Below are 60,568 nucleotides of genomic sequence, written 5' to 3'. Positions count from 1 at the left end.
AACGATTCATTTGGTATTTTATCATTTTGTACACTAATACGTCCAGTACATGCATCTTTTGATTCAGTTTCAATGATCAATTCTTCTTCACAATTTGATTCCTCATTGTCGTTATAGTAGCAGCCGATAGGTATCGTTTGTTTTACGTATACATATGCATGTTCATTCTTGCTTAAAGTGATAGAATCATCCAAAATCTGTATGTAAAACATGAATATTATAAACCATAGCTTTAATTATGTAAAGACAATATATTCTAATCTTCTCTTGCTACTAAATGTGACACCTCTTATGTGTCCTTCCGTGAGAAGCAACGCATGTCCACAAGGAAAAGAATGCAATGTACCATAAACATGAATAAATTAACACAGCTAAATAAAACAGAAACATTTATAAGTGATCAAGAGTGATGAAGCCTCGTTTCATAAAGAGGTAAAACTACAAATATAAAAAGCAGGCAATATATCACAAGGGTCACGAAAGAACATATTGTAAACACAGAAAGTGAAGAGACATCTCAACGGTTACGTGCTGAAAAGTAAACAAAATCGGAATTTTAACAACTCGGGGAAATTCTTACAGCCACCAGACTGAAAAAACCACGCAGTCTTTCCATCACGCATTTCTCAACACATTAAACAAAAATATGCTGAACAATAGGATAGAATAGACCATATTATTTGAACTTTTTTTAAATTTATATTATGATTTCAACATTTATTTACCATCCATCCTGCTCTTAATACAAAGCTCATTAATTCATTTTCGTCATTCCCAACTATTGTGATGACACCACACTGTACCTGTAAAATATGCAACAAGATTCATATATTTCCTCTAAGATACTAGTATTTGACACATTATATACTGTTTGCGATTTTTCTTATTATGGCAATGCCTTTGAAAAGTTAAAGTAAGTCTGTATCATGTACAGTTTTGTCAGAATAATTTGCCATTGTTTCATTTATAATGTTTTTAACATATGTTTCCTAACGAAGACAGCATTTAACAGCTATTACAATATTTAAAAAAATCTATATCTGGTAAAATTGATTAATTCAATTTGTGTAAAATTAATGAATGAACTTATTTGTGATAAACTAAACATAACTTTACCTCATATGTATGACCATTTGAGCTGAAAGTTTCTGCTTTTAGAACTAGCTCATCTTGGTTTCTAGACGGGCCCAACTGGGCATGCAATGTGCCATTTACATACCTTTAGAAAAAACACTAGCCTGAGACTAATTCATCTAATTTTAAATTAAGAACAACATTTCAATTAATATATAAGTTCCCTATTGTCTTTAAAAGGACCGATGCTATATCATTGCGTTTGTTTGCAAACAATACTAAACCAAAAAAATCGTGTCAATATTTTCAAAGATGTTTTAGCAAAAAAAGATATGTTGTATCTTAGTTTAAAATATAAGATTGAATTTATTTTCAGTACTGTCCAATTCATTACTAATTAAACGAGTTATAGATAACTTTCTTTTTACATTTAACTGACCCTTCAAAGATGCACATTCCAAATAAAAGATGTGCAACGCCAGTCAAAGGTATTTTTATTTTTCGAAAGGTAAATTCATTTTTTTCAGATTTCATTTATCAATATTTATAAACTTACCAATTTATTCTATAGAGCATGTCATCTTTTACAGGAAAAACACACCTGTATTGTATGAAAGGACTGTAGTAATTAAAAGTCTTGTCATCTTGTTTGTAATATGTTATGTTATGACCAATTTCTGGCTTCACAGAACTCTGATGAACTGAAACAAATAACTTGTAACTCAAACAAAATAGATGATCATTTTAGTGATTACAATAATTATGTTTTAAGCAAAAGACAATTATAGAAAAGCCTCTGACGACACTGTACTTTTATCTCTATCTTGTTAGACATCGCTGCCTTTATTCTTAGCTTTGCAAATGTATGTTTTAATGCAATACTTAAAATTAAAGAAGCACCACCTAATATCCGTAAACATCATAGACATTGCAAAAAGAATTTGTCATTTTTTTGTTTTACAAAATAAGATGACTAGCATTTATTTCAACGACGATAACGCCTTTTCATGATATACAATAAATAATGCGTGCTTGACGTGTTTTTTTCAAATCCAGATGAAAACAGAAGCATTACGAACATGACATCAAGAAATAGATAAATTTAGATAAGCTTGTGCATGGGTATATGGGTTTTGTAAAAGAACTTTTTCTAAAGCAATGACTACAAAGATGATTGAGCGATATGTGTATGAATTTGCAAGACTCTCAGTATATATAATGCAGCTTTGTAGCGGCCCAAGCACAATAAATATAGTTTTCAGTCGTTATATAAAAATTGTTGGCAATTTGATGTAATGAATACTTTAAAAAAAAGACAATATTACAAATTTTGCTAAGATAACTTATAGCAACAATATGTTGTAAGAAATTATTAAGTACATGTATTTGTTTTGCTTGCCTGGAGCGATCACATTAGCCAATGCAACAAGTTTGGCTCTGGGTACCAAAGCTTTTAATAAGATACCAACTTGTTTGGCAATTGCCCTGATATTTTTCCTTATTTCGAGAAAGTTGAGCAAGAGCTTTAAAAAATCTTCATACTACATATTAAGCAGACGTCAATTTCTAGTACGTGAAGGGAGAATGTCAAACAGAGTTTACCAAGACATATGAGTTCGTTCCAATCACGCAGTTTTATGAGGTTAAAATCGAGCTGAATTTCTCCTTTACAATTTCTGGCGTTAATATAATTTTCATCAATGTCTTTATCTTCGTGAGAATGTAACAATCAGAAATATCATTTTTGTCGGAGATGTAACATATTCTGAGTGTAAGTGGAATATTTTCTTCCAACCTTGGAACAGGCTCTGAAATTAATGTTTAAATTGTTACGTTTCAATGTATATCTTGACAGTGACTTTATCTTTTTAATAACATTTTTTTTCAGGATGAAATTTTTCGAAAGGTTAAAAAGAATATTTATAGATGATGCCTAACTGACGCATTGCATGACTTTTTTCAAAATATAAATATCGATTTGTGCATTATGTACTAGGGACATTAAGGATATTTTATACTGGTTGTTAACAATATCTTTTCCAATTAGTAGGTTTATCAGTAACACATTAACTAGCATTTTCTATTTGAAAGTTGTTTTTATATTCTATCATTAGCAATTGTTAAATATGGAGAAAGCATTGTGGTAAACAAATATCCACGAGAATCTTCAGTTAATGTATACCTTTCTTAAACTTATTGAGTGAAACACAAAGACCTATTACTGATTATTGTTTTGAAAATCATTTTTTTCCGAAAAGAAAAAGTGCAAAAGAAAAAAATCATATAAGGTATTATTACCACTTCACTTTTTTCGTAAGGTTAATTTCCAATGGGCCTCTGGGAGTTATTCTTACAGTAAATGCAAGTGAACCACGTGACTAAGAATTTTATACTGTTGCAGGGTAACAGTGCTTTTTAACAGTATAAAAACTAGTCACGTGGTCTACTTTCTAAATGAAATAAAATAAAATGGCCGCCATTTTGTTCTCGCAATTCATTCTTATTTTTTCGAAGTTCACCACGATAAAATTTAGATGTTTGCACCCTGGAGTACCTTTCGCTTAAAAAATATTTTTGTTGAATAGTTAAAAAGTAAACATCCGTTTTATTCGGAAGTAATTGTAATGTGAATAATAATGTGTCAAACTGGAACATGCAGACGAGTAAAGGATTGTTTAACAATTTTAATCAGCGAAAGATTACAGATACTCTGTACAGACATAGGATATCATCGTTGTTTTGTAAAAGCACATTGTCAAAAACCATGCGAAGAATATTCTGGATATAGATGGATCAGATTTCACAGATCATAACCGTGTAAATTGGTTTGTATTTTTGTTTATTTTATTTTCTAAATATTTTAAGTTAATACACTGTAATTTAACATAAAACGATCACAAGCATTTTAATGTTATAGACAACCTATCTTTGTACGAACAGTTTTAAAAAAGGTTTAAAACATCAAACAGGTGTTTATTCCCTTCGAGCCCATTTCGTCATCAAGTAAGAATGCTTTCTAAAATATAATTAACTCTACTATAAATATATAATATATAAATGTACATGTATAATGTCTGAATGTTTTTTTTTCTAAATCACGTTTTTCATTTCAGGACGTCTACAAAACACATTTTTGTATAAAGTATAATGTTATATACGTATCCAAATATATTTCATTCAGAAAAAAAACATTACTATTCTTGATTGGAGCCTTTAATTAATTTCATACATAGGATCATAAATAATTATGATAGCGTGTATAACTGTATGATGAATATTTAAAGCAAACCAATAAATAAATAAATTCAAAAATATTTCCAACCTAGCAAAGCAAAGCCACGACCGTGTACCAAACATTGTGAAAAAATTCCGTTTAGCTCATCAATCGACGGGGGTACGAATTGTTTCCATTAAACCAGCCGAACTGTAACCCTCCTCTTTGAAAATGAACGAATTTTTCGTCTTTATTTGTTGCAGAATAAACTGTTGTTGTGACGTCACATGCTAGATGATATAATAGACGAAAAACATCCTAAATGTTTTATAATTGCTTAATTTCCTATGCAGAATATACATTCGAAACACAGTATCACGATGGTCAATATCAAGTAATTCATTTAATATTTCAAACATTAAGATTGATTTAAATACATTTTTACATCGTTCAATAATATATGTATCATTTATAAGTCAACAATTTACACACAAATAGTAACTATAATCAAAAACTTACATGCAAAGTATTTTCGCTCTGAAATAATAAATCATCAAGTTTAAACATTTGTAAGTTCATATCAGTAAAAGGTACTGATATTTCTACTTTATATACATTTTAAAGGTGTCTATTGTATTTATGTAAAATTCTCTGTTTCCAAACGAAATAACTTAAAAGAAGTTAGCACGAGAAAACTATTGAAAACTCCATTTCGTTCCAAACTTCCAATCCTAGACTTTTCTGTATGATAGATAATTCAGATCATTTAATTAAGAACAGTGTCATTAACACATGAATTATCTTGATATGTATATGTATTTAAAAATTTGAATATACTTTACTATACGTAAATATACCCATTTTGTCACATCTTTCTACACATAACCACAAGAAACGAATTGTATTTGGAATGCTTATAATAATATGGAAATTCTTGATAGCGATAACTATCTTAAAATCGATATAAACAGTACACAAATAATTAAGTGCAAACCCTAATTTAAAACATGTACTTATTAAATCTAAATTTGAAGAGAACAAAACTAGTCCTTAAGTATCTAGATGCAAGGGTCCGAGATATGGCCTGTGTGATAAAATAATATAGATATATTCATTAAAATTTAAAGATAAAACATTCAATACAAAAGAAGAAATGGATTGTTTAACAGAGAATTTACTGTATGTATGAATATATAATCAGTGCCCATCAAAAGTCTGGAGACAAACAACAATTCACTGATCTTTGTATTAACTTGATCAAAATAATAAACAAAATCTAACCAGCAAATGCAGTTTAATTGTTTGACATACACCACTTATTATCTTTTGGCATAAAAATGTTAAGAAAGTCATAACATTTTCATATTTATATAACAAACTTACAGGTTTACATATTTTTAGAGAAAACTGATAACTAACTAGTGATTTCGATCACTTAAAAAAACTTTGATAATCCATAAAACTTGTCTGCCCAAATATAAACATAACTTCCATGGTCACTCCAGTGAATATTCCACTACAATACAATAGTTTCATATGAAGACAGAGTGTGTTGTGAAACCCCGAGAAGCTAAGGAGTAGCTGCTTCAGAAATTGACAACATCCTTAGAATAGGAATACAAGTAACTTAAATTGACCATTTTTTCACTTGCCGAAAACAATTAAATTCTTTTTTAAGAACAATATGAGCTCTTGATGTCTATTTTGCGCTTTACTCCCTTTTCATCTTCCAGACCTACTGATTACAAGGTCTTTGAACGATTTGAGGCTACTGGAAGTCACCATGATCAACCTAGATTGGGCCGCCCAAAGGTCTCTACACTAAGAGATGGTCCCTTGCTTATCAGGCAATCTTTATAAGGCAAAAGATTCATTGTTCCATTGCTCAAGAGGTCATGGGAATTGAGTTAATGCTTCACATTCCCAGATTGTCACACTCTTCAGCAAGTTGGATTAGAGATTCATCGAGCCATTAAGAAGCCACTACTGACCAATGCTCATAGAGAGAAGCGTTTGGCTTTTGCTAAAGTACATGCTGACTGGACATGGGTTAATTGGTCCACTGTTCTGTTCATCGATGAGAGAAAGTTCATCATGTACCAGACAACGTCCAGGTGAAGCTCTATTGGACAAATATGTTAAGTCAACAGTGATATTTCAAGGTGTTGGAATTATGGAATGGGGTGCTTTGAGCTACCAGGGACCTGCTATTCTGAAGGTCGGGCATAGAAACTTGAATTCCCAAGGTTACATTGACGTTTTGAGCAATTGGGCCATACCATCGGCTCATCTGCTAGGGTATGGAGATGAGTTCTAGTACCAAGATGATGGTGTACCGCGCCACTAGACCAATATAGTGATAGAAAGGCACTCCCAGAACAGTATTAGGTGCTGGCCATTACAGTTAACAGACCTCAACCCCGTCGAAAACTTTTGGCATGACATCAAAATGAAGCTCATGAACAAGCGTCATGGTAGTTTGCGCGAACTGTCAGTTTTTGTGATTTGTGGTATGATATGACACTTAACATATGTAGAACATTAGCTACGAGTATGCCGAGAAAAATTAAAGCCGTTTGGCAGCTAGAGGCGGACAGACAAAGTACTAACTGTATGATCTTTTCTGTACTGCTGTTTGTTGGTTGTTGTGCTTTTAGTGTAAATGACAAAAAATATGGCATTTGATACTTTTATTCTAAGTTGTGCATTGTCTTTTGTGATGATATATGATATGAATGAATTATTATGCATTATTATACATTCAAATGGAAATACATTGAGCATTTTGCCAAGACAACTTGTTTTTATTGACTTGTCTCCAGACTTCATGGGCACTGTAATGAGTGTGATGAATTTTATATTGGTCAAACTGGGGATAAACTAAGAAACACAATAACCTTTCATAAACAGCCAATAGCTGATCCATCGATAAGACAAATTCTTTGAGGTACACATTTAAATGTTTGCAGTAACAGTGCTCCTAAATTTTCTGTTTTATAGATTCTACAATACTGATATATCACCTAAGGTATCAAAAAATTGTATTTTGCTATGTTTTTATATCAATCTAAACAAAAATTAATGACGTCGAAATTTTTTAATGTTGCGTACATATGTGAACACAAATAATGTCAATTGACGTTGTTAACATGATTGAATGTTTATTTGCTCTGATGGTATAGAATCCGGTCGGCATTTATTAAATGGGAACAATAAGTAAATAAGTTAATGTCAGTTATATTTTAGCATAATTTTCTTTTGTTCCACACTTTTTTTTACTTTTTTATGCTCTATATATATATTAGAGAGATAAGCCGCAGGCCTAATTCAATGTCTGAAACATCTTTAGAACTTTTTCATTGAGTAAATAATTAGGTATTTGAGATGGATATTTTGAACTCTGAAAATAAAAAAAACGAGGCTAGAGGAAATATAATAGTGATCTGAAAGTGATTTGTATGCACTCTGAAAAAAATGTAAACAGTGATATCTGGAGCAAACAATTTACTTGATTTGGGATTTTTGGGACTCGGAAAATAAAAACGAGACTGAAATAATAAGGTTTGATCCAATAATAATATATTTTGAGAGTTCAAATGGTGCAAATGTTAGAAACACAATGTTTATGTTTTATTTGGTGTAAAACATATTTTCAATTCTAGTATTTGTTACAAATTCCTTAAAAAGTAAATAATTCATACCGAAACAATAAAATTGTGCTGTTATATCGAGATTACTGAAATCTAAGGTAGAGAGTCTGTTCAGTAGAACACAGTGGCATTTTCTCATCTCAGTATTCCCTATTTCCTTTTCACAGACTCTTTCCTGATTGACACTGCATACCGTGTACATCTTAGTATTTTATTCAATACAGTTAATTGAGTGTGTGCTCCTGAAAGCAATAATTTACATGCCAAAACACATATTACATGTAGTTTACTAAAAAGGTAATACAGTATGCCTTAATATTAATAAATCATTATGAGTCCTTGAACTTTATATCCAAGCCTACGCTTTTCTAGATGCTGTTGTAAAGCTTTTTCTAACACTTAAGCCGTAAGGCCATTCAGATATTGCCCGCCATAAAATATATCGCAATATAACAATGACAATTACATACAGAGATGCTATTGTTTCGAATACTCTTTGAGGACTAAAAGGCAGTTTCCAAAACAAATAAAGGCAATCATCTTATTATGTTCTCCCTCCCCCCTCTCTCTCTCTCTCTCTCTCTCTCTCTCTCCCCCCTCTCTCTCTCTCTCTCTCTCTCTCTCTCTCTCTCATATTTTCATATTTATCACAGCTTATAACAAAAGAAGCGGTGCACTCACACAATATGTTCCATTACAAAGCTTTTCTAATCTGTCGTTTCGTCAAAATCAATGATGTGTGAGAAAGGACTGAAATTTCATGTAATTGGGAATAAAAGAAAACCACATTTGAGCCGCGTCACGACAAAACCTACATAGTGCATTTGCGACCAGTATGCACAATTTAAATAACATTTACCGTGTGGTTTATGAGTTATGGATATATTTCTGAACTAAGACTTTGCCATTAGAAGGGCTTATTTTCAGAAATGAGGAAACTCTTAATAATCTGTAATATCATCACTATAAAAATTGTTTGTTCTATTGCTCATTGTTATGAAACAAATAATAACATTCAGGTAACAAATTACACAAACCAAAATGTTTGTTTCTAAACAAAATGTTCTAAATATGTATAAAAATGTTACCATACTCCACCCACTTTAAACACTAATATCTAAAATGACTTATTCAAAATATCCCTAAAATTTACTATAATGAGGGGCTGTTTTTAAAGTTTGCCTAAATTTTCTTAAAGGTATATTGGTTGATCATGCGAAATATCAAATACTTTTACCGTGTATTTTTTATTTTAATAAACTTTGAAAATATCTGGTATCATATTTGCTATAAATTTTGGCATTATTTAGCAAAAATAACTACAATAATTATATAATTAAAATCAAACCCTTTTTTCTTCCATAAGGGATCAGAGAGATACATAAATAATGTTAAAAAGAAAGAAAGAAAAAGTTGCCCCTTCTGGAGTTTGAACCCACGACCCTCAATTTCAATGTAGTTGGCAAGCGATTCTAGCCTATTTGAATACTCTTCAAAGTGGAGGTAATGCATTACCCATGGTCTTTAATAAAACACTTTCAAACGATTTATTGTGATCACATTTGTAGATTATATATTGAAAAATAGATACATTTTCTTCTAGCACTTGTACTTCTACTTTATCTTCAAACAGATATCTCAATGATTTACGAAACTATCTTGACACATGACCCTTAGATGACTGACGAAATGTTTGTTTTTATCTTTCGTTTTATTTGTACTTACATTTTTCACACTGCATTTTTTTATCTTGTTATCTTTTATCTTTGTTATGACAAACGAACAGGACTATTTTGGGTTAGGAACAATTATTATAAGAAGCAGAACTTCTATTAAAATATGTAAGAACACGTATATTTTAACATTTGTTTTGGTACTGGAAGACGCCACTTTAACTGGATACCGATCAAGATCAAACGGTAAGGTAATAGATATTGCTTCTCAAAACAAATGCATTTTGTTTTAAAACCTTTACCTTAATCAAATTTTAACACTTCTATTAAAATTGCAGTATTCGTCGGCAAAAAGTTATTCATGTGACCATATATACATAAAAATTTTACACACAAAGTTTTAAACAATAATGAAAAAGAACTCATTCAAAATGTAAGATGCGCCATTTTAAATGCGACACACACGCGATAAAAATCGGGACATTTAATAAAAGACACAATAACCAAGTACAAATTCTGCTTAAGCCGGTGCTAGGGGGCGTGGACGGTCGTTTGCACTTGACAGTACCGTCCATGAACAGGCTCAATCAAACCGAGCCTGCAACATTTTCAATTTTGCCGTATTGGGCTTTCTTTAGGAATTATTATTTTCTCTATTTTTTCAAACATTAAACAAATATAACAATGTTGATAATAAGCCAAATCATCTGTGTTTTAGCGGCGGTACATTTGTACTTCCTGCATCACTTCGACACTAGTTGAATGCAAGATATATTTAGCAATCAAAATGGATGGACTTTTAGCCTGGTCAGGGATTTTTGTAATAAGTTTACTTTTGGCAATATCTCTTGCAGGTATGCGTATTTAAACATCTCTTTATATGCTTCAGCGAAAATTGTTCCAGATTTATGAATTTAATAACGGATTGAATCAATTATTGATTAAATGATTGATACATGAATAAATTTATTTTTGCCACGTTAAGTAAAACAAACTTTTATATATGATATAATTGAGTCTATCTTGAATCGAAAGAGAACTGATTTCATCCCAATTTAGCCTTCCTAATTAAATTGTAAACGAGGGATGTTGTGAAAAGATAAAACAGTTACCGACAACATTTTAATTACAAACATTAACACGAGCCAGACCAGTCTGTGTATTCGTTCAGTTTACTAGACGCTTAAGTTGTTTAACTCGATCGTGTTCTCTATCATTCTCATTAGCATGCATAAATGATAGAAATAATTGTTATTGAAATTGTAATGTGCATGTTTCTTACAAAATCAAAAAGCAAGAAATTCAACTAATTCATACACAACTTTTCAAAATATCGATATAACAGCCGTACAAATGAACAGAAAGCAGCATGATTAAAATTATTACTGAACAATTTTTTTTTCTGAAAACGTTTATGACCAAAAATGTTAAAATTTGTAAATGTTAAAGGAATGTAGATTATGGTTGCCATTTGTCAAACTTGTTCATTTACATTCATGCATAATATTCTTTTCCTGTATGATACCATCTCGATAAGGTCTAAAACCGTAAAATACTTGTTTGATGTAAGTGGTATTTGCATTAATATAAACACTACCTGAGTCGCTTTGCCTCGATCAGTTTTAAATAATAGTCTTCTAATATTTATCATATAGTAAAAAGCCGTTTCGATTTATAGCAATGGATCTACGCAGCCAATGGATCTACGCAGCATTGTGAAGTGCAATGAAAACAATATATAAATTTTGTATTTGTAATGTACTCGTTTTTTTTTTGTTATGTAACATTGATTTTCAGATAAACCATTTGTCTTGAGCGCACGGTATTGATCTGCGAGAAAAGAATTACGCATTAGAGAAAATGATACCCAAGAAAAGACAACGTTTTGGATTTTCTTAAAAGAATCTCATTATTGATGCTTTATAAGACATTTTTAATTGAATTATTTGATAAGGTTTTATATTCAGCTCATTTTAACTTTCAGAAATACATGTAACCTTTAGAAATTTTACATTATTATTTTTTTAATTTAACAATATACACGCATTTTTTTCTAGATGACACGGATTGTAATAACGTCAGTGTTTCCAGAAATTACCATACAGATTACTACCGTAATTGGTATGTATCGTATAGCAACAATTGGTGGTATAACATGACATTCTGGGGAGGAAACGTACAAATACCTTCAAAAGAAAAAGTAACAACTGAGTGTCAACGTGAATGGGGAAATTTTATTGCTCTCAAAGGTTTGTCATCATTTAGAAATACACATTTGTATTCGATATACATACCTTGTTTATACATGAAATTTTGACATTCATATAACATTCCTCTCTTATTGATATTATAAAATGCATGTTTCAGTCAGTCGGTTTAACCAATGGTCAGGTCTTATTTTGTTGCCTGCGTGAGAGTTTGAGCATGAATTGAGAGATATAAGTAGATATAAAAGAAATCTGGTACTCGTATCTAGAAAAGAATGTTTTCCCGCTTGTTTTCCTAAAATTTTGCGAATATGCATTTGAAGTTGTTTGCAGGTAGTTTCTTGTATTTCAGACAGTATCATCTACTAACAGAGCCGGAGTCTTACATCCCGTATCACTTGCTTTAAAAGAAATGAGCCGCGTCATGACAAAAACCAACATAATGGGTTTGCGACCAGCATGGATCCAGACCAGCTTGCGCATCCGCGCAGTCTGATCAGGATCCATGCTGTTCGCTATCAGTTTCTCTACTTGTTATAGGGTTTGTAAGCGAACAGCATGGATCCTGATCAGACTGCGCGGATGCGCAGGCTGGTCTGGATCCATGCTGGTCGCAAACGCACTATGTTGGTTTTGTCATGACTCGGCTCAAATCATTCTTGTACGCCTTTAATGCATAAATTTCGTTCTAAATGTTACGTAATTTTGCAGTTATGAATAAATATGTAAATCCATGCGCAACTATAAGAAATAAGTGCTTAAGAAAATAATAAATTTCGTTGTTTCTTTTTAAAAAAGTTTTCGAAATATTACATCTTTGTTATACTTAAAAAAATAAATAGCTGTCACAGAGGGGAATATATATCTAGTTCGACAATGCCTCGTTACCGCCGTAAATAGTTATCCTCGACCTAGATATTCCGATCTGTACAGTCACCGGTGTAATATTTTTATAATTCTTGTCGGAACATTTAACTTACATTAAACATTGAACATTGAAGAGATGTACATGTGTGAAGCTTTAAAAAAATTAGAGATTTTTTTTTGATATTAAAAAAAGTAATATAAATGATCTTTGTTGTACATGTATTTTCTTTTCAACAGATAAACATCCAGACATCTCGACTATAAGTGACGACATTATTACATTACCATTATGTGTCTTGAATGAAAATGATATCTGCGAAGAAGGCGGTGTAGTTAAAATGAGAAAATGTCATGGTCACCTTCTGTATAGATTTCCTGAACAAACCTTCGATGTTTACAGTATTTGGGACTTACATGCTAGTATTTGTTTTGGTAAGCAAAAGTTTAATACAGATTGAAAACTTATTATTATTAGAAAAATTGAAAATATTTATATTTTAAGAGGTAAGTATCGTACGGAGCCCCTAAGGTGACATTTTCCACACTTTTTTCCCGGAACTTAATTCGTTTTTACGAAATAATAATTCGTAATTACGAAATATTAATTCGTTTTTACGAAATATTAATTCGTTTTTACGAAATATTAATTCGTAATTACGAAATATTATTTCGTAAAAACGAAATATTAATTCGTTTTTACGAAATATTAATTCGTTTTTACGAAATATTATTTCGTAATTACGAAATATTAATTCGTAAAAACGAAATGTTATTTCGTAATTACGAAATAATAATTCGTAAATACGAAATAATAATTCGTAAAAACGATTTTTTTTTCTGGGGTGTAAAAGAGTTTTGGTTATATTTATAAAGAAGGACTTAACACTAAGTTCCTGACTAAATAGAAGGCATGTTAAAGAAATATAAATAGTGCTTTTTTCTCTCCCCAAGTTTTACAACTTAACACTTATGTACACTTAAATGAAAATAATCGGCTGTCAATAGCGTTGCCGCCACAGCCGTGGTTGTACAGCGCTAGAAAATTTTTGTTAAAATGGGAGTCCTGTGCTTCAAATCCATCGTTCTGTCGATGAGTTTTGAAATCAAATATTATGCTTTTTTATGATCACATAACTTGTAAAGAAATATACTTTTTTAAATTGATTAGATGAGTGAAAAGCTGGAGCCCCCCCCCTTTTAGTTTAACTAATGTATATGATAAAAGAAAGTAATAATATAGCATGTTTCTTTTTAAAGAAACATGTCAGAAAAGATTAATAACCTCAAAAATTAAAACATTGCTGATGGGAACATGTATTTCACAATGGGGAAAAAGAGTACATATTTCGTAAAAACGAATTATTATTTCGTAATTACGAAATAACATTTCGTTTTTACGAATTAATATTTCGTAATTACGAATTAATATTTCGTAAATACGAATTAATATTTCGTAATTACGAAATAATATTTCGTAAAAACGAATTAATATTTCGTAATTACGAATTAATATTTCGTAAAAACGAATTAATATTTCGTAAAAACGAATTATTATTTCGTAATTACGAAATAACATTTCGTTTTTACGAATTAATATTTCGTTATTACGAAATAATATTTCGTAAAAACGAATTATTATTTCGTAATTACGAATTAATATTTCGTAATTACGAAATAATATTTCGTAAAAACGAATTAATATTTCGTAATTACGAAATAATATTTCGTAATTACGAAATAATATTTCGTAAAAACGAATTAAATGCCGGAGAAAAAGTGTCGAAAATGTCACCTTAGGGGCTCCGTAGTATCGCCTCGATATGCTTTAATTTTTATTATACTAAAAATAGAACGAGATATAATAAAGGTAAGAATATAAAATATTGATAAAATATTTACAGAAAACAAGGTCTCACGAAAAGGGTGATTATATTCCATATAATAGCTTGGGTGCCTCCTGGGTGCCCTACTTTGGTTTGTCGGGGGCTGAGTCCTGTGAACGTTGCCTTTGCCTTGTTGATCTTAATTATTGTCTTTTTTGCAACAACAAGTGTCAAAGTTTTTGTTAAACATGTACGCTGTTCCTATAAATAGGAACTAGCTGCTTGTTAAAATATTATACTTGGCATTGTGTGTTTATATATAATTATACAACATTGCAAGTTTTCTACTTTTGAGATTTATAAATAATTAAACAGTTTAGATTTGAATGAACTGAAACACCAAACTAAATGAGCCGCATCTCGACAGAACCAACATAGTGCTTTTGCGACCAGCATGGATTCAGACCAGTCTGCGCATCAGTCTGATCAGAATCCATGCTGTTCGCTAACCAACCCTATTACACGTAGAGAAACTATTAGCGAACAGCATGGATCCTGATCAGACTGCGCGGATGCGCAGGCTGGTCTGGACTCATGCTGGTCGCAAACCCACTATGTTGGTTTTGTCGTGACGCGGCTCAAATATATTTATAAAAGGTTTAATGTTTAAAAAGATGTTTACCTGCGTTTTGCAATAAACGAATCATTAAAACAGTCTATACAAACACTTAAGGTGATTTAGTTAGATGACTGCTTACTCTGCCGGGATGGGAGATGGGTATATTGAACTAAACCAAACGAAATTCTAAATGAAATTAACTTTTTATGTAATCTCATCATATGTTTAAGAAACTGAAGGTTCCTGATATATACGATTATGGCATTTCGTTTTTTTGGGGTTTATTTGTTGTTGTTGTTTTGTGTGTGTGTGTTTTGTTGTTGTTTGTTTTTGTCTGTCATATATATAGGTAAGACTGGCATATTTTGCAGAATAAATATGCAATTTTAGCAATAACGAGAAATGTTTTTTTTTTCAGATCGCATATACAGCAATAGTAGTAAGTAAAGAATATCAATTTTGTATTTCAATAGTATTTTGCTGATGCTTTTTAAGGTTGTTATTACTTAAGAATTAAAGATTAGTTTTTGTTGCTTTACTACTTTATCTTACGTTGTCAGTTAAAACTTATAATGTAATTAACGTAAAATATTGCTTAATAAATACAAATGAATGTTTGACACAAGAATTATCTTGAAAACACATGCGCATTCAAAAGTCATTTGCTGTGTTCATTTCGTACATACATGTATATGTTTAACTTTTATTACTTATATGTAAATTTGAGAATAAATTATAGATTGTGATGATACAGAGACAGTATACCAAGTTGAGGATGAGTATGAACGATTTATTGAATTATCTAATGGTGTTGCTCAAATTGGCTGGATGGATGCTTTTATCAATGGAAAACAGTTTGTACCGCCATTTAAAGATAAAAGAGAGGAAGTTTTTAGCGAATGCTTTCATCAACACTATCATGGTTACTTTCTTCAAGGTGCATGAATACAATTCTGATTCATTTATACTGTATGATAAACTGATACAAAGTAAATATTATAAATGTAGACATAAGAGATTAATAAATCTATCTATTAATATGTATCTATGACAAGTTTTCTAATTTCAATGATTTTATCTTAATGTTCAGTTTTTAATTTGTCATATGTAAAAGCATGTAAAACATGGTCATTGGTATGCATGTACTATACTATCATGATCATTTCTCTGTTTCTCTTTAACAAGGAAATTAAGATTAACAGTGTCATGATAATTTTGTAAGCACACCCTTATTTCATTTTTCTTTAACGAAAGCTCATTTTGATGCTTTCTATGAAGACAATATGTGCCTGAAAGTAAATTATATCAGTCAAAAGCTAGCACTTTACCGCAGACCTTTCGCACACATGTTGGATAGCTTCCCGTCGAGAGGAATGCACAGTTCCTAAAAGGAAACCATAATCCTTTGGAACAAGTAGTTGTTTGAAGTTATAGATTGTATCTGAGCCATCCGATCATGGAGGCCCCGAATACATTATTAGTTATATTTATCTATGACAGGTTATATGGCCCCTTTATAATACTGTACGTTTGAAACGTCGCTTTTCATTGGATAATCGTGACGTTGGTATAGTTTTATATACACGGCTGCTGTTAATTTATGAAGAAACTCATTTGTTTCTTAAAAAAGATGTTTGCTGTATCATAAATTCGTAATAAATATTTCCTTATAGGTTATATGACGGTATATAAACAGTTGTTTGCAATATAACCCCCTCCTAGATGCTCGGGTTATATCTTCAATTAACCGTTTATATAGGACTTGTCAAAAGACTTTATAACTAATAATATAAGCATCTGTTTGACCTCATAATTTCACATCAGGCGTGTATATCGTGTACAGAAACATTTCATTTGTCTAATGAACAGGCGTGCAGCATTATACAAAGTAACATAGTTGGCAATCTGTCTCTTTGTACTTTGATTACTGTGTAGCACCCATATTTTGTCAAAATTAAATAAATGATTCTCTGCTTTCACATAATTCTGAATTTTATTGTAGATCCTATGCCAAATATATATAGTGAGACACCAGTAAGAATGACATTGTGTTATGGCGAAAATTATGACGATTATTGGACGAACAACTGTGATGAAATCTACATATACGCCAGAATGTGTCATGGGAAGCTTCAGTTTGACTTATCGTATTTTGTACAATGGGGTTGCGATGATTGTTTATGTTTAGGTAGAGTAAATATTCTCTCATGTTATAGCAAAGAATACAAGAGTGTTTAGAAAAAATGTTAAGAATTTCTTAAGTTCATCTGTAGATACTTAACAAGTCTGAGAACCTCAAACCTTTAAGATATTTATTAGTTTTATTTTTAATTAAAGGGATATCAGTATTTGCCTTCTTAATAACATATTAAAATCTGTATGTGTTGGGTAACTGGTTGTACCTAACATAATTGAATTGAATGCATTTGTTTTGAAGATACATTGAGGATACTTGTGTGCTTTTATGTAAGATGAAATTCTATGTCAGCGCGTGAGCTTCTCAAAGTGTATATTTCGCGAATATCGTAACTACGAATGAAAATACTGTTTAAAAAAATTGACGAGATAAAATAAAATTCTAGACAAACAAATACAATATATTTTCTGTTAATTTTATGCTTAAATACGAGTTTGAATCATATTTCTTCAATAACAAATTGAATATTGAAATCTTTCCCCACTGGTAGCCTCTATTTCAGACGACTTTCTCATAAATAAACATAAGACTAAAGCTTAAAATAAGTTAGAAATAACTTTAGATCGCGATGATATAATATTGTTCATTTTAAACAAAAATCATTAATGATCATTTGCTTTAATTAATAAAACAAACAATTCTAGAAGATACAATGGTTATACCTTGCCGTTTAACAGTTATTCTTTATCCGCGAAACTGTGCGAAGTAGTTTATTGACAAATTGTTTATTGGCGCGAGGGAAGAGTTTAAATTGTTTGATTGAAAGGGTTTAGTAACTTTACACCTATTCAAAGAACTAAAAATAACTCGATGATTGTTACAAACAATAAATTATTATAAACGGATTTGTATACAGTAAAGAAACGAAACATATAATTTTTAAGGGCAGCCTCGCGAACGCTAGGTTAATTACTTATACCTTAAACATGCGCAAATGTCTTTCCGAATAGTTTTGCATGCGAAAGGAAGTGAACTAAAGAGACTGTTATAAATCTTACCAAAAAAGACGATCTTTTGTGGTCGTTGAATTGAATGAATTGAAGAAAGCGAATAAAAACATGAGGCATCAAATCGGGAAACAATTAAGCAATCATTTCTTACTTTGAAACTGTGAAAGTATATTTTTATACTTTTCACTGTGAAATATCAAACACAATGGATAAATAAATAATCCACTCAAAAGCATAAAATGGTTTCTAATATTGTAATACGAATACGAAAAAAAAAATCAGCATTAAAGTTATGTTTAAAAATGCAATATGAATGGAGTCGACTGGAGTTATTAATGTCAGCATACCATTTTTGTTCAAAGTTATCTAAGATTCTTAATAATATGGTACTTTACTGATTTTATTTGTATGAAACATTTAAGTTTCGTTTCAGTGCATTATAACAATGTTAAAGTCAAACCTGAAATTGGTCATAAAATTCAACAACATGAAGTAAACGGTAAATTACAAAGAGTCTACACTCCGTTCCTGCAATATAGATGTGAATTTGAAATGATTGATGGAGTAACATATCGTACAAAATGGTAAATGTATTTTCTCTTAGAATAAACGGCAATAAATTAAGTTACACCATATTCATGCTGCATGATGAAATACGCTCTTAGTTTTTCACATATTCTTGTCTGATACACAACAGTCAATTTTGAATAGTAAAGTATCAATCAATTTCAATATTCATGACACAAATAAGTTTGCTGAAACAAAATGACTGACTTTTTAAGATTTACTTTAAAAGTAAATCGAATGTTTAGTTTGCATTATGTAACAAGCTGTCGTCAAAGTTTTATAAGGACTAAAATTATTTTATTGATCCTTTTTAGAAAAGGTAAAACATGTTTGCAGAAAAACGGTATACTTTTTCAGGTATATAAACGGAACATTCCGCGTTCAGATGGGACCTTCTTCAAATCAGGACGAACTTGTTTTCAAAGAAGATTATTTATCACATCTTGGACCTGGATATGAGGTAACCGAAATGTTACTTATAGCGGATAATACTTTGTTTAACACGATTTTATTTTTACAAACTTATACATGTATTGATTATATTCATATACGAGTAAACAAGAACCTTATACTTACTTAATTTATTATAAAGACTATAAATTAAGTTGAAACAATCACCATTTGAAGAAATATGCCCGGGCTGGTTCAGTTAAACACTGGTATCTATTTTATTACGAGCTTTGTGAATAGGTTGACATGATTGTCCATGTGTTGGAGGGGCAATAGTAATAGTCACATCTACACTGAGTTAAGAGTTTTTGTTTGTTTGTTTTGGGTTTTACGTCAAATCGACACAGTATAGGTCATATCGCGACGTTCCAGCTTTACTGGTGGAGGAAGACCTCAGGTGCACTTCCGTGCTGAGTTAAGAGGGTTCCAATTAAACAATCAAATGATAGAGTTCATTACAAGTTAAAAATTTGTAAAAAAAGAATTATGACATATCTGTAAATAAGGATTCTGATGTTGTAGAAGCTTTTTGAGGTTTTTACTTTTCTACGAGCAGCAACGGAAAATGTAAATCATGCGAGACCGAAGGTGGAGCGAGATATCAATTCAACGTTGCGAGTAGCAGAATACATGGCGTCAGAAATCTTCTACAACATAATCATCTTTTAATTATACACCTTAACATTTTAAGACAAAACGAACAAATACAATTCATGAATGACGGATGAATACATGTATGTTATATTTGGAAACGTGACCATGCCCTAAATGGGAACCAACGAGAAAACTAGTACTGCACTTCCTAATATGGTACCGGATGAAACGGTTCTTTCTATCAGTTGAATAATATTTGCTCTTCATTATTTGGGTATATTTTAGGGGTAAAATATATACGTATATGATAAAACAATGTATCATTATAATAGTCAATCATATGTATTAAGATACATCATCTGGTCTACAGGTGCAATGTGGTGTTATCACGGCTGGTGCAAATGAGTCCTCTGAAGCATTAAGTGATGCCTTCTTTGCCGGATTAAAAGTAAGTGCTATGTTTTATGCCTTCCATAGATTAAAAATTCTGAAATGAGAAATATATATGAACTGTAAACCTTTTTAGAATAATGTTTAACAAACGACTATGTTTGCTCGTAGATAAAAGACGATTCCATCACACTGAGCAAAAGCGGTTCTGCTACTGTTGATATAGAGCAGACAATTCCTAAAGGCTGCTATTACACTGACGACGAAGAACCAAATTGTGAAGAGCGAATGACTTTTGAAGACGAATTATCTGTGCCTGATATGTGTACAGGAAAACTTCGTGTACAAAACATCGCTGATGTTGGAAATTCTTTTGTAAAAATAAAGGTAACATATATTTTTCTCAAAATGAATATCTTCATTTGTGATTGAGAGGGGGCATCTATATTCTGATTGATTTGCTTTGATGGTCTTTTTTATAAATTATGATTTAATTGAAAATGATTTTCTCCTTTCAAAATTCCATTTTATTTAGTTACGCCCATTGTTTTCTCGTTTAGGGCACATGCTTTCTTTTACTGGGGACCATATACTGCTTTTCATGGAACGTCACGAAAATAAAAAGGGTTCACTCTCTGTCAAGCAATTAGTGCTTAATATAATGTTTTATTTTTCATTGTACATTTTATAATTATATTGTTAGTCCGATATTTCATATTCGTATTCAATGTGAAGTCCATAGTCAAAATGAATTAAGTTAATTAACACTACTAATTTAGTTTAATAATAATAATAATAATAATAATAATAATAATAATAAACTGCAAAATCTTATTTTCAACAAGGCCTTCAATAAAACATAAACATAACAATGGACAAATTTAAGCAATTATAAAGATTACAACAATCAGTAAATCTTAATCAACAAAGAAGGTCGTTTATGCACATGCAATGTCTTTTTTATGTGTTGATCTTAGTAAGTAAGTTTTATTTTGAGATAACGGAATTAGATTAGAATTATATGCTGGCGTTAATTTATTCATCGCTTTATATACCATAATTCCAGAAAAGTATTTACATCTAGATGGAAAAGATAACCATTTCATATTTTGAAAAATATCAAGAGAATATGTTTTTACGTGTTTATTTAAAATAATTCTGGCGGTTCATTTTTTTGTAATTTTGTTATTCTATTTAGATCTGATTTGTAACAATGCGACCAAATAATACATCCATAATCAAAAGTAGGGGCAATGTAAGCGTTATAAAATAATTGTTTCATTTCATGTGTAAGAAATATTTAAATTCTTTTCAGTAGAGATATTTTAGAAACAAGCTTAGAACACGTTTTGTCAATAAGTGTTTTCCAAGATAGACAGTTATCAATATGCAATCCAAGTAGCTTTTGACAATGAGCATTATTTATACTCAATATACAGAGAAAGATTGCCTTTGTTATTTATTTTACATTTTGATCCAATTATCATGCACGTTGTCTTTTCTGGATTTATTGCCATATTATTGAGAGTGCACCATTCCTGTATTTTTAGTAAGTATAGTTGCAACTCAGACTGTATATTACTCAAACTTTGGTCAGCTATTTGTAATGTTGAATCGTCTGCACACATATCAATGTCTGAATTCGTAGTGACTGATATATCATTTACATATAAAAGAAACAGTATAGGATCTAAGATTGAGCCCAGTGGCACACCTGATATAACCGGTAAGCTTTCAGATGTATCATTGTTGACTTTTACAATTTGCTCTCTGTTACAGAGATATGACTGGAAAAATTGTACAGAGTTTTCAGAAAAATGATAAAGTTTTAATTTATGAATCAGTATATTATGGTCAACTAAATCAAAGGCATTTTTAAAATCTAAAAATACAGCACCTATTATTTTTCCATCATCAATATTCGTAAGCCAAGCATCTATAAGACGGATCAAAGCCGTTTGGCAAGGATGATGTCCCCGGAAACCTGACTGGTGTTCATTAATGATATTGGTATAATGAAGATAATTATTTAGCTGATTTGCAACATGCCTTTCAATAATTTTTGAAATGGTTGGGAGAATAGATATTGGCCTATAATTATTGGGATTTGACTTATCTCCCCCTTTGTGCAAAGATATAACACGTGCTAGTGTCAGTTTATCTGGGAATATACCTAGTGATTAGTAAAAGTTATTGTTCTCGTCATAGAGTCTTTACATAGTTTTAACATATTAAGACCAATTCAATCAATGCCAGAAGATTTATTTTTATCAAGGTTGTCAATATATCTGCTTACTTCAAATATGGTCAAATTGCGTATGTCTAAGTTTATGATCTAGAAAATCTTTTAAATACGAAAAATTCTTAACATTAAAATTAGATGTCTTAATTAGTTTTGAAATTTCTGTAAAATGTTTATTTAAGGCCTTTACAACATTCACATTTCTTTTGCAACGAACATCATTAATGTTTAATGTGATTGGTCAAGACGGTTGCTGCTTATTCTCATTTGATATGTCTTTTAAATTTTGTCATAAATATTTACAATATCTCGAATCTACAACTGCCTTGTTATAGAACATCTTCTTACTCTTTTTAATAACAGTCTGGCATTTATTTCTTCAAAACTTATGTTTACAACTTTTTTAGTGATCTCTTTTATTGCGGACCTCTTTAATTTCGTCAGAGTACCAATCTGGTTGTTTAGTCCTTTTAATACGCTTTACTTTAACAGGCGCATGTTTGTTAAATAATGCTTCAATCATATTGTATAGAACATCAAGTGAGTTATTTGGCTCTGCAATAGTTTCAATCATATCAAAATTAATAGCATTCAAATCATTTTTAAATACTTGTTCATTAAAATTCTTGAAATGGAAACATTGCTGGATATGTTTAATATAGAGCATTAATTAACGGAAGTGTCTAATGCAGTAACTGTACAGATTTGCTCAGAAATTAAAGCATATGTTACATTGTGTCTATACTATCTCGACATAGACGGTATAGGCTGTTCAAAAACAATCAAGCAAGTATTTTTAATCTTACTAATATTCTATTATCAAAACAGTTTCCAGGTGCTACAAATTTTCTTTGTCAAACAATGATCATTATAGTTTAAATGATTAGCAAGCCTATTAAAAATATGCCTTTTTAGTCCAAATATAGCCTTTATCCTTCTTTAAGTTATTCCCGGTTTATTTGATTATTTTCTTAGTATTCGCATTGCCATTTTCCTTAATAGACTTTATTTATAATTATTTTATCTTAATAGGTTTGAACATACTTAGAAAATTTGCATTCTTTCACGTGAAGAAATTTTCAGGTAGCGCCTATGTTCAAGAAAATGCACATGCTACAATAGCTACTTCCGCCGAAATATTCCGGTGGCATTAAGTGTACACGCTTTAATAGTGGATAGAACGCAGAACTGCAGCATGCACAAAACAAACATATTCATTTGGTGTTTAAATACAAGGGCAGTGGGTCGCCATAAGGGCATATAGCAGCATAGTAAGGTATGCATTGACGCCATCGTAACAAGTAAGGTCCTCAACAAAGTCACAGGAAGTCTGTAGGCAAGACCTGCAAACAATGTTATTGTCATTAATCTTGTACAAATATTGTATGGCGTTATCTGAAATGGCCCTGTGTCCCTTCTGGGTTCATGATATTGCAAGTCGCCAACATTGCAGTGTTACCGCGCGTCAATACCTGTTGAACAATATCGTGAAAAACAAGTATCGCATGGTTTGGAACATTTTCTTTGTTCTTACTTATCCATTATACTCACTACTCGGTACACTTTCAATGTGCATTTGACAGCTGTATTGATGTATAGCAGTACAGTTTTTTTTCATTTATTCGTATAGGAAAAAAAACTCAACTGTTATAAAGCAGTTGAGATTTTGTTCGCACCTTGAATGCATCGGTGTAGATTTTTCACTGAGGCTCCAATGGGGCAGGGTAACGAAAATTCCCAGGAGCAAACAAAAAAGAGAGAAAATTAATGAAATGAATTTATTCTCATATAATTATGCAACTGCTGAATTAAAAAGGTACAACCGCTGTATGAATTATTTCCACTAGAAAAGCCCTTAAATCTTCAATCCGAATAACTTCCTCCATAAGTTATTAGTTTACAATCTGTCTCTTACACTGGACGTTGTTTTCAGTTTTCAATATTATATATAGCTTTGAGGTAGCTTACGACATTATTAGCTGTTTTTTGTTCATATTATCTGGGAGTGAGAAGGTGAAAAAGTGAAAGGGCACAAGAGAGAGAAATGGAAGATTTGGGTTTTTTTCTGATATCTATTACAAAAAAAAATATGCAAATGCAATAAAACAGTTAAAGTATATGAAACACGTTAGTCCTGGGGGTATAACACTGACTGGGGCAACATCTCGGGATGTTTCTGCAAAAATAATTGTCTCGGCTTGACGGCCTCTGACGGCCTCAATATTTTTTTAGCAGAAACACCCCTTGACGTCGCCCCAGCCAGTGTTATATCCTCGTTACTAACTCGTTTCATATATTATAACTATAACTAAATGGTAGTGTAAACGGAATGCTTAATATTTCGACGATTGGTTAATTTTGACTTAAATATATACTTTTTACTCGGGGCGTCTTATCAAATCTACGTTTACTTGTTTATTCGGACCGTTTTTATGGTTTGCCCATTATCATAATGTTTTATCCGGTCGGCTTGTTTTGCACGTACAAGCCTAAACAGTTGGGTACTTGTTCTATTGGTGGATAGAGTTACGACGATGAATTTGATGTAAAAGTATCATAACATCAGATAAAAGGTGTCGCATTCTGTTACATATATACAATATTTATAGAGTTTAAAGAAAAATGAACAATGGACAAGTACCACACATAGGATAATGTTGACAACTGCTGACGGCACATATGACGATGCAACAAAGTTCGACTTACAAGTATACGTAACAGACACTACCGACCATGACAAACGAAGATCAGTCAGATCAGAGGTATGGTAAACATAATACTTGTCATTGAGCTTTTTATAAAGTAGATAAAACATGGTAAAAAGTTAATGTTATCAAATATACATACATAATTAAACATTCCATGATAATGAATAATATTGTTAATTTATAATGATTTTAAACAACTTCTTTCAGTATATTGCTATAAATTGATTGATCACTATGACTGCCTAACAGCTAGTAACATATTTTATGTTTCTCTCTTTTTTTCCAGACTATTGGAGCAATTCATGTGGGTATATTTTACATCAATCACCATAAATTATTAAATGTTTGCATTAAAATTTCAACATTTATCAAGTAAACAATAAACTCATCAAAATATATAGCATACTTATATTTTATATTATATACTTTCCAAGGCTAAATGATATATGATGGTCAATGTTTCTTTGTATCATTTGCATTTAAACATTTATTATAAGTATTGTTTTATTCATTGTGTCCCATTTTAAACCACAATGTAAACTTCTGAAGGAAAACATGCAATAGTATGGATATATTGAATTCAGTATAACATTGTAATGAAGATAATGATTATATGAAATTTGTGTAGCTAGGGGGACAATTCCTCCGTGCATGAAACAGTAAACTGTTGTGATATGTTCTGTGGAGTTGTCTCCCTTAAAGGTAAAAATAAATAGTCTCTTGTTATTCTGTTCATGAATTTATGTTTGTGTTTTATGTTATATATATATTTTTATGTAAAACATGTAAAGATGAAATAAATGTTTATTATGGTATTGGTAACTGTTTTCAGATATTTACACACTATTATTTCAGGTCACAGTAACGGACAATTACAGACATCGGAACAAAAGATGTTATTCACACGTCGATCCACATATGAAAACTGTAGATGGATTGTAAGATAATATGCTTATTTAATATAAACAGCTACGCAAACTAAATACAGTATGTTTAAAGACTGTAAACCATGTATTAATATACACGTTTGTATCATTAATATCAAGCTCTGATTAGATAACATATACAAATCGGGCAAGAAAATTCTGCAAATCAGCTTATTTTGTAGTATTTCTAGAGAGGTTTCTGGACAACAAAAAGCAAGTTTTATGTAAGGACATTCATTTGATCCACTCCCGATGTGAAACTTTTATATCCAAGCTTGTGTCAAAACAGGTCACCAAAATCCCATATATATTCTAAAGTACTCATATCTAGCTTATTCTCTTTTCAGCTATGTATATAAAACAATATTCATATTTTACACAATTTTTTTCCCATCGTAAACTAACTCATACACACTAACTTAAATGTAATTTATTTCAATCTATATAGCTTTTATCTTCACGAAATGAGCAAACTGATGTTACAATAGGTTATCTTTGCATAAAATGACCTGGCTTTTATCTAGTTTTGTTTACGCAGAATAACATTCATGATTTTGTTTGATAGAATCTTAGATATTGAGACAAATGCATCTGTATAAATGTGTTGTAATGACAAAAACAACACAAAGTGGCTGCAAATGAGGTTCACCTTTAACTTTCACTTATACTGTGTATATAAACTGAAAACTTTATCGAGTAGATCATATTATATCCTTAGTTGCTTTGAAATGGAACGTCTTTTAGAGATAATGCATGGAATGTTTATTCGTTGGTTAAATAAATAGAAAGTGGGTACATTTTGACTGAAGATGCATCCTATGCCCGTCGGCATAAACGTCTGGTTGGTTGATAATGTCAAAAAAAAATAGATAATACCGATAAAATGTACATCACAATGCAAATAGCTTGTATCGTTGGTATTTCATTTGTAGAAGCTCATACCTTTCGCAAATGTCGTCACGAATGTGACGAAACAAGTGTTCATTTTTATGAGCGAAAACGAAATACCAAAACAAGATTTGTGCTACTCAAGGTCCTCTATCTAGGTTGCTGTTACTAAAGGCAAACTATGTTAATGTGAAGTTTCACAAGACAAAAGTTCTTTGAAAATTCAACAAATACTTTTGAAACCGAGACCCGCAACAGACTTGGCAAATGGCAAATTGCTGCATGGCAGCTCGTCATCGCAAAAGGCGTCTAAAGTGCAAAGCTATCGGAAATAGAAAAATAGTGTATCCCCCCACCCTCCAAATCATCCGCCATTGCCCCTTGTGACTTCAATTTGTTTTCAAAGCTAAAAAAATATCTTGCAGGTCGAAACTGTTTAGGCTTGTACGCGCAAACACCTCGATTTTGCAATATTCCAGTGTCTTCATGGTATAACAAAAGACTATGAAAATTCTTTCAAATATTGGATCCAGACACCGAAATTTATATATCTTTTGGAGGAGTTGAATACTTTGAGGGAACGAAATAATAAAAATTCAACGAAGCCTATGAAAAATCAATTATACGTTCTTTGATGCACTCATATTTGAACACACCTCATAATTAATTATACAAATATACAGTTACACCTGTGCTTTTAATTGTTTTTATTTTTCTGCTGCAAGTTAAGATTTTCGATTTGCAGTATCCCTTCAGATCCCTAGCTAATGTCTGGATAGCAATTTAATTCTTTCTATGAAATTTTTATTTGGAAATGCAAATATGCTCAAAGCTTAAATTCGTCTGCAATGTTAATTTTATTAGTTTTACATCTTAGTTTTTACACTAGAAATGTATTTATTCACATAAATAATTAAAATGTACTGATATTTCGTGTATTAGTAAACACTACATATCATCCGATTATATTAGGCATGTTTCGTTGAACTGTAAGTCAAGCTAAATAATAATATATTAGATTATTAAACTATTTTTGTCTTAAACTGTTTTTAATTAACATGTAGAATTGATGTAGAAAAAGATATTTAAACAAATTCTGATCAAATGAAATGGTTTTTAAATACTGTTCAAATTCATATGTCAACAAAAACCAAGTTTTATTTAATTGATAAAACAGTTTATAATTTAAGAAAATCTAACATGATATTTTAATAGTATCACAATTTCAAACTGATGTAACGTAAACATTGTCATTTTGTCTACTCAGTAGACTATATTTGCACCTACTACGAAATGGTGGAAATGGTAGTTGGGCTATGATTTGACAAGTGATTAATTAAATTTAGGCAAATTATCATCTTTTTGTTTAGTTATGTTTATATTTTATATTAACTGTAGCCAAAATTTATAGTTGATAGAAACTTGACCTTACAACCTAAAACTATGTTTGTTTAGCGCCTCTAACTTTATATGTTTTTCTGCTCAATTTCTTATAATGTGATAAAAACATAGGTACATTTCTCTCATAAGTAAATTTTTATAGCGAAATTACAAAATAATAAAAGAAATCTGTTTAAACATAAACGAGAGTAGTCTAAAAGGAACATGATTTGCTTCCTCATTAACATTTATAATCTAGATTATCTGCGGTTCTGATATCCATCTTAGGTATAATTTTTGAAAATTTGCATCGGACTTTCGCCAAATCAATAATCATTTCAGAAATTACTGACCTAATCCCACACCTCAATCAAACGAGCTTTATGGTATATACAAACTTGCTGTTGGCTGACATATTTTGTATGTCATTTAACCATAGGAATTTGCAGCTTAGAAATGATTATATTTAAACATTCCGCTCATTTTTCAGGTATTATGAAGCTCAAAGAGAAGGAAATTATACATTATACAGGAACAAAAAGTACCAAACAGAGGTTATAAAACTATTTTACATAATGTATATAAATCTTAAATGGAAAAAAAATTCTATGTTAAACTGGCATAAAAGTAGCTATAATGAAACAATCTTGAAACAAAGCAATCCCTCGGAAGCATTAATCACAACAAAATTACAAGAAAACTGCAGACTCGGTTTGAGTGAGTCTGTACATGAGGGATAATGTAAAGTGCAACATGAAATGCAACAATGGAGTTTAAACATTGTTCACAAGTTATATGAAAATCCCCTGCATTATAATCCATTTATTACACTGAAAGCTAAACATTTTTGTGCCCCCACCTGAGTGGCGGGCATTTAGATTTACCCTTGTCCGTCCGTTCGTTCGTCCGTCCGTCCGTCCTTCCGTACGTCCGTCCGTCCGTTCTCTTTTGTGTCGCACGTAACTCAAAAAGTATTTGACCTAGAGTCATGAAACTTTACAGGAATGTTGATCAGCATGTGTAGTTATGCACCTGGGTATTTCCATTTGGATATTTTTAGTATTTTTAGAGTAATTGCCCTTGACTTAGTAAAATTTTGCAATTTTCAACTTGTGTCGCATGTAACTCAAAAAGTATTTGACATAGAGTCATGAAACTTTACAGGAATATTGATCAGCATGTGTAGTTGTGCACCGGGTACTTTCGTCTGGATTTATTTAGTATTTTAAGAGTTATAGCCCTGACTTATAAAATTTTTGCAATTTTCAACTTGTGTCGCATGTAATTCAAAAAGGATTTGACCTAGTTATTAAACCTTACGGGAAGGTTGCTCAGCATATTTAGTTTTGCATCTGGGGTTTCGCTTGTGGATTTATCCAGTATTTGTAGAGTTATTTCCCTTGACTTAGTAAAAACTGTTTCATGATGTTGTTATTTGTTCCTTGAGTGCTTGAGTTAGAATCAACCAACTTTACAGGAATAATGATCAACATCACTAAATTACAGGAATAATGATTCACATTACTGTGAAGCTATGCACCTGGGACTTTGCATGTGGATTTTTTTTTCAGTTTTGTTAGTTATTGCCCTTGACTTACAGTAGTATAAATTTGCAATTTTCAACTTGTTCATGCATAGCTCAAAAAGTATTTCACTTGTTGGCCTGAATGTTTACAAGAATGTTGGTCAGCATGTGTACTTATGCACATTGGGGTTTGCTTGTGGATTTATTCAGTATTTGTTAAGTTCTTGCCGTTTACTTAGTAAAAGATTTTTAGTTTTCAACAAATATTTGACCTAGAGTCATAAGATTGACAGAACAGTGGCGCGGTGGGGGCACCCGTGTCCTATTGACACATTTCTAGTTTTAATTTAGAGAAAACACAAGTTTAAATCTACATGATACATTTGTAACACAATATTGTAATTATTGTTTTTGTTTTAAAAAATATTGACAAATGAAATATCAGAAGGATTGACTTACCAAAGAAGTATATATTTAAGTTTTCATGTACGGCTAACAATGCAATGTAATATTTAACTTAGACTATATGTTTTCAGGTTCAACAGTCAGCTCAGTATTGTTCCCCTGGATCAAACAGTGGACCTGTTTGTGCTTGTGGAATAGCAATAGCTGTTGGAGCTGATACTTTCATCTTTAATAAATGTTATAACACTATATTCAAATTTGACCTAAAGTGTAATGAAGGTGGCCTTATTGATATCGACGAAATCCATCCCCATCATTACAAGGTCTGTATATATCAGAATACGGGGAAATATGTAGAAAAAAAATCAACATAAGCGATTAATTTTTAAACTATTTTTACACCCACGCTGACATAGAGGTAGAGGCCCTGAAATATACTTACTGACTCTGTTAACAGTTTGCAGTCTTTTCACCTCAGCCGATCAAACTCCTCTAGTGGAATTAAAATCCATATAGTGCTTAGCCTAGTCAGTATCTTAACATACATTATATCATTATCTAGATTTAAATAACTTTACTTTTCTGGTACCTAAAATATTTAAATATATGTAAAGTCAATGTCTGCCATCTTCACATTTTATCTAAATATATCTCACATAAAATAAGCAATTTATCAATTTATTCAAAACAGATAATTCACTCACTCGTATTTTTACTAAGGAACTCTGAAGACTCAAATAACTAAGCAAACATGTATAACGGTCATCTGAGGATTTTCAAAAGCATCTCCATGTAATGGATGAGTTTTTGAGTTGTATAGCTAAGATAAAATTTCCAAAACTTTATTTTACATTCCTTTTGGAAAACTCCTTAGGTCAGAACGCCTATTGGTACTATTATCGAAATAGCACTTCATGGATGGAGCAACACAATGAACATTGACATATACATGTCTGCTAAAGATTACGGTAATGTTGATGGCTTATGCGGAACATTTGATTGGGACAGAAGCAATGATCTTCTTCACAGAGACAAGAAGACAATATCAGATGACGACAATCGGAGTTACCGCTTCGCGGATAGTTGGAGGTAAAGGCTTATAATTTTCACTTCAGTTGATATAGAAACGTTTAAGATTTAAATAGATTTAATTCAAACGGATGCTTTTGTTTTTCAACAAACGTCCTATTATCACTTTTTTTCTTCAATTTAATGATTTACATACTGGACCTTGTCTTTCATAAATTATATTTAAGCAAAGATTGTCTTTTAATAAGTCTCTTGCGACACTTGGCAGCTACATGTAGGCTTTGTGACCTTTAATTCTCTGTTAAGACACATTTTCATGTAGTGGTGCTCATAGTTTTTCTATTTAGAGAACATAAATTCCTTTGTTTGGGATGCTAGGGTGCTTTCCTCGGAATTGTTCTATGTTCTATGATAATTGTTGCCGAATAAACGCATCTGCGGTTATTTCTTAATTTCAAATTTCACCATTAAATGTTTTTCCACACCTCTTCTATTATTTGTGGCAGGTCTATTTTTTTCGGATAGACCTGTTACACAAAAGAAAATCCGTAATGAGGTCTATCTTTTGCACGTGTAGCGGTCTAATCTTGACAGACAGACCACGTGAAAAAATAGACCTGTAAATGCGGACAAAGGAAAAATGAAAAGGAATCAGAAAAAAATGAAAACAAAATGCAAACGATTTTTATAATTTTACTGTCATACAAAATCTGGGGACATATTTAATAAAATGATTATGATTTAAGATAATGTTAATGATAATGCTACGCGCTCTCTGTGTCACATGAAATTCATTACCAGGTCTTTCCTGAACAGAAAGACCTCGTACTCGGTCGATATCCTTTACTAATATACTACTGAATACTGCTGTAACTAGTCGTGGGGCGTGGGGTAGATTGCATTTAATTCTACTGTTCAGGAACAAAGCATATTAAATATTTTTTTCATAAAATTAGATTTTCAGGGCATACATCTTTCATAAATTTTCTAAAGAACGCGCGGATAAAAGTTGAACATAAATCCGTTTTTTGTCATTACTCTAAAGAAACATTGGAGAATTGTGTCAATTAATTTAAAAGTACTCTATTTTAAAAATGATTTAGGTATATCACGAATTAATCTTTCTCGTACGTTGTATTAAAAGAAAGGGCCCAAAATTGAAGAAGTAAAAGAGTTGAGGGAATTCAATTCCACTTTCGTCGTACTCAGTTTGATTTGATAACCCATATCAAGGGGTTTTTATGAATAATATGAACTTATTTATATCATATATATTAAGAATTTATATATAAAACGTCTGATTGGTTGCATTTATCAGTATCAAGTTCAACGGTTGTCAGCTGATATAACTCGGACCGCAAGGCAATTAATGCATTGCAAACCTTCCTTTATACACAGCGATATAGCATATTTATAACGAATTTATGATACAGCAAAATTACTTTATGTGAGGAAAAACGAAAGATACTTCAACCTGGAAGGCAGCCGTATGTAAAAAAATTAAACCGTCACGACTATCCAATACACAGGACGTTACCAACAAGCGGCTCTTGATATATATTAAAAAACGGTTAATATAAGGTCATTAAATCTGTCAAATATTTTTTTACTGAACAATGAAAAGAAAGCAGATATATTTTAAATAGTAAGTGTGATATATACTAAAAAGGTATTATTGACCTCTTCTATATCCTTGTTCCATAATGTAACTTATCAGTACATTTTATTATATAATCTATTAAAAGCTTTGAAATGCTTTTCCCTGATTGGCTAAAAAGCATCTTTTTGTAAAAAAATAACAGGTCAATATCAAAGTATATTCACTGTTTTTTCCTTAAAATAGATTTTCAGAGTAGATTCAGCGGTTTTTCTTCTAAAAATAGATAATCTGGAAATTCCCTGAAAGACGCGAGACTATGGCGTGACGTTACGCCAAGTTTGTTGTTATATATTATTCTTAAAAAGAAATGTTGAATGATTCTTAAATAAGAGTCAAGAACACTAAGAATACGCTTGCTAATGCGCTCATTTAAAAGATAGGGTCAATTTAAGAAAAAATTAGACAAGCTGAAAAATGATGATTTCCGTCATAGGCAATGGCAGATTTGATAAGTCAAATATAAGCTATTTATAAATTATATAATAAAACAGATATGTACTTTTAAGCTGGTGAGTATGATTCGATATGTACTGAAAAATAAATATTATTGTTTTCAGTACATATCATATTCACCAGACTTTTTAGTCCATGTTTGTATAATATTCACCAGCTTAAAAATATATATTAGTATACTATATCTCTGTAAACATGAACAAAATTATATAATACTACCCAAAGTTTTGAATCATTTTTTAAACATAGTGATTAAATGTTTTAATATGGATAGATGTCTGAATGCATTGTCAAAACATTTTTGTGAACCTTGTATTTTGTTTATTTAATAGTTCTTGTGATTAGAGCATACATTCAAACATATACAATGACTCATTTCGTTTGCGTAAACTGAATTTTTTAAAAAATTACACTGTTTTGTTTTATGTATCAGATTGACAGATGAAGAAAACTTGTTTAAAAATGATAAACGCTTACTGACACCTTGGGACACACAATTGAACGGGATGTCAGATCAGCCTTGTAGCAGACCAAATTCTATAACAAAAAGAAAATGTAAGATTAATCGTAGAACAAGGCGAGAGACAAATATTCTCGTACAACATAAACAAATCGGCCGAGCGTCTGCATCCCGAGAAAGGGTTGGTACTTTATGTTGATTATAAACGTAAACTTGATAATATGAATTCATCAAATGCCACGAACTTTGTAAGTAAAAAGTATAATAACTTTCTGCTCAAACCGCTATTAGTGGCGTAAAACAGAAGATTAAGAATGCATTAACATCCCGTTTGCAAATGGGCTCAGTCAAACCATGCAAGCATTATTTAAATTATGGTGTTTTGCCAGGCCGGTTTCCACTTCTTTAGTTATATTTCATGTAATCTCTCAAAAATTATATATCTAATGTTTAAATGCTTTTATTTTTGTAATGTGCATAAAAATCCCTGTCGTCGTCTCTGGATCTTTTTGTAAATATTTTTCAGAGGAGCACGGACACTTTTACAAACGAAAAAGCATTTGCGCTGTGCAACAGCTCCATTTATAATACCCCAGCAGTTATGGAGTTTCCAGACTATCTTGCGGAAGAAGATCCCGACATAATTGTTGATCAATGTGTTTATGATTTGACCGTAAGTTGGATAGTGTGAACGTTGTGGTGTTTTCTTTCAGACAAGAGACGACTATGTCAAAGAAATGGAGCATAATACTGACGACAGATGCCGATAGATAGTTGTGCTTTATATAAGTACTGCCGGTATACTCTATGCTTGTTAAGCATTGTGTGACAATTATTAAATTTCGTCTATTTTTGTAAGGTGATTCGATTATAAAAATCAACTAGATATACGTCTATGAATATCAATATATAACAAAAAATATGTATATCTTTCAGCATGGGAATGATACAGGTTGGATAGATGCGCATGTCACAAATGTAAACAATGTCGCAGATACTGTTCTAAACCTCAATCCTGTCTATGTTGCAAATAATACAGACAAGGTTCACGTCTTTCGTTCGCAAATTTGTTTGAACAATTGTAGTGGAAATGGCGAATGCCTTGAAACAGGTAATGACGTTATCACCAATTATATATAACTGCATAAAAAGGTGCTTACCTTCATGAATTATGTAATTATGAAACATTGATAAATATGCTAGACGACTTTTTCAAAATTTATTACCTGGGATGAAAAATAATTACATTTGGTTAACATATTTATGTAAACACATGTATATTTACATATTGCCATTATGCATCATTTGAGTAAGGCTAAATGTTGTCTGTTTCAAAGAAAATGGAAAATATGTAAATGTAAATTAAAGCGGAAGCATGATTCTGAAAGTAATGTTTCAAAGATTATGCCCTTATTTAATATTAGATTACGTTTTATTAAAATTGCCCATTAAGTAGAATGATTTCAAAACTATAAATGGTATCAACATGAAACTTGGAATAATTGTTCATCCTTAGATGGCGAAGTTCTTAGCAAAATGGCATTTTTCTTAAAGATATATTTGTTGAGTAATGCCCTTATTAATGGATTTTTATATTAGTTTTTTGCTAAAACAACATGAAATATAAGCAATATTGTTAGGAAATATGCCCAATTTCCACTAAGTGCCGCATGCGATGCTGTTGTGTTTGAAATTTGTAGGTTGTTAATTAATAAATATAAGAACCTATTCGTGTATATACAATAACTTGCGAATAGTTCAAACAAGGTTTGAGAAAGATATTCCCTAAAGGTATTTTTGCGTAGTTTCCATGCATACACATCTATCCGCATTTTAAATCATGTACAAGAAAAGCATTGATGCAAAGCATCAAAGGGCGTCCAAGCAAGAAAAGCAGCAAGTGAAGATGAACTAGTAGACATATGATGACAAAATATTCTTATACACTTTTTAATGGTTAGTTGGTTTTTACCAGAATTGTATATCACTTATGAATGAGCGTGTTCATTATGAACTTTGATTGGCATGCTAGAGATTAGAATATTACTTTTTATTTTTCTTTATGACCGTGGTTATTAATAGCAATGGATATACATGTATACAATTATTTATAATCCATATGTGTAACGCATGATGAACACGTACCACACCTTTGTAATTATCCCTTATTATGTTATCGCTATTAGCGAAGACCCCCTATTAAGGTATCTGTTCACACTTAGTAAAAATATGACACTGGTTATATTAACATGTTGATTATGTTGAGCATAATTGTTTATAATACAATAATTGTAATATCTATTAATTTTAATAAAAAAAAATACAAATTTTATGAATATTGTTTTCTTTTCTTTTTTGTGTTTTATGTTCTATTTTAATACTGAGTTTTTATGTTTACGAGCGTACTATTTTTTTTTATTAAAATTGTAAAATAAATTTTAAGAATTCAATTGTCATATTGACTGACGATTATAAGTCAAAACTTAACTGGAAAAAGTCAGTAAATTATGGTTTATCTTTCAATATATAATATTGTTTATTCTTAAAACATGTACATGTACATTGGTATTTTTCTTTATCATTTTTTAAATTATCAATCAATTGAATAATTCATAAAATCTAATTTGAATTCCTCGGCATCTTTACTAAACACGGATAACAAATTAAATAAAATGTTTCAAAGTTGATAATGTCATATTAATACCATAAAAATGTACCCTTTTCTAAATTATTGTACATATTTATTGTTTTTGTCTCATATAGATAAAATGAAACATGCTATTGTTGTTGTTGTTGTTTTTTTTAATTGTAACGATATCAAACATCTACTCCAAAACCGGGAGAGACCGGACAATAAACGTGTGGTACTATTCGCCGGTCACTATAGACCGGGAGAGACCGGGAATTACCGATAGGAGTGATAAATAGATATATCTATAAATAGATTTTCGGAATATTTAGGTCATCAACTGATCATTCTAAGATACATGTACAACAACAATAACATGCCCTGATAACCCACTGTGTGCTACAAAATGATAAATAAAAAACCTCGAAGAGTGCGATTTATTGACGGAAAAGGTTATTTCATTTGAAAATGTTTGCATTGCGAAATTCTCCAGTTCGCTATTCATTGCAACATATCGCGACATTTAATTCTTAATTAATAATCAAGCACCCTCATACCGATCGGAATTATCGGCTTTTATTATGACCGACTAAAAGGCTCGAGAAGTTGCTGTCGCCCTTTCACAAAATCTGATTTCATTCCATAAGAGCGCCGCGCTTCGGCGCGGACGCCAATTAGGAGTATGTGAATGTACTGGGACATTCCGTGGACCAGACTGTAGTGATGATATAAGAATACCTCCTGTAGTGTATGGTATAGAGGGAAACGGAATCTGTGATATCACAGAAGAGGATGACTGTACTTGTTTCGAAATCAGATCTGACAACGTGTTTGATGGTTTTATGTGTGACATAAGTAAACATATGGTATGTTTTACATTTTATTCAGTGGCTGTTTTTTGTATGACTTTTGAAGATGATTATATAAGCAACTGTATTCTGACATACATTTGAAGCAAAAATATTTCATGTATATATAATTATTTACCCCTGTTTAATTTCAAAATTGATACTTTTTCAATAATACCCCTATAAAAGGATTATATCGAAATTTATCAATCTATATTTTTAACATTTCAAGATAAAGAGTGCATTTTTTCAAAGGTAAATTTGACAGTATATTGTTTGAAAGTACGGTGTTATCTCAAGTCATATCAAAACACTGCATTTTATAATACATAACACTAGGGTAACGTTTCGCAAATGGATAGAATAATGTTGATTATGACGTAATAAAAAGACTCCACACGGGTTTTCATAGTATGGTCCCATCAGAGAATTAACTTTTTCATTATATAAAGGTATATCTAAATGGTACTCGAGTAAAGATTGAACAATCTATTCATGCTGGTTACTATGAAGATATCTTCACTGGCGAGTGTTGCGCACCTGAAAGTAGAAAAAGGCGATCTGAAGGAATCAACGATGATGGTCCTTTTGTTATCTCGTATGACATTTCTGTCAGCAATGATGGTGCTGCCTATGGTGAAATCAACACCGTCTTTGTCTATAATACTACATGCTTGACACAAAGTACAAGTCAAGGGAATATTATGATTGAACTGAAGGTGATGTTTTTGTTTATAGGCTATCTATTTGATATAGTGAAAATTGTGTTTGAATCACAGTAAAATTCAAGAGAATATCACCATTCATCTAAAAGTTAGTAATAAAATATTTGTTAGACTGAATTTGTTTATAATGAAAGGCTTGTAATGCAAATAATTATTTTGATAGTATTAAGTATGAAATCCACGAAAATGTGAGATACATATACATTTTATTACATATATTTATTTGTTTTTATTTAGCAGAACACAAAATGTTCTAGAACAAAATCTCATTATAATTCTCATACAATATCACTTTAAACATTATCAACACTTTTCAAGCAGTGTTTTATGATATATTTCTATTGTGTTTATGTCGCCTCTACAGAGTAGTGGTGACATAAAAGGATCACTTCTTTGCCTGTCTGTCCGCCTGTCTGTCTTTCTCTCTGTCTGTCCGTTCGTCACAAAAAATGTCCGGACTACATCTTAAAAACTACCGGTGCAATTTAATGTAAACTTTAAAGAAATGATGGGTACCAAGTCTAGTTGTGCATATCGTTTGCATGGCATTTTCCAACTTAATGATGTTTGTCAGAGTAATGGCCCTTTAATGCTTTTTTTTTTATTTTTAAAATTTGTCCTGACTTCTTATCTTACTACTTATGCAATTTCAATGACACTTTACAGGATTGTTCTGTGGATTATGATGGCAGTTACACAGAATTTTGTCCGGTATACTTCTCAGGAACTACAGGTGCAATTCCATCCAAACTGTCCAGGAATGATCAGTTCCAAGTCTTGTTGTGCATATCATTGGCTTTTCTGGTTAAATGATTTTGTCACAGTTATGGTCCTTCAATTATTTTACGACCATTTCAATAAACTTTACAACATAGATTTGTAACTGATGTTATTGCACATATTCCACTGGTTTTCCGCTTCAATGACTTTAGGCCGAGTAATGGCCCTTAATTTATTTTTTAAAGTTTGCCCGAATACTCCTAGTATCCCACTGTTGCAATTTCAATGAAACAGGATTAAAAGGTAACTCAAGTTCTTGCGCATATTACACGGATTTTCCAGTTGAAGGATTTTGGGCCGAGTTATGACTCTTGAAAAAAAGATATTTTTTTGGCAGAATTACATAAATATGCTCTAAAATGACATTTATTGGAAGGAAAAACATATACGTATAGTTACGTATACCCATTTAGTTCTTGGAATGATGAAACAAGTAATGACTACACTCGCTAATCAATCAATGAGAAAACAAATCAAAGTAAGCAACCTTAGCATATTGCAGAATATATTTCACAACATTTGAATTCGGAAAAAGTACTGTTATACTTTTTTCAAAACAAGGGTTATGTCAGAAATATTGATACAGATTTAGTGTTCATAACAGCAAACCGTTTACTTTAATTTAAGTTTATTTCTCCAATAGGATGGCTACTGCTTTATCAACGGGATGTGTGTAGTTCGTAAGTTTTTGTCGGCGGTTGGTTGTTTACTTTGTGACCCGGCATCAAACCTTTACGGATGGACGACTGGTAATTATATGTAATTTCGTATTCTTAAAGAAATTATTGTATTTCACAATTATGAATTACATTTACGCAAATCAACGACATAGTATAGCAATCTGTGACAAATTGTTCTTGGATACCCGAAAAAAACCCAGATACCGGTGCATACAAATATTTCCTAAAATTTGTTTAACTATTGAAAGGTCTTGGCACTTATTCATTATCCCTCATGTACACCGTCAATCAAACCGAGTCTGTAAGTCTTATGTAATTTGTTGTGATTAATGCTTCCGATGGATCAGTTTGTTTCAAGATTAAAAAAATGACCGAGTACTTAGCAATAAAGTTCAAAGAGATTTGATAAAGTACGAAAACAGGGTTACGTGATTAATTTGAATCGAGAAGAAAAAAATAAAATCGGCCAATACGTGGGCCGACAGAATTACAGATCCTGTTTGAAAACTACAAGGCTTCAATTGAAATAAATACATGATAGCTCAAAAATTTAATTGGAAAATAAAATCACTTCAAATTTTGCATTTTATGATCATAATGTTTTTGTTGATCATTTTCATGTATGATTAAAATACATATAATATAGAAAAGCTTTGATTGATTGATTGACAAACATTTCAGGTACCTGTAAAAAGGGAGATTCACAAATGACAACAGAAATAATAATTGCAATTGCTGTTGGGTGTACTGTTGTTGTCGTTATTATTTCAGTCCTTTGTGGTTACCGTGTGTGCTGCAAGAGATCAAGAAGAAAACGGTGATTAGTTGTTTTCATGACTTAGTTTATTCATGTTAAATGTTAAATTCTATTTAAGCCGGTGCTAGCGGGTGTGGACGGTACCTTGCAAATACAACCACCGCGCTTGAACAGGCTTAATGAAAGCGAGCCTGCAACATTTTTAATTTTGCCGTTTTGGGATTTCATCTCTATATTATCATCGTTTGTAATTCACGAATACTGTTTTCCTTTGATATCTAAGATAATCTAAATGATCATTAAATGATATATCAGCTTGTAATTGCCTATTCGGTTTTCAAGTTTTTATTCAGTACAAGGTGATCTTAAAAGTGAAACTTTATTCGATATATTTTCCTATTTGATTTCAGACAAATTCACGACTCCAGCATAAGTCTTCAAACAAAAGTGTCAAGTATACAAGCTCTTCCCGGAGATCTTCCCGAAGCTCTTCCCGGAGCTGGGAAAACCTCATTCATGTATTACAAACACAAAATATAAGTATACATTATCTAAGACTATGTGAAGTGCTGAACAGTTGGAGGTTTTAGAACAACTAAAATTTTGTTTCATTTTGCTGACAATACATTTATATCATGCAAAGTTATCATCATGGTACAATGTATACATTTTATGTAAATGTTCAAATTATTTCATATTTAAACACATGCAATTCATTTGTTTGATGACGATTTGCAAAGGCTTGTCGTGTAAAAATTATAATTTTGAAAAAGCTTTTGTAATATTAAAATCAAATTACATATGTTTTCTAAACATTAAGTGTGCTATTGCAAACCGCATTTTACATTTGGAAACACAGCATGATGTTTTACAAATGAAATATATACAACGACAAATCATATTGTGTTTTCAAATATACAAAAATTTAATTTGCCAACGGGTGGCAAAAACCAACTGGCGGATGTAAAAATAAAAAGATTTATTATATACTTATAAATGAAATATTGAGAAATATTGATGAAATAAAATGCATATTTTCATTCTCCGTATTTTCACTGTAAAAATTTATCTTTCACTGAAGTGAAACATATTTTCCGTATTTTCACTGGTGTCTCGCCGGACTACTTTCTTTTAAATTCTGCCAGTACACAAAATTTAATGGAAAGTCTTTCAAATTTTATCGCAAAAAAAAGAGAAAAATGTATATAATAAACAGAAAATTTAAGTTTTACTATAAATACATGATTTATTTTCATCTTGTGGCATGAAAATTATCATATTTCACTCGTGGCCACTCATGAAATATTTATTTTCATACCACTCGATGAAAATAAATCATGTATTTATAGAAAAAACTTGAATATCCTCTATTTGAATTTTTAATCAATGTTAAATTTTTGTTATATCTTTTCCGATTCAACAAATAAGAATTCACAGAATCATTTAATGATGTTGTAAAGGTTATTCCGTTTATCTTAAATGACAGCTCATTTCTTTGATATAGTTGATGTGTCTTGAATTTAAATCGATTGTAAAATCAAAATATAAAAGTTACATTAACCCCAAAAAACTATTAATACTAAATATCAATAGTATTAATTTTGGTGTCGTGAAAGTTTGCCATAATAACAAAAAATACATTTACTATTCAGTGTGATGTTATAATTATGGTGGCATATTTCTGCCACCATATAACCATATAACTAACTAGCTAATTAAGAGGTTAACTAGTTACGTAACTAGTTAACCTCTTAACATTAAGCTGGTAAAATTATAAAAGGATGGCAGTTGTAGGCACTAACATGAATTTATTTCCCGTTAAGATCTTTTATTTATTGAAAAAAATAACTAGTAACGTAACTAGTTAACAACATAACAAACTAGTTAATAAAGAGGTTAACTAGTTACGTAACTAGTTAACCTTTTAATTAACTAGTTACTTATATGTTTATCTGGTGGCAGAAATATGCCACCATAGATATGTTATATTTCTTATAATATTGACTACGTTTTTGCTCTTAATTTTTAATCAGAATTTTCAGTAATAAATTAATGTCAGATACACCGGTATATCATACTGTTATGATTTAAATTGTCTGAAATAATCTTTTGTGAAATATCAATGTTAATGGTAAGATATCAACCGTTGCAAAAGTCTTAATATAAGGTATGTCCCCTAGGTCAGGAATGGTCTCAAGTCGAGTTTAAAATTTGAAGCTAAAGCTAACATAGCAAGAAGACAAATATGTTAAATGACTTCAAACGGCATATATTTGAGTACAATAAAGCTTCAAACAATAAATTTCTGTCCTGCTTATAAATAGAGTATAGAAGTGTTCTGTATATTTTGACTAGTAATAAGTTATTTCTTCGAAAAGATAAGTGACGTTGATAATGTAAATGTTGTTAATGTGTGCACTTGATAACACTAAGCTTGTCAGAGCAATTTTTTATGTTTTCGCACAATTGTGGTTATATAAATTTTTGTAAATTATCTCATAATTAATTAGTGGTAAGAAATAGCACATCAAATCCTACATCCCTGACACATATGTTTATAACCTTTACCCTCGGTATTTATTGGTGTTTTGCTTTCAAAAAGGTATTTTATAATAAGGGTTTCATATTATCATAAATCGACAACTGATTTTTCAAGCGTAGTCTTTAAAGTAAATGTTAAATTAAAGAGTTGAAAATACGTATGTATATTAATATGTTAATTTGTTATTGTATCAGTTGTTGGTTTTTAGTTTATCAGTGCTTTATTGTATTTTTCTTGTTTCATTGAATAAAAGTGTGTTTGATTTGATTCATATTTCTTTTCAATTGGTCAAGCATTGAGTGTAAGAATAAAAAAAGGTATTTTAGCGTAACAATGATGCATGAAGCATCAGTAAAGATTTGTTCAATATAAAGGAGTCGGCCTATAATTGTTTATATTCAACAACGAAATTACATAGGACAATAAAAACTGCTTCAAGGTGACCTTATTAAACAGCAATGAAAGCAATTAATGGAGATGCAACAACCAACACACACAAAAGTGCTAATATTATGGATAAGCTAAATGTAATGTTTGTAAAGAGTAAGATTTATTTCTATTGTATCCATATATGCTGAGATTTACATGTATATTGTTTTCCTAAAAGCAAGTTCGTTGGTATTGTATCCCTTCTTTATAATTATATCTCCAATAAAAAAGATATTGCATTTTATTGTTAGGTCGCGCATACTGTAATTTCAGCCTCTACAAAATTACATTCATAATTTTTCTATTCTTTATTGGTGGTACGAGGCCACCGTTTCGACTGGTTAGTTATAAATTTCACAACAAAATACTTTTTTGAAATCATCTTACGATATGTTAAGAATTTATTCTTGCTATTTTACCTGAAGTGTATAGCTTATGTATATGAATGTTTTATGTATTTGTTTTTCAGTAACAACTCGCAAAAAATCGTGTCATTCTGTAGTAAAAATCATGCGTCTTATTCAAACCATATTAAGACTCGGCTGCTTCGGAGCCGGATGAGAGAAAATTGTAAAATAGTGTATAAGGCTCTTTAATGCAAAACAATTGTGAAACAATCGTATGAAGACCATATGTAACACAATGAACTTTGACTGTTTTTATTTTTGCATCATCATTCGAAATGTTTTCTCAACACATTTATATCTATGCAAATGTGATTTATACGTTAGTATTGAAAATAAATTGAGTTAAAGATAACTGATGCTAACATATTTGAAAAGATGAATGACTTGTCTCCGTTTTATACAACAGGGATTTCTTATTCGTATCGACACGACACGTTATTGCTTTATATATAATTCATGCAAATTCATAATTTATTGATTTATTCGATACAAATAATTATAAATCGCCAATATTTGACGATTTTGGAGTAATTGAAAGCATAAAACATCTAGCTAGTACATGTATATATATATATATATATATCTCAGGAAAGTAAATATTCCGTTTTGAAAGTATTTATTGTATTCGAACCTCCTATTTTACGCTAAGTATGAAAGTCGTATTACTATATTTCATAATGTTCTAAGTTCTTAAACAGAGAAATTCCTAATTTGCTATTGTACATTAATCAACACATATAATAATGATGACAGACAACATAACCTAAGTCTGAATTCTGATTCACAAAAAGGCGAATACAAAAACAAACAACTGAAAAAACGGAGCTAGTTGAGTCCAATCTCGAACATAAGTGTATACAATGTACAAATTTTATAAAGTTTTATTAATGCAGTCAGAGTTTTGAAATAATACAATTCCAATACAATGGTGATGAAGATATTGTAACTACTCATAATCAGCAAAAATATCTTTCAAATGCTTGTTTAAAATAAAAAACCTAAAAAAAAATAAGGGTTTTAACTTACCTACCTTCCTACTAAAAGAGTTTTCTGTGTAAATGTATTCAATGAAGTCATGCAAAACCTATCAAAATAGTTGAATAACTGCAGCACATTGAAGAAAATAAAGTATTGTATGCATGACTTAAGTACAAAAGTTCTTACTCATTTTCGTTTAACTTAATATGTATTTTCTGAAAGCTACCGTAAGTTTGTTTATGTACTTTTTATGCAGTTTAACTATACATTTAATATATTCTGGCAGGATATTCCTTTACTGAGGACATCAAAAGACATATAAACTATAAACCAATAAATAATTTGATTTACGATATAAAAGAAGCGCATGCAGTTATTCAGTTAAGGGATATTCTGCCATACGACGCTCATACGTTTAATCTGTTATTGCGTAAAATAGGTATATTGTCTTTCCTGAGATGTACGAGTGTGACAAATGTTCCTTTTTAACGCAAATAGATAATTATTCACACATATAACCTAAAAGTTTATTATTTTTAATTAAAACAAATCATTAATAAAATATCTACTATCGTTACTTAAACATTTTCGAAGAAAACGACATTAGTTTGAGTTCCTGGAGCACGTAACTTAGTTTATATTTCGTTATGAATAGTCTTAAATGAATCACGTTTATACAAAATATCTGATGATGTGCCTGCACAATATCACGTTTACTTCCTCTGCTGCAATGCATGTCATCATCGTAGAAAATTTCAGTTCAATAACATAAGAAACGGACGAGATACGCAAAAATGAAAATTTCTCATAGGAAATAGGAAAGTTAGCATTGCGACGTCCGAAGAATTTGCGGCGTAGCAAACAGTAATCAGGTGTTTCGGGATGACACCTGTTAGATTATTCAACTAATGTACCGGACAGAACAGTTTAACAACATCTCTCAAGCATTTGTTTACAAAAGATATGAACGGAACCAGAGTTTTCTACAACAGAAAGCAAAAATAAGGAAAAGACGAATAGGAAGACCGATCTCCGTCACCTATTTCCCACAGTTAAAGAAAGTCCAACGAGACCGGAAGCTTGATTATAGCAAGAAATTAGTGTATGCCGTCCAAATATTGAACAGAGACTAACAACCACATACTTTTATATATATAAAATAATCAGTCCGTATTTGACGATTAATGTGTAAAAATGCACCGTTTATTGCGCTGAATGCTATGAAGAGTACTTGAGAAAGGCGCTTAATATAGATTTAATGCCGTCTTTGACGTTTGACAATAGCGATACAAATAGTTGCCATTGTATTTATGGCATATTAAATTCGTAACTGATTTATTTAGCTTTTAAACAATTTTGTCACATAATATTAGGACAACCCTCGTATATACATGTACTAGCTAGATATTTTATGCTTCAACTGTCACTCAAAATCGTCGAATATTGACGATTTATATTTTTTTTTATAAAAAAGATCAATAGAAATATGAATTTGCGTGACAAAACAATAACATGCCGTGTCGATACAAATAAGAAATCCATGTTATATAAAATGGAAACATGTCATTCATCTATTCAAATACTCGTATGTTAGCATTTGTTATCTTCAACCAAATTTTTTGTTTTAATGTAACAGCTAACAAAATAATTTATATTTGCACAGCTATAAATGTATCGAGAAAACGTTTTTAATGATGGTACAAACAACAGTACAATGATTTCATTTTAGTCATTTTAATATAACTATATAACTAGAAAATTATATTTCATTAAATAAAATATTCCAGCTCAAGATATCAAATACCAATGAATTCATGTTGTTTCAGTATATCTATTGAAAGGAAGATGCCAAACTGGCGCATAGTATTGACAAACATGTTGCGTATTAAAACAAAAGACACAAAAATAGAAGTCACAGTTGTGTGCCATTATTTACAAGATTTAACCAAAGTTAATGTTTTTGATTTGTATCTTTAAATATGTTGCTACAAGAACACTTGTATTGTAAAAAGTAGTTTTTACCAGTTTTAAGTCTGCTTCAAATTTATTATATAATATTGCATGATTTAAATTTACAAAATTTAAAGTTATCGTTAAGATCATTTAATGAAAATCTGCATTGGCATATTTATATCAAAAAAGTAAAGAATGTCTGTAATCAAAGTTCAATGTCTTAAATATGGTCTTAATGCAATTGGTTCACAGTCCTTTTGCATTAAAGAGCCTTATACCATTTACTCTCATCCTGCTTCGAAGAAGCCGAGGGTTTATATGATTTTGAATAATTAACTACAGAATGACACGATTTTGTGATTTTGCAAGTTTTCACTGAAAAACACGTAAATAAAACATTCACATAATTATATAAGCTTTACATCTAAGGCAAGATACCAAGGACAAATTCTTAACATATCGTAAGATAATTTCAAAGAAATATATTGTTGTGAAATTTATAACCAGTTGAAACCGATGGCCTTGTATCACCAATAAAAATTGAAATAATATGTAATTTTGTTGAAGCTGAAATTACAGTATGCGCCGCCGAACCATGAAAATTCAACATTGTTTTATTTTGAATATATAATACTAAAGAAGGGGTACAGTACCAACGGACTTGCTTTTAGGAAAAACATATACATGTTCATGTATATCTTAGCATATATGGATACAATAGAAAAAAATCTTACTCTTTTCACGTAATATCAGCACTTTTTGTAGTTTGGCCTGTTGCATTTGTTTTACTTTCTTAGCTGTTTTATAAATTCTTTTGGAGCGGTTTTATATCAAATTCTCTATGTAATTTCGTTGTTGCAGATACACATGTTTAGGCTAACCCCTCTGAATCTCTTATCGATGCTCATTTACATAAACTTACAATCATGTTTCGTATCAATATTTTCATAATCATTTCTTACTTAATTTCATTTTTGTTGTTGTTTGTTCCTGTTTAAATACAATATTTCTGTTTAATTTTTTTGCTGCTTATAGCATTTGCAAGGTTATCAGGATTATGATTTATTTGTTTGTTTGTTGGATATTCAGTCAAGCAGACACATATCATATGATGACTTACAAGCTTTACTTGTGAAGTTAGACCTCAGGTGCCCCATTCTTGCTTTATTTCAGGCACTCGAGTAGAATCACCGAGCTAGCTGAATAGCCCCCTCACATAAAAGATACCAATAAAAGATACCAATAACCATGACGGAATTCTCTAACGATTATCAGATAGTATTGATATGGTTCATTTAATTCAGACACTTTAAAGTGAAGATTATTCATAAATTGTTACATGCATAAACTTTGAAACATATGGTGCTAACAACAAAAAGTAAGGAAAGAATATTGATAAACAAAGGAGTTTAATAAAAAATAGAAGCGAAATTCATGCTTAAACTGGTCGTATATCATGTGCGCAAGTTTTCGATAAGCTACAATTTATATCATATAGAGGAACATGTCACAATCAAATAAAGAATAATCTTATTTGAAAAAAAATGCTTGCTTACATTATTCAGATGAGGATAGTGAAAAAATTAGGGAAATTAACAGTGTTTGGATAGGTTGAATGCTTTATTTACACTCCCTTTTCTTGTCTTTCTAGCCATACGTATTATTATACTGGGTGAATGTGTATGAATTGTAAATAGTGTTTTCAGTATAACTGTGTATAAAGTATAGGTTACTGTCATTCTTCTATTTAAACATTTAGTCCTTTTTTTAAATATACGTATAAGATATAAGATTAACGTTATCATCGCCGGCTAAGTAAAACTATTTTGAAGAGAAAAATAATGAATATAAAACGCAAAATATGTAACTTTTATAAAGGCGAAATAGTAAACAATGATTTCTTTATGATAAACAAAGATTTTTTATGATAAATATTAAACTATACATTACTCGTCAATACGCTGATATTTGTTAAATCTATATACTATTACAGATAAAACATCTTTCAGATAAAACGAAGTATCTGACATAAAATTTAACGCTTCAGTGCATATTGAACAAAGGAATTATGTTACATTATGTGTAGAATTTCGTGATTGTTTTCAAAAAATATTTAAACTGGCATTAACACTTGTCAAACTATACAACGAAACAAAACATTGTATTGAATTAGTAACTAGAGATAATTGAATGATAGAAATTTGCATTGATAACAATTGTCTTTGTCTGTAAACTGTTTCAACGGTCTTAGTTTTTATCACAAAATAGGTATAGTTAGGACCTCTGTACATTTGGCTGTTACATTACAGTCTTTATTTTTCTATGATCATATAAATTTTACCAACGTGGTTTGTTAAGAAAATCCTTTCATCATATTCATATTCTTAAACATAGATTTTTATGCATACTAACAATTAACATCTGAAACATGTATAAATTCAAAATTAGAAAATTTGAAGAGACCTCCTACTACACAGGGAAGTATCGCATTATCACAATATTACACAAATTAATAAAACATTATCACAATATTACACAAATAAAATTTAAATTATCACAATATTACACGAATAAATATTACATTATCACAATATTTCACAAATAAAATTTAAATTATCACAATATTACACAAATTAATGTTACATTATCACAATATTACACAAATAAATATTACATTATCACAATATATCACAAATAAATGTTACATTATCACAATATTACACAAATAAATATTACGTTATCACAATATTACACGAATAAATGTTACATTATTACAATATTACACGAATAAATGCTACATTATCACAATATTACACAAATAAATAGTACATTATCACAATATTACACAAATAAATATTACATTATCACAATATTACACAAATAAATATTACATTATCACAATATTACACGAATAAATATTACATTATCACAATATTACACAAATAAATATTACATTATCACAATATTACACAAATAAATATTACATTATCACAATATTACACAAATAAATATTACATTATCACAATATTACACAAATAAATATTAAATTATCACAATATTACACAAATAAATAGTATATTATCACAATATTACACAAATAAATATTACATTATCACAATATTACACAAATAAATATTACATTATCACAATATTACACGAATAAATATTACAGTATCACAATATTACACGAATAAAAATTACATTATCACAATATTACACGAATAAAAATTACATTATCACAATATTACACGAATGAATATCAAATTATCACAATATTACCCGAATAAATATTAAATTATCACAATATTACACGAATGAATATTAAATTATCACAATATTACACAAATAAATATTACATTATCACAATATTACACAAATAAATATTAAAATATCACAATAATACACAGTCAAATGAATATTAAATTATCACAGTATTACACATTCAAATACATATTACATTATCACAATATTAAACGAATAAATATTAAATTATCACAATATTACATGTATTACACATTAAAATAAATATTACATTAAAACAATATTACACAAATAACTATTACATTATAACATTATTACACCAATCTTTCAAATAGACAGTCTATTACATACAGAGAAATATTACATAATTACAATATAAGCAAGAAAAATATTGCAATAAACATTAAAACAATTTAACGTAAATTTTTTTTAAAATCTTAGGTAACTGCTGCTAACTGTCTATTTTATATGTAAAATGCTGTCATAAAATTGCCATGAACTATTAAGAAATTGATAAAAAATCTTGGCCAGCACTAAAATGAGCTCTTGAGATATAGTAAAATAAGCAACATCCGACACGCCACGTTACACTCGTGTGGCGTGAATTTTGTCAGATCTGTGAGGTGCGTAAGAGTTTTCGTTGTTAGTTGTCGGACAAGACATCTCTGACGTCCAATAGCACCGGTAATGTCACCCAAAGTAATATCTAAATTACCAAGTGATCAAATAAAATAAAAAAAACTTTTAAAGTGTATTTACCTTTAATAATACATTTCAAAACGAGTTATTGTGATCACATTTGTAGATAAATTATTGAAAAATAGAAACATTTTTTCTTCTGACACGTTTACTCCATCCGACATCTCAATGATTGACGAAACTCTTTTGACACATAACCTTTAGATGGCTGACTAACAGTTTTTATCTTTCGTTTAATTTTTTCTTACATTTTTCACACCGCATGTTTTATTATTGCTATTGCTAATTGCTTTATTCAAAAGTTATAATTGCCGTATAATGTTTAAAAAAAAGAATATTTAGGGCAACAAATGTTTATTACGTACAATGCGACCTTAATCATTTTTACAAAGTCATAGCGACAGATGAACTTAGGAACTATTATTATATGGATCAGAACTTCTATTAGATGATGCAAGAACACATTTATTGTAACAACTGCATTTGTAAAAATTTGGCAGTACTGGCAGACGCCACTTTAACTAGATAAGGACCAAGATAAAACAATAAGGTAATAGGACTGGTATTGCCTCTCAATACAAATCAATTTGTTTTTTAAAAGCTTTACCCTTAATCAATCTTAAAATGACAATATTCGTCATATGAGTTATTCATGTGATCATATATAGATAAAAATGGGGGCGTCCGTGGCCGAGTGGTTAAGGTCGTTGACTTCAAACCACTTGCCCCTCACCGCTGTGGGTTCGAATCCCGACAGGGACTTTGGATTCTTTCATGTGAGGAAGCTATCCAGCTAGCTTACGGAACGTCGGTGGTTCTACTCAGGTGCCCGTTCGTGCCTGAAATAATGCACGGAAGGGCACCTGAGGTCTTCCTCCACCAGTAAAAGCTGGAACGTCGCGATATGACCTATACTGTGTCGATGTGACTTAAAACCCAAAACAAAACAAAAAATAGATAAAAATGTTTAAAACAATACTGAAAAAGAACTTAATTAATTTAAATTGTATGGTGCGCTTTTTCAATGCGATACCGCCACGATAATAATCGGGATCTTTAATGACATAATAGCCGAGTACCAATTCTAACATAAAAACTATATAACATTGTTGATATTAAGCCAAATCTTTTGTGTGTCTTAGCGGCGGTACATTCGTACTGCCTGTATTACTTCGACACTGCTATATTTGATTGCAAATTATAGGTAGCAATCAAAATGGACAGACTTTTACCCTGGTCAGGGATTTTTGTAATAAGTTTACTTATGGCAATATCTTCTGCAGGTTTGTGTTTTAAAATATCTCTTTAAATGCTTGATCGAAAATTGTTCCAGTTTTATGCATTTGATAACGTATTTGATAAATTATTGATTAAAAGATTGTTACATTAATTGTTTATTTTTTGCCACGTTAAGAAAAACAAACATTTATATATAATATAATTGTATCTGGAATCGAAAAAGAACTTCCCGATTGTTAAGGAAAAGCGACGAAAACTATTTATTACCTATTTATGTTTTATCATTCCTAATTAAATTCTAAACGTAAGGATGTTGTAAAAAATAAATCAGTAACCGACAATATTTTATGTACAAACCATGGGAAAACTACTATGTGTATGTATCCGTGAAGTTTGACTGGACGCTTTACGTTAAGTTGTTCAAATAACTCAAGAATTTTTTCTATCATTCTCATTAAAATGCATTACTGACAAAAATTATTGATATTGAGAAAAAAAGAAAAAGTGCAACGTATTACAAAGTCAAAAGCAAAAAAAGGCATTTCATACACACATAACTATTCCAATTTTTCTGCAAATCAGCCGTAGAAATAAGCAAGAAAGCAGTTTAAGCATTATTAGAATTATTACTGTACAAATATTTTCTTATATTTTTTTTCTGACCAAGAATGTTAAAATTTGTAAGTTTTAAAGGAAATTGTTATTGCTAATTATCAAACTTTACATTCTGGCAGACTTGATAACATCTCAACCGTAAAATACAAGTTTAATGTGTTTTATTTAAGTAGTATTTGAGTCGCTTCGCCTCATTTAGTTAAATAATAGTCTTCTGGGCCATTTTCTATCATTAAGTAAAAAGACGTTTCGATTAATTACATTAGATCTGCTCAGCAATTTGAAGTACAATGAAATAAAATATCACATTTTCATTATATATTTGTATTTGAAAAGTACTCTTTTACTGATTTTCAAATGTATCATTTATCGTGTGCGTATTTAAATGTCATCGAAATTGATCTTTGAGAAAAGAATTACGCATAAGAACATTTGATAACAAAAGAAAGACAAAGTTTTGCTATTAATTTTTCTAAAAGATATCTCATTATTAATGCTTTACAGGACTTATTTAAATAAATTTATTTGATAATGTTTATAATCAACTCTTTTTAACTTCCAGAAATAGCTGTTATTGTAAGAAATGTTACATTATTATTTTTTTCTTAACAATATACACGCATCTTTTCTAGATATCACTAATTGTAATGACGTCACTGTTAATGGAAATTACGAAATTGGTTACTACTATAATTGGCATGTATATACTGACGACATTTGGTGGTATAACATGACCTTCTGGGGTGGACACGTACAAATACCTTCAAAGGAATATATAGAAACAGAATGTCAACATGACTGGGGAAACTTAATTGCTCTCAAAGGTTTGTCGACAATTAAAAACAACAACAATATTTTTATTCGATAGACATAAAAACATGAACTATGTATATACATATTACTTTTCGTATTGTCGTTATAGCATATAAGTTAACAATGTTCATGTCATTTTATTTGGATGAACCAATGCTTAGGCCTTATTTTGTTGCCTGGGTGAGAGTTTGAGCAGGAATTAAGAGATATAAGTACCTATAAAAGATTCTACCCTATATATATTTTACGACTTAATCAAGCTGAACTTGTTTGTAAACTTGCTTGTAAAAGAATTATTAGATTTTCCACTTGTTTTCTATAAATTTCGCGAATGTGCATTTCCAGTTTTCTTACATTTAGAAAGGATTATTTACTAACTTCCCCAGAAAACCTTTCATACATCCATCGTATCCCATGCTTTAAAATGCATAGGTTATATGATTTTACCGTTTTTAAATTTTAACCCTACTATATAAGTAATAAGTGCCTAAAGAAAATAATAGTTTTCGTTATTTCTTTCCGAAATAAGATAAATAAGTTATACGCTAGAAATAGAATCCAAGACAGGCTCTCATCACAGACGTCAATATCTAACTCGGCAGAGCCTCGTTACCACCGTAAAAAGTTAACCGGTGTAATATTCTTATAATGAGCTCAATGTGAGAATTACGCTAACGCGAGTTATCTCAAAAGTGAAGGTTTTGAAAACTTTTGCCGGAAGTTCACTAAAATAATGGGTAATTAGTTTGCCTCCTCTTCGTTTGAGGTTGTTTTGGTGCGCTGTCCTATTGTTTTGGAGTACTCCGGAAATCATTCAGTACCACTATTATTTATCGAAGCACACCGGAAATCAGTTATTCTGGTTTTCTGTCTCATTATGGTTCCATTCAAAAGTTACATTCGGAACCTATTGCCGATCACCATCAATCCGAATATGAAGTTCCACGAAAGTACTTTTTCCCAAAATGGGTCTTTAAGCACGTTCACGATCGTTTGATTAATTAAACATTACGTTCGTAGAATGTGTGACTAATTCAAGTGCACTGTTATTACCCTTATACGCAACTTATTCATAAGATTTAGTATAAACAGATCAAACTCGGGTAGGGTCCCGTTTCACGATATCCTTTCTCCAAAATGGAATTATTCAAACCGAAATTGGATTTTAAAGGGACTCCACTGAAGTTTTTTGACATGACGGGACTGGAAATATTTTTTTGAGATTATTACTCTCTTGATGTAGATCTATACTAATTACTTATGTGCAAAATTTCAGATCATTAACTCGCTCCGTTTTTCCATAATAATTATTATGATAGTGAAAAATGACCCAAGATTGAAAAGCGTTTAAACGCTTTTCACTCAAATCGGACAGAGAATAGCACTAACATATGATTTTCAATGTATTTCTTGTATATTTCTTAGTTACATTTTATTCATATTTCTGTTTTAAGTGCTCGTGTTGGTCTATGCGAAAAATTTAAATTTTATGTTTTTAGGCTTAATAACCTTAGTGGAGTTCCTTTAAGCAAAACAAAATTTCCGACGGGTGGTATCTTAATTTTGGATATCATATAAAACACGAAATGGCCGTTTTTTGAAAGCTACATATTTTTATATATTAGTGTGTAATTGTGTGGTAGACAGTATGCACTTGTTCTTTATAAGTGTGTTCTTATAATCATGTGTTGTAAAAAGTGTGCAGCTGCCGATGGGTTTAATAAATATGGTCATTGTTGTGAAATGAAATATGAAAAAAGATGGTTCCCATGACGCAGAAAGCTGTCTTGATTACATGGCAATCACACAATTGTCAATATTTGAAACCAGGACCTAGAAAAAAATAAGTAAATGCACGTATTTACAAAATGTAGTACCGTTCTGTCTATATGAATGCAATGGTTGCGTTCAACCTATCAGCAAATTGTTCCGAGAGGTTCAAATATGGTATCATTTTTTTAATCTCTAATCAAAGTTGTTGTTTGTACCTTATTCTACCATAAATTATGCAATTGAAATTTTAAAAAGTATTTTTTCATGTTTATCATCGATTCCTTATTAGTACTTATCAATGATAATGATATTTTTTTTGATTTTCTACATCAAGCTACAACCAGAAGTGTTATTTATGATACAAGACCGTGGCGTCTTCTAGAAACAGTCTGATTTGTTTAGACGGTTTTATCTATTTATTGTTCAAAAGCGTCAACTTAGGTTTTTTTCTCAAACTTGTCGAATTTGACATATATTTTTTCATTGATTTTGATTTAACGTTTTTACGCCCTACATGTAAAATAAGAGGGCTACATGCGCGAGACCTGCAGCCCTATTCGGACTTCCCGCGTATTTTATATTTTGTAAAATAACTGTCTTTGAGGCTTTGCCTTTTTTATAATTATTCTGGAACATTTTACTTACATTGAAAATTCATTGAGATATGCAAATGTGAAGCTTTCAAAACATTGTAGACATTGTTTTTTATATTAAAAAAGGGAATATGGATTTGCCTTATGTTGTAACCTTATTTCTTTCAACAGATAAACATCCAGACATATCGACTATAAGTGACGACATTATTACATTACCATTCTGTGTTTTGAATGAAAATGGTGTCTGCGAAGATGACGGTGTAGTTGAAATGAGAAAATGTCATGGTCACCTACTGTATAGATTTCCCGAACAAATCTTCGATGTTTTCAATATTTTGGACATAAAAGTTTGTTTTGGTAAGCAAAAGTGTAAAACTGATTGAAAACTTATTAGAAAAATTGAAAATATTTATATTTTAAGAGGTTAGTATCGCCTCGATATGCTTTACTTTTCATTATACAAAAAATAAAACGAGATATAAAAAGGTAAGAATATAACATATTGATAAAATATTTACAGAAGACAAGGTCTCACGAAAAAGGTGATTTATATTTCATATACATGTAATAGGTTTGCAACAACAAGTGTCAAAGTTTTTGTTAAACATGTACGCTATTCCTATATATAGACATTTGCGGCTTATAATGAGGAACGGGGATTGAGGATCGAGGACAAGTTATATAAAGGGATAATCTCAAAATAATCTAACACTTTATAATAGATGCGATTTCTTAGTAACGGATACCACAATAATTTGTGTTTGTATTACGTGATATTACCTTTGTCCTGAATAATATTTTCCCCATCAATAGCCCTGACAGCCATATGTACTCGCATTTGTTTAATAAGCTCATCGTCTCAGTAAACCATTTTATGTATCTTTTTAGTTTCAAATAAAAACATGGAATTAAAGCCCGGATCCCGTCTTTCACTGACGATACACTTATATCTTTTTTCAAATAATGTTGATAAAGTCGGATAAGATCAATGATAAAACAAAGTTCTGAACGATAGGACGATACACTTATATCTTTTTCAAATAATGTTGATAAAGTCGGATAAGATTAATGCCAAAACAAAGTTCTGAACGATGGTGTCACGTGCCTTCTGGGATGTTTAATTTAAAGAATGAATAAATGTAAGTGTTTCGGGTGTCTCAACTCCATCAACACTTAAAAGTGCTGGGCTCAATTTTCCCAAAGGACCAGAAAAATATAGCAAAACTGAAGTGAGGTACGTGTTACCTTTTTTACGGCTGTTACACGGCACTTGACACCTGTTGTTTTGATGTATAAATATTGCGTAAAACTCCGATATAGTAACTCACTCCATTTCAATTTCACTTTTCAATATTCTCAAATTATTGCCAGCGCTTTAGGCCACACAACGTCTTGAAAGACTTCTTTTGAGTTAAGGATTTAGTGCCGGAAAAAAAACAAAACAACAGTTAGATGTAGTTCCTATGGCAAGGACCGGGCATCTAAACCAAGGGCAAGTTTATTCGGCCCACATGCGGTCAAGCTCCGTAAAATCTAAACAGATGTGTAAATGAGGGCCAATATGGACAGCTGACCAGCAGCTTCGCTCCCGCCTAGTCCCGAGACAACTCGACCCCGGTCCAGTCCCACGTGAACTGCACAATCCAGGCCGTAATCAAGACTTCAAGATGTCCGTGCTCAAGCTGCCAAACGTTTTGTCATCATCACAGGACGAAATTATTGATGCACGTCAGCGCACTAGACAAAACAACAGTCAACGTAAACGATCATTGGCTGAGCTTATGAGAACAGCTCGAAATTTACTTAGGGACTTGGCAGCAGTTCGTCTTGTACTAAAATGAAAATTAAGATATAAGGAAAGAAACATATTAAAATATCCTGGCCTTATTCCAAGTGTTCATAATATGTGTTGAGATGACCCCTCAATATTAGCGTAACTGTTCCTCGATAATCGTTCCCGACATTATGTCGCAAAAGTCTATAAGTAGGAACTAGCTTCTTGTAAATATATTATACTTGGCATTGCGTGTCTATATATAATTAAACAACATTGCAAGTTTTCTACTTTTGAGATTTATAAATAATAAAACAGTTTTAAATTTGAATGAACTGTAACACCAAATTTAATACATTGTATATTTATTAAAGGTTTACTGTTTGAATTTATGATTAGATGTTTACCTGCGTTTTGCAAAAGACGAATGACCAGAATGCATCATTAAAACAGTCTATACAAACACTAAAGGTGATTTAGTTAGATGACTGCTTACTCTGCCGGGACGGGAGGGTAGTATATTGAACTTAACCAAACGAAATTCTAAATGAAATTAACTTTTTATGTACTCCCATCATATGTTAAAGAAACACAAACATTTACTCTGATGGTCCCTGATATAAACACATATGGTATTTCGTTTTGTTTCGTTTTGTTGTTGTTGTATTGTTTGTGTGTTTTGTTGTTGTTTGTTTTTGCTGTCATATATATAGGTAAAACTTGCATATTTTGCAGAATGTCTATGCAATTTTAGCAATAACGAGAAATGTTTTTATTTTTCAGATCGCATATACAGCAATAGTAGTAAGTAAAGAATATCAGTTATGTATTCCGATAGTATTTTGCGGATGCCTTTCAGGTTGTTATTACTTAAGAAGTAAAGTTCAGTTTTTGTTGCTTTACTACTATATCTTACGTTGTCAGTTAAAACTTATAATGTAATTAAGGTAAAATATTGCTTACTTACAATATATGTATATACTCATATATAAATTTGAGAATATATTAATCTTTATTTAGCAATCGGCATAAATATGCCTTTGGCCATTTACAAGTAAATAATTATAGAATATGGCCAAGACAAAATAACGTATCAATGTACAATAATAATTCAAATGCATATGATTAATCAAACACATAACATATAAACATTACAATACAATGAAAATAAATTTACAATTAAGCACTGTTTGTCTGTACAAATTCATTTAGCTTAATAGCCAGTGTTCTTACTTTAAATGCCTCTTTAATATAAGTGGCTAATTTTACTTGAATAGTTTTATTATTATTATTCATTAATTCAACAATTTTTTTAAGTGTAGGCCAAGATGTATTATATTTTGGAAGTAAATCTTTTCTGAAATTATTATATTTTGGACAAATCAATAAAAAATGATATTCAGATTCAATCTGTTTCTGATTACAAAATAAACACAATCTTTCATTTCTCTCTAAATTATTAAATCTACCAGTTTCAATTGCAATATTATTATTAGACAAACGGCATCTAGTTAACTGGATTCTAGAAATATCATTAACAATATTATTAAGATAAGGTTCAAATTCTAACACATTTTTAAATTTGCATAATATTCTAATTTGCGCGAGGTATTCAAACTTGAACATACTGGTCACGTAATCGTATATTAATATATTAAGTTACGATAACTTTTTTCTATCTTCGCCAGATTGTGACGATACAGACACAGTATACCAAGTTGAGAATGAGAATGAGAGATTTATTGAATTATCTTATGGTGTTGCTCAAATTGGCTGGATGAATGCTTTTATCAATGGAAAACAGTTTGTACCGCCTTTAAAAGATGATAGAGACGAAGGCTTTAGCGAATGCCAGCATCATCAATATTATAGTTATTATAGTTACTTTCTTCAAGGTGAATGAACATAATTCCGATTCATAATAACTGTATGATAAAATGATACAAAAAAATAATACAAATATTGTAATTGCAAGATTAAGACATAAGAAATTAATAAATTCATTCTTAATATGTATCTATGACAAGTTTTTTTTTAATTCATTGATTTTATCTTGATGTTTATTTCTTAATTTGTCTTATGTTAAAGAATGTGAAACATGGCCATTAGTATGCATGCACTATATTTTCTCTATCATTTTCTTTTTCTGTGTAACAGGGAAATTAAGATCAGCAGTGTCTTGATTTGTAAGCACACTCTTAACTGATATTTCTTTAACGAAGGTCATCTTAATGATTTTTAGGAAGACAATATGTGTCTGTTTGTAAATTATTTCAGTCTTCAGTACAACCACCGACCTTTCGCAAACTCGTTTGATTGCTTCCCAACAGAAGGAATGCACAGTCCCTGACAGGAACCCATAATCTTGAGGGACAAGCGGTTGTTTGAAGTAATAATTTGGATCTGAGCTACTCGATCACAGAGGCTCGATATACATTATAAGATATTATTATCTATGACTGGTTATTAGGCCCTTTATAATACTGCACGTCTGTAACGTTGCTTTTCATATAATAATTTTGACGTTTGTATACTTATATTAACACGTACATACAATTTATGAAGAATCTAATCATTTTTCTCTAATGATGCTTGCTGTATCATAAAAAGATATATTCCTGACCGGTTATATGACCGCATTTAAAAGGTTGTTTGCAATATAACCCCTCTTAGCGCCTCGAGTTATATCTACAATTAACCGTTTATATAGGGCCATGTAACCTTTTAAAAAACTTTTAATATAAGCATCTGTGTGACCTCAACATTTCTCATCAGGCGTGTATAATTATAGTGTAAAAACACATTGCATCTAATGAAAAGCGCCGTAACATGCGCGCGGCATTATACAATGAAAGATAATCAGCAAAATGTCTCTTTGTAATTTGATTATTGTGTAGCACACACACATATATATATATATATATATATATTATATATATATATATATATATATATATATATATATATATATATATATATATATATATATATAATATTATATATATATATATATATATTATATATATATTATATATATATTGTAAAAATTAATTAGATAAATTCCTTTTTACACAATTCTGAAATTTTATTGTAGATTCTATGCAAAACAATAAAAAAAA

The 60,568-nt window shown here is 30.7% G+C and overlaps 2 protein-coding genes across 2 annotated transcripts in view; one reads left to right on the top strand and one right to left on the bottom strand.

Moving 5' to 3' along the window:
• Nucleotides 1–1,755, bottom strand: part of LOC132742889 (uncharacterized) — a 4,436-nt gene extending 2,681 nt beyond the window's left edge. Inside the window, exons 1-4 of the mRNA XM_060731391.1 lie at nt 1,631–1,755; nt 1,117–1,219; nt 726–803; nt 1–197 (exon numbers count right to left, since the gene is read on the bottom strand). The exon at nt 1–197 is cut by the window's left edge and continues 13 nt beyond it. Coding sequence (XP_060587374.1) covers nt 1–197; nt 726–803; nt 1,117–1,219; nt 1,631–1,650 — 398 coding nt within the window. The 5' untranslated portion in view covers nt 1,651–1,755. The remainder of the gene's footprint in view (nt 198–725; nt 804–1,116; nt 1,220–1,630) is intronic.
• Nucleotides 1,756–15,282: 13,527 nt separating this feature from the next.
• LOC132742890 (von Willebrand factor D and EGF domain-containing protein-like) lies at nt 15,283–41,691 on the top strand. Its single transcript, XM_060731392.1, has 21 exons — nt 15,283–15,286; nt 15,867–16,064; nt 17,130–17,315; nt 18,708–18,858; nt 19,199–19,301; nt 20,256–20,333; nt 20,447–20,662; nt 25,127–25,279; nt 25,512–25,529; nt 26,081–26,163; nt 28,910–28,973; nt 30,481–30,672; nt 31,224–31,438; nt 33,925–34,132; nt 34,478–34,624; nt 34,888–35,062; nt 37,259–37,446; nt 37,881–38,147; nt 39,577–39,682; nt 40,295–40,430; nt 40,781–41,691. Exons 1-21 carry the CDS (start codon nt 15,283–15,285, stop codon nt 40,908–40,910), a joined length of 3,018 nt encoding a protein of 1,005 aa, XP_060587375.1. The 3' UTR covers nt 40,911–41,691.
• The last annotated feature ends 18,877 nt before the right edge of the window (nt 41,692–60,568 follow it).

The sequence above is a fragment of the Ruditapes philippinarum genome, unplaced genomic scaffold, assembly GCF_026571515.1.
Source record: "Ruditapes philippinarum isolate M1 unplaced genomic scaffold, ASM2657151v2 ctg4441_1_1_1_1, whole genome shotgun sequence".
Lineage (NCBI taxonomy): Eukaryota > Metazoa > Mollusca > Bivalvia > Venerida > Veneridae > Ruditapes > Ruditapes philippinarum.
This window is presented reverse-complemented; position numbering and strand designations above follow the sequence as displayed.

What these genes read in the sequence shown, in the direction of transcription:
- LOC132742890 (XM_060731392.1), top strand. An exon ending in ACAAAAAGTACCAAACAGAG is followed by an intron (nt 28,974 to 30,480) that starts GTTATAAAACTA and finishes ATATGTTTTCAG; the next exon opens with GTTCAACAGTCAGCTCAGTA. An exon ending in TCCATCCCCATCATTACAAG is followed by an intron (nt 30,673 to 31,223) that starts GTCTGTATATAT and finishes AAAACTCCTTAG; the next exon opens with GTCAGAACGCCTATTGGTAC.